Here is a 72089-nt window from a genome sequence, read left to right as displayed (position 1 = left end):
GATTATACTGTGTGTGGTGGGATGGTGATACTGTGAGAAGATTATACTGTGTGTGGTGGGATGATGATATTGTGAGAAGAATATACTGTGTCTGGTGGTATGGTGATACTGTGAGAAGATTATACTGTGTGTGGTGGGATGGTGATACTGTGAGAAGATTATACTGTGTGTGGTGGGATGGTGATATTGTGAGAAGAATATACTGTGTCTGGTGGTATGGTGATACTGTGAGAAGATTATACTGTGTGTGGTGGGATGGTGGTACTGTGAGACGATTATACTGTGTGTGGTGGGATGATGATATTGTGAGAAGAATATACTGTGTCTGGTGGTATGGTGATACTGTGAGAAGATTATACTGTGTGTGGTGGGATGGTGATACTGTGAGAAGATTATACTGTGTGTGGTGGGATGGTGATACTGTGAGAAGATTATACTGTGTGTGGTGGGATGGTGATACTGTGAGAAGATTATACTGTGTGTGGTGGGATGGTGATACTGTGAGAAGATTATACAGTGTGTGGTGGGATGATGATATTGTGAGAAGAATATACTGTGTCTGGTGGTATGGTGATACTGTGAGAAGATTATACTGTGTGTGGTGGGATGGTGATACTGTGAGAACATTATACTGTGTGTGGGGGATGGTGATACTGTGAGATTATACTGTGTGTGGTGGGATGGTGATACTGTGAGAAGATTATACTGTGTGTGGTGGGATGGTGACACTGTGAGAAGATTATACTGTGTGTGGTGGGATGGTGATACTGTGAGAAGATTAAACTGTGTGTGGTGGGATGGTGATACTGTGAGAATATTATACTGTGTGTGGGGGATGGTGGTACTGTGAGAAGATTATACTGTGTGTGGTGGGATGGTGACACTGTGAGAAGATTATACTGTGTGTGGTGGGATGGTGATACTGTGAGAAGATTATACTGTGTGTGGTGGGATGGTGATACTGTGAGATTATACTGTGTGTGGTGGGATGGTGATACTGTGAGAAGATTATACTGTGTGTGGTGGGATGGTGATACTGTGAGAAGATTATACTGTGTGTGGTGGGATGGTGGTACTGTGAGAAGATTATACTGTGTGTGGTGGGATGGTGATACTGTGAGAAGATTATCCTGTGTGTGGTGGAATGGTGATACTGTGAGAAGATTATCCTGTGTGTGGTGGAATGGTGATACTGTGAGATTATACTGTGTGCGGTGGGATGGTGATACTGTAAGAAGATTATACTGCATAGGGGGAATGGTGATACTGTGAGAAGATTATACTGTGTTTGGGGGTATGGTGATACTGTGAGAAGATTATACTGTGTGTGGTGTGATGGAGATACTGTGAGAAGATTATACTGTGTGGTGGGATGGTGATACTGTGAGAAGATTATACTGTGTGTGGTGGGATGATGGTACTGTGAGAAGATTATACTGTGTGTGGTGGGATGGTGATACTGTGAGATTATACTGTGTGTGGTGGGATGGTGATACTGTGAGAAGATTATACTGTGTGTGGTGGGAAAGTGATACTGTGAGAAGATTATACTGTGTGTGGGGGGATGTTGATACTGTGAGAAGATTTTATTGTGTGTGGTGAGATGGTGATACTGTGAGAAGATAATACTGTGTGTGATGGTATAGTAATACTGTGAGAAGATTATACTGTGTGTGGTGGGATGGTGTTACTGTGAGATTAAACTGTGTGTGGTGGGATGGTGGTACTGTGAGAAGATTATACTGTGTGTGGTGGGATGGTGAAACTGTGAGAAGATTATACTGTGTGTGGGGGGATGGTGATACTGTGAGAAGATTATATTGTGTGTGGTGTGATGGTGATACTGTGAGAAGATTATACTTATTGTGGGGGGATGGTGATACTGTGAGAAGATTATACTGTGTGTGGGGGGATGGTGATACTGTGAGAAGATTATACTGTGTGTGGTGGGATGGTGATACTGTGAGAAGATTATACTTAGTGTGGTGGGATGGTGATAATGTGAGACGATTATACTGTGTGTGGTGGGATGGTGGTACTGTGAGAAGATTATACTCGGTGTGGTGGGATGGTGATACTGTGAGAAGATTATACTGTGTGTGGGGGGATGGTGATACTGTGAGAAGATTATATTGTGTGTGGTGTGATGGTGATACTGTGAGAAGATTATACTGTGTGTGGTGGTATGGTGGTACTGTGAGATTATACTGTGTGTGGTGGGATGGTGATGCTGTGAGAAGATTATACTGTGTGTGGTGGGATGGTGGTACTGTGAGAAGATTATACTGTGTGTGGTGGGATAGTGATACTGTGAGACGATTATACTGTGTGTGGTGGGATGGTGGTACTGTGAGAAGATTATACTGTGTGTGGTGGGATGGTGATACTGTGAGAAGATTATACTGTGTGTGGTGGGATGGTGGTACTGTGAGAAGATTATACTGTGTGTGGTGGGATGGTGGTACTGTGAGATTATATTGTGTGTGGTGGGATGGTGGTACTGTGAGACGATTAAACTGTGTGTGGTGGGATGGTGGTACTGTGAGATTATATTGTGTGTGGTGGGATGGTGGTACTGTAAGATGATTATACTGTGTGTGGTGGGATGATGATATTGTGAGAAGATTATACTGTGTCTGGTGGGATGGTGATACTGTAAGAAGATTATACTGTGTGTGGGGGGATGGTGATACTGTGAGAAGATTATATTGTGTGTGGTGTGATGGTGATACTGTGAGAAGATTATACTGTGTGTGGTGGTATGGTGGTACTGTGAGATTATACTGTGTGTGGTGGGATGGTGATGCTGTGAGAAGATTATACTGTGTGTGGTGGGATGGTGGTACTGTGAGAAGATTATACTGTGTGTGGTGGGATAGTGATACTGTGAGACGATTATACTGTGTGTGGTGGGATGGTGGTACTGTGAGAAGATTATACTGTGTGTGGTGGGATGGTGATACTATGAGAATATTATACTGTGTGTGGGGGATGGTGGTACTGTGAGAAGATTATACTGTGTGTGGTGGGATGGTGACACTGTGAGAAGATTATACTGTGTGTGGTGGGATGGTGATACTGTGAGAAGATTATACTGTGTGTGGTGGGATGGTGATACTGTGAGATTATACTGTGTGTGGTGGGATGGTGATACTGTGAGAAGATTATACTGTGTGTGGTGGGATGGTGATACTGTGAGAAGATTATACTGTGTGTGGTGGGATGGTGGTACTGTGAGAAGATTATACTGTGTGTGGTGGGATGGTGATACTGTGAGAAGATTATCCTGTGTGTGGTGGAATGGTGATACTGTGAGAAGATTATCCTGTGTGTGGTGGAATGGTGATACTGTGAGATTATACTGTGTGCGGTGGGATGGTGATACTGTAAGAAGATTATACTGCATAGGGGGAATGGTGATACTGTGAGAAGATTATACTGTGTGTGGGGGTATGGTGATACTGTGAGAAGATTATACTGTGTGTGGTGGGATGGAGATACTGTGAGAAGATTATACTGTGTGGTGGGATGGTGATACTGTGAGAAGATTATACTGTGTGTGGTGGGATGAAGGTACTGTGAGAAGATTATACTGTGTGTGGTGGGATGGTGATACTGTGAGATTATACTGTGTGTGGTTGGATGGTGATACTGTGAGAAGATTATACTGTGTGTGGTGGGAAAGTGATACTGTGAGAAGATTATACTGTGTGTGGGGGGATGTTGATACTGTGAGAAGATTTTATTGTGTGTGGTGAGATGGTGATACTGTGAGAAGATAATACTGTGTGTGATGGTATAGTAATACTGTGAGAAGATTATACTGTGTGTGGTGGGATGGTGTTACTGTGAGATTAAACTGTGTGTGGTGGGATGGTGGTACTGTGAGAAGATTATACTGTGTGTGGTGGGATGGTGATACTGTGAGAAGATTATACTGTGTGGGGGGGATGGTGATACTGTGAGAAGATTATACTTAGTGTGGGGGGATGGTGATACTGTGAGAAGATTATACTGTGTGTGGGGGGATGGTGATACTGTGAGAAGATTATACTGTGTGTGGTGGGATGGTGATACTGTGAGAAGATTATACTTAGTGTGGTGGGATGGTGATACTGTGAGACGATTATACTGTGTGTGGTGGGATGGTGGTACTGTGAGAAGATTATACTCGGTGTGGTGGGATGGTGATACTGTGAGAAGATTATACTGTGTGTGGGGGGATGGTGATACTGTGAGAAGATTATATTGTGTGTGGTGTGATGGTGATACTGTGAGAAGATTATACTGTGTGTGGTGGTATGGTGGTACTGTGAGATTATACTGTGTGTGGTGGGATGGTGATGCTGTGAGACGATTATACTGTGTGTGGTGGGATGGTGGTACTGTGAGAAGATTATACTGTGTGTGGTGGGATAGTGATACTGTGAGACGATTATACTGTGTGTGGTGGGATGGTGGTACTGTGAGAAGATTATACTGTGTGTGGTGGGATGGTGATACTGTGAGAAGATTATACTGTGTGTGGTGGATGGTGATACTGTGAGAAGATTATACTGTGTGTGGTGGGATGGTGATACTGTGAGAAGATTATATTGTGTGTGGTGTGATGGTGATACTGTGAGAAGATTATACTATGTGTGGTGGTATGGTGGTACTGTGAGATTATACTGTGTGTGGTGTGGTGGGATGGTGATACTGTGAGAAGATTATACAGTGTGTGGTGGGATGATGATAGTGTGAGAAGAATATACTGTGTCTGGTGGTATGGTGATACTGTGAGAAGAATTTACTGTGTGTGGTGGGATGGTGATACTGTGAGAACATTATACTGTGTGTGGGGGATGGTGATACTGTGAGATTATACTGTGTGTGGTGGGATGGTGATACTGTGAGAAGATTATACTGTGTGTGGTGGGATGGTGACACTGTGAGAAGATTATACTGTGTGTGGTGGGATGGTGATACTGTGAGAAGATTATACTGTGTGTGGTGGGATGGTGATACTATGAGAATATTATACTGTTTGTGGGGGATGGTGGTACTGTGAGAAGATTATACTGTGTGTGGTGGGATGGTGACACTGTGAGAAGATTATACTGTGTGTGGTGGGATGGTGATACTGTGAGAAGATTATACTGTGTGTGGTGGGATGGTGATACTGTGAGATTATACTGTGTGTGGTGGGATGGTGATACTGTGAGAAGATTATACTGTGTGTGGTGGGATGGTGATACTGTGAGAAGATTATACTGTGTGTGGTGGGATGGTGGTACTGTGAGAAGATTATACTGTGTGTGGTGGGATGGTGATACTGTGAGAAGATTATCCTGTGTGTGGTGGAATGGTGATACTGTGAGAAGATTATCCTGTGTGTGGTGGAATGGTGATACTGTGAGATTATACTGTGTGCGGTGGGATGGTGATACTGTAAGAAGATTATACTGCATAGGGGGAATGGTGATACTGTGAGAAGATTATACTGTGTGTGGGGGTATGGTGATACTGTGAGAAGATTATACTGTGTGTGGTGGGATGGAGATACTGTGAGAAGATTATACTGTGTGGTGGGATGGTGGTACTGTGAGAAGATTATACTGTGTGTGGTGGGATGATGGTACTGTGAGAAGATTATACTGTGTGTGGTGGGATGGTGATACTGTGAGATTATACTGTGTGTGGTGGGATGGTGATACTGTGAGAAGATTATACTTTGTGTGGTGGGAAAGTGATACTGTGAGAAGATTATACTGTGTGTGGGGGGATGTTGATACTGTGAGAAGATTTTATTGTGTGTGGTGAGATGGTGATACTGTGAGAAGATAATACTGTGTGTGATGGTATAGTAATACTGTGAGAAGATTATACTGTGTGTGGTGGGATGGTGTTACTGTGAGATTAAACTGTGTGTGGTGGGATGGTGGTACTGTGAGAAGATTATACTGTGTGTGGTGGGATGGTGATACTGTGAGAAGATTATACTGTGTGGGGGGGGATGGTGATACTGTGAGAAGATTATATTGTGTGTGGTGTGATGGTGATACTGTGAGAAGATTATACTTAGTGTGGGGGGATGGTGATACTGTGAGAAGATTATACTGTGTGTGGGGGGATGGTGATACTGTGAGAAGATTATACTGTGTGTGGTGGGATGGTGATACTGTGAGAAGATTATACTTAGTGTGGTGGGATGGTGATACTGTGAGACGATTATACTGTGTGTGGTGGGATGGTGGTACTGTGAGAAGATTATACTCGGTGTGGTGGGATGGTGATACTGTGAGAAGATTATACTGTGTGTGGGGGGATGGTGATACTGTGAGAAGATTATATTGTGTGTGGTGTGATGGTGATACTGTGAGAAGATTATACTGTGTGTGGTGGTATGGTGGTACTGTGAGATTATACTGTGTGTGGTGGGATGGTGATGCTGTGAGTAGATTATACTGTGTGTGGTGGGATGGTGGTACTGTGAGAAGATTATACTGTGTGTGGTGGGATAGTGATACTGTGAGACGATTATACTGTGTGTGGTGGGATGGTGGTACTGTGAGAAGATTATACTGTGTGTGGTGGGATGGTGATACTGTGAGAAGATTATACTGTGTGTGGTGGATGGTGATACTGTGAGAAGATTATACTGTGTGTGGTGGGATGGTGATACTGTGAGAAGATTATATTGTGTGTGGTGTGATGGTGATACTGTGAGAAGATTATACTGTGTGTGGTGGTATGGTGGTACTGTGAGATTATACTGTGTGTGGTGGGATGGTGATGCTGTGAGAAGATTATACTGTGTGTGGTGGGATGGTGATACTGTGAGATTATACTATGTGTGGGGGGATGGTGTTACTGTGAGAAGATTATACTGTGTGTGGTGGGATGGTGATACTGTGAGAAGATTATACTGTGTGTGGTGGGATGGTGGTACTGTGAGATTATACTGTGTGTGGGGGGATGGTGATACTGACAGTAGATTATACTGTGTGTGGGGGGATGGTGATACTGTGAGATTATACTATGTGTGGGGGGATAATGATACTGTGAGAAGATTATACTGTGTGTGGTGGGATGGTGATACTGTGAGAAGATTATACTGTGTGTGGTGGGATGGTGGTACTGTGAGAAGATTATACTGTGTGTGGGGGGATGGTGATACTGTGAGAAGATTATATTGTGTGTGGTGTGATGGTGATACTGTGAGAAGATTATACTGTGTGTGGTGGTATGGTGGTACTGTGAGATTATACTGTGTGTGGTGGGATGGTGATGCTGTGAGACGATTATACTGTGTGTGGTGGGATGGTGGTACTGTGAGAAGATTATACTGTGTGTGGTGGGATAGTGATACTGTGAGACGATTATACTGTGTGTGGTGGGATGGTGGTACTGTGAGAAGATTATACTGTGTGTGGTGGGATGGTGATACTGTGAGAAGATTATACTGTGTGTGGTGGATGGTGATACTGTGAGAAGATTATACTGTGTGTGGTGGGATGGTGATACTGTGAGAAGATTATATTGTGTGTGGTGTGATGGTGATACTGTGAGAAGATTATACTATGTGTGGTGGTATGGTGGTACTGTGAGATTATACTGTGTGTGGTGTGGTGGGATGGTGATACTGTGAGAAGAATATACTGTGTGTGGTGGTATGGTGATACTGTGAGAAGATTATACTGTGTGTGGTGGGATGGTGATACTGTGAGAACATTATACTGTGTGTGGGGGATGGTGATACTGTGAGATTATACTGTGTGTGGTGGGATGGTGATACTGTGAGAAGATTATACTGTGTGTGGTGGGATGGTGACACTGTGAGAAGATTATACTGTGTGTGGTGGGATGGTGATACTGTGAGAAGATTATACTGTGTGTGGTGGGATGGTGATACTATGAGAATATTATACTGTGTGTGGGGGATGGTGGTACTGTGAGAAGATTATACTGTGTGTGGTGGGATGGTGACACTGTGAGAAGATTATACTGTGTGTGGTGGGATGGTGATACTGTGAGAAGATTATACTGTGTGTGGTGGGATGGTGATACTGTGAGATTATACTGTGTGTGGTGGGATGGTGATACTGTGAGAAGATTATACTGTGTGTGGTGGGATGGTGATACTGTGAGAAGATTATACTGTGTGTGGTGGGATGGTGGTACTGTGAGAAGATTATACTGTGTGTGGTGGGATGGTGATACTGTGAGAAGATTATCCTGTGTGTGGTGGAATGGTGATACTGTGAGAAGATTATCCTGTGTGTGGTGGAATGGTGATACTGTGAGATTATAGTGTGTGCGGTGGGATGGTGATACTGTAAGAAGATTATACTGCATAGGGGGAATGGTGATACTGTGAGAAGATTATACTGTGTGTGGGGGTATGGTGATACTGTGAGAAGATTATACTGTGTGTGGTGGGATGGAGATACTGTGAGAAGATTATACTTTGTGGTGGGATGGTGATACTGTGAGAAGATTATACTGTGTGTGGTGGGATGATGGTACTGTGAGAAGATTATACTGTGTGTGGTGGGATGGTGATACTGTGAGATTATACTGTGTGTGGTGGGATGGTGATACTGTGAGAAGATTATACTTTGTGTGGTGGGAAAGTGATACTGTGAGAAGATTATACTGTGTGTGGGGGGATGTTGATACTGTGAGAAGATTTTATTGTGTGTGGTGAGATGGTGATACTGTGAGAAGATAATACTGTGTGTGATGGTATAGTAATACTGTGAGAAGATTATACTGTGTGTGGTGGGATGGTGTTACTGTGAGATTAAACTGTGTGTGGTGGGATGGTGGTACTGTGAGAAGATTATACTGTGTGTGGTGGGATGGTGATACTGTGAGAAGATTATACTGTGTGGGGGGGGATGGTGATACTGTGAGAAGATTATATTGTGTGTGATGTGATGGTGATACTGTGAGAAGATTATACTTAGTGTGGGGGGATGGTGATACTGTGAGAAGATTATACTGTGTGTGGGGGGATGGTGATACTATGAGAAGATTATACTGTGTGTGGTGGGATGGTGATACTGTGAGAAGATTATACTTAGTGTGGTGGGATGGTGATACTGTGAGACGATTATACTGTGTGTGGTGGGATGGCGGTACTGTGAGAAGATTATACTCGGTGTGGTGGGATGGTGATACTGTGAGAAGATTATACTGTGTGTGGGGGGATGGTGATACTGTGAGAAGATTATATTGTGTGTGGTGTGATGGTGATACTGTGAGAAGATTATACTGTGTGTGGTGGTATGGTGGTACTGTGAGATTATACTGTGTGTGGTGGGATGGTGATGCTGTGAGTAGATTATACTGTGTGTGGTGGGATGGTGGTACTGTGAGAAGATTATACTGTGTGTGGTGGGATAGTGATACTGTGAGACGATTATACTGTGTGTGGTGGGATGGTGGTACTGTGAGAAGATTATACTGTGTGTGGTGGGATGGTGATACTGTGAGAAGATTATACTGTGTGTGGTGGATGGTGATACTGTGAGAAGATTATACTGTGTGTGGTGGGATGGTGATACTGTGAGAAGATTATATTGTGTGTGGTGTGATGGTGATACTGTGAGAAGATTATACTGTGTGTGGTGGTATGGTGGTACTGTGAGATTATACTGTGTGTGGTGGGATGGTGATGCTGTGAGAAGATTATACTGTGTGTGGTGGGATGGTGATACTGTGAGATTATACTATGTGTGGGGGGATGGTGTTACTGTGAGAAGATTATACTGTGTGTGGTGGGATGGTGATACTGTGAGAAGATTATACTGTGTGTGGTGGGATGGTGGTACTGTGAGATTATACTGTGTGTGGGGGGATGGTGATACTGACAGTAGATTATACTGTGTGTGGGGGGATGGTGATACTGTGAGATTATACTATGTGTGGGGGGATGGTGATACTGTGAGAAGATTATACTGTGTGTGGTGGGATGGTGATACTGTGAGAAGATTATACTGTGTGTGGTGGGATGGTGGTACTGTGAGAAGATTATACTGTGTGTGGTGGTATGGTGATATTGTGAGAAGATTATACTGTGTGTGGTGGGATGGTGATACTGTGAGAAGATTATACTGTGTGTGGTGGGATGGTGGTACTGTGAGAAGATTATACTGTGTGTGGTGGGATGGTGGTACTGTGAGATTATATTGTGTGTGGTGGGATGGTGGTACTGTGAGACAATTAAACTGTGTGTGGTGGGATGGTGGTACTGTGAGATTATATTGTGTGTGGTGGGATGGTGGTACTGTGAGACGATTATACTGTGTGTGGTGGGATGATGATATTGTGAGAAGATTATACTGTGTCTGGTGGTATGGTGATACTGTGAGAAGATTATACTGTGTGTGGTGGGATGGTGATACTGTGAGAAGATTATACTGTGTGTGGTGGGATGGTGATACTGTGAGAAGATTATACTGTGTGTGGTGGGATGGTGATACTGTGAGAAGATTATACTGTGTGTGGTGGGATGGTGATATTGTGAGAAGAATATACTGTGTCTGGTGGTATGGTGATACTGTGAGAAGATTATACTGTGTGTGGTGGGATGGTGATACTGTGAGAAGATTATACTGTGTGTGGTGGGATGATGATATTGTGAGAAGAATATACTGTGTCTGGTGGTATGGTGATACTGTGAGAAGATTATACTGTGTGTGGTGGGATGGTGATACTGTAAGAAGATTATACTGTGTGTGGTGGGATGGTGATATTGTGAGAAGAATATACAGTGTCTGGTGGTATGGTGATACTGTGAGAAGATTATACTGTGTGTGGTGGGATGGTGGTACTGTGAGACGATTATACTGTGTGTGGTGGGATGATGATATTTTGAGAAGAATATACTGTGTCTGGTGGTATGGTGATACTGTGAGAAGATTATACTGTGTGTGGTGGGATGGTGATACTGTGAGAAGATTATACTGTGTGTGGTGGGATGGTGATACTGTGAGAAGATTATGCTGTGTTTGGTGCGATGGTGATACTGTGAGAAGATTATACTGTGTGTGGTGGGATGGTGATACTGTGAGAAGATTATACTGTGTGTGGTGGGATGGTGATACTGTGAGAAGATTATACAGTGTGTGGTGGGATGATGATATTGTGAGAAGAATATACTGTGTCTGGTGGTATGGTGATACTGTGAGAAGATTATACTGTGTGTGGTGGGATGGTGATACTGTGAGAACATTATACTGTGTGTGGGGGGATGGTGATACTGTGAGATTATACTGTGTGTGGTGGGATGGTGATACTGTGAGAAGATTATACTGTGTGTGGTGGGATGGTGATACTGTGAGAAGATTATACTGTGTGTGGTGGGATGGTGATATTGTGAGAAGAATATACTGTGTCTGGTGGTATGGTGATACTGTGAGAAGATTATACTGTGTGTGGTGGGATGGTGATACTGTGAGAAGATTATACTGTGTGTGGTGGGATGATGATATTGTGAGAAGAATATACTGTGTCTGGTGGTATGGTGATACTGTGAGAAGATTATACTGTGTGTGGTGGGATGGTGATACTGTGAGAAGATTATACTGTGTCTGGTGGTATGGTGATACTGTGAGAAGATTATACTGTGTGTGGTGGGATGGTGGTACTGTGAGACGATTATACTGTGTGTGGTGGGATGATGATATTGTGAGAAGAATATACTGTGTCTGGTGGTATGGTGATACTGTGAGAAGATTATACTGTGTGTGGTGGGATGGTGATACTGTGAGAAGATTGTACTGTGTGTGGTGGGATGGTGATACTGTGAGAAGATTATGCTGTGTTTGGTGGGATGGTGATACTGTGAGAAGATTATACTGTGTGTGGTGGGATGGTGATACTGTGAGAAGATTATACTGTGTGTGGTGGGATGGTGATACTGTGAGAAGATTATACAGTGTGTGGTGGGATGATGATATTGTGAGAAGAATATACTGTGTCTGGTGGTATGGTGATACTGTGAGAAGATTATACTGTGTGTGGTGGGATGGTGATACTGTGAGAACATTATACTGTGTGTGGGGGGATGGTGATACTGTGAGATTATACTGTGTGTGGTGGGATGGTGATACTGTGAGAAGATTATACTGTGTGTGGTGGGATGGTGACACTGTGAGAAGATTATACTGTGTGTGGTGGGATGGTGATACTGTGAGAAGATTATACTGTGTGTGGTGGGATGGTGATACTGTGAGAATATTATACTGTGTGTGGGGGGATGGTGGTACTGTGAGAAGATTATACTGTGTGTGGTGGGATGGTGACACTGTGAGAAGATTATACTGTGTGTGGTGGGATGGTGATACTGTGAGAAGATTATACTGTGTGTGGTGGGATGGTGATACTGTGAGATTATACTGTGTGTGGTGGGATGGTGATACTGTGAGAAGATTATACTGTGTGTGGTGGGATGGTGATACTGTGAGAAGATTATACTGTGTGTGGTGGGATGGTGGTACTGTGAGAAGATTATACTGTGTGTGGTGGGATGGTGATACTGTGAGAAGATTATCCTGTGTGTGGTGGAATGGTGATACTGTGAGATTATACTGTGTGCGGTGGGATGGTGATACTGTAAGAAGATTATACTGCATGGGGGGATGGTGATACTGTGAGAAGATTATACTGTGTGTGGTGGGATGGTGATACTGTGAGAAGATTATACTGTGTGTGGTGGGATGGTGATACTGTGAGAAGATTATACTGTGTGGTGGGATGGTGATACTGTGAGAAGATTATACTGTGTGTGTTGGGATGATGGTACTGTGAGATTATACTGTGTGTGGTGGGATGGTGATACTGTGAGATTATACTGTGTGTGGTGGGATGGTGATACTGTGAGAAGATTATACTGTGTGTGGTGGGATGGTGATACTGTGAGAAGATTATACTGTGTGTGGTGGGATGGTGATATTGTGAGAAGAATATACTGTGTCTGGTGGTATGGTGATACTGTGAGAAGATTATACTGTGTGTGGTGGGATGGTGATACTGTGAGAAGATTATACTGTGTGTGGTGGGATGATGATATTGTGAGAAGAATATACTGTGTCTGGTGGTATGGTGATACTGTGAGAAGATTATACTGTGTGTGGTGGGATGGTGATACTGTGAGAAGATTATACTGTGTCTGGTGGTATGGTGATACTGTGAGAAGATTATACTGTGTGTGGTGGGATGGTGGTACTGTGAGACGATTATACTGTGTGTGGTGGGATGATGATATTGTGAGAAGAATATACTGTGTCTGGTGGTATGGTGATACTGTGAGAAGATTATACTGTGTGTGGTGGGATGGTGATACTGTGAGAAGATTGTACTGTGTGTGGTGGGATGGTGATACTGTGAGAAGATTATGCTGTGTTTGGTGGGATGGTGATACTGTGAGAAGATTATACTGTGTGTGGTGGGATGGTGATACTGTGAGAAGATTATACTGTGTGTGGTGGGATGGTGATACTGTGAGAAGATTATACAGTGTGTGGTGGGATGATGATATTGTGAGAAGAATATACTGTGTCTGGTGGTATGGTGATACTGTGAGAAGATTATACTGTGTGTGGTGGGATGGTGATACTGTGAGAACATTATACTGTGTGTGGGGGGATGGTGATACTGTGAGATTATACTGTGTGTGGTGGGATGGTGATACTGTGAGAAGATTATACTGTGTGTGGTGGGATGGTGACACTGTGAGAAGATTATACTGTGTGTGGTGGGATGGTGATACTGTGAGAAGATTATACTGTGTGTGGTGGGATGGTGATACTGTGAGAATATTATACTGTGTGTGGGGGGATGGTGGTACTGTGAGAAGATTATACTGTGTGTGGTGGGATGGTGACACTGTGAGAAGATTATACTGTGTGTGGTGGGATGGTGATACTGTGAGAAGATTATACTGTGTGTGGTGGGATGGTGATACTGTGAGATTATACTGTGTGTGGTGGGATGGTGATACTGTGAGAAGATTATACTGTGTGTGGTGGGATGGTGATACTGTGAGAAGATTATACTGTGTGTGGTGGGATGGTGGTACTGTGAGAAGATTATACTGTGTGTGGTGGGATGGTGATACTGTGAGATTATACTGTGTGCGGTGGGATGGTGATACTGTAAGAAGATTATACTGCATGGGGGGATGGTGATACTGTGAGAAGATTATACTGTGTGTGGTGGGATGGTGATACTGTGAGAAGATTATACTGTGTGTGGTGGGATGGTGATACTGTGAGAAGATTATACTGTGTGGTGGGATGGTGAAACTGTGAGAAGATTATACTGTGTGTGTTGGGATGATGGTACTGTGAGATTATACTGTGTGTGGTGGGATGGTGATACTGTGAGATTATACTGTGTGTGGTGGGATGGTGATACTGTGAGAAGATTATACTGTGTGTGGTGGGATGGTGATACTGTGAGAAGATTATACTGTGTGTGGTGGGATGGTGATATTGTGAGAAGAATATACTGTGTCTGGTGGTATGGTGATACTGTGAGAAGATTATACTGTGTGTGGTGGGATGGTGATACTGTGAGAAGATTATACTGTGTGTGGTGGGATGATGATATTGTGAGAAGAATATACTGTGTCTGGTGGTATGGTGATACTGTGAGAAGATTATACTGTGTGTGGTGGGATGGTGATACTGTGAGAAGATTATACTGTGTCTGGTGGTATGGTGATACTGTGAGAAGATTATACTGTGTGTGGTGGGATGGTGGTACTGTGAGACGATTATACTGTGTGTGGTGGGATGATGATATTGTGAGAAGAATATACTGTGTCTGGTGGTATGGTGATACTGTGAGAAGATTATACTGTGTGTGGTGGGATGGTGATACTGTGAGAAGATTGTACTGTGTGTGGTGGGATGGTGATACTGTGAGAAGATTATGCTGTGTTTGGTGGGATGGTGATACTGTGAGAAGATTATACTGTGTGTGGTGGGATGGTGATACTGTGATAAGATTATACTGTGTGTGGTGGGATGGTGATACTGTGAGAAGATTATACAGTGTGTGGTGGGATGATGATATTGTGAGAAGAATATACTGTGTCTGGTGGTATGGTGATACTGTGAGAAGATTATACTGTGTGTGGTGGGATGGTGATACTGTGAGAACATTATACTGTGTGTGGGGGGATGGTGATACTGTGAGATTATACTGTGTGTGGTGGGATGGTGATACTGTGAGAAGATTATAGTGTGTGTGGTGGGATGGTGAAACTGTGAGAAGATTATACTGTGTGTGGTGGGATGGTGATACTGTGAGAAGATTATACTGTGTGTGGTGGGATGGTGATACTGTGAGAATATTATACTGTGTGTGGGGGGATGGTGGTACTGTGAGAAGATTATACTGTGTGTGGTGGGATGGTGACACTGAGAAGATTATACTGTATGTGGTGGGATGGTGATACTGTGAGAAGATTATACTGTGTGTGGTGGGATGGTGATACTGTGAGATTATACTGTGTGTGGTGGGATGGTGATACTGTGAGAAGATTATACTGTGTGTGGTGGGATGGTGATACTGTGAGAAGATTATACTGTGTGTGGTGGGATGGTGGTACTGTGAGAAGATTATACTGTGTGTGGTGGGATGGTGATACTGTGAGAAGATTATCCTGTGTGTGGTGGAATGGTGATACTGTGAGATTATACTGTGTGCGTTGGGATGGTGATACTGTAAGAAGATTATACTGCATGGTGGGATGGTGATACTGTGAGAAGATTATACTGTGTGTGGTGGGATGGTGATACTGTGAGAAGATTATACTGTGTGTGGTGGGATGGTGATACTGTGAGAAGATTATACTGTGTGGTGGGATGGTGATACTGTGAGAAGATTATACTGTGTGTGTTGGGATGATGGTACTGTGAGATTATACTGTGTGTGGTGGGATGGTGATACTGTGAGATTATACTGTGTGTGGTGGGATGGTGATACTGTGAGAAGATTATACTGTGTGTGGTGGGAAAGTGATACTGTGAGAAGATTATACTGTGTGTGGGGGGATGTTGATACTGTGAGAAGATTTTATTGTGTGTGGTGAGATGGTGATACTGTGAGAAGATAATACTGTGTGTGATGGTATAGTAATACTGTGAGAAGATTATACTGTGTGTGGTGGGATGGTGGTACTGTGAGATTAAACTGTGTGTGGTGGGATGGTGGTACTGTGAGAAGATTATACTGTGTGTGGTGGGATGGTGATACTGTGAGAAGATTATACTGTGTGTGGGGGGATGGTGATACTGTGAGAAGATTAAATTGTGTGTGGTGTGATGGTGATACTGTGAGATTATACTTAGTGTGGGGGGATGGTGATACTGTGAGAAGATTATACTGTGTGTGGGGGGATGGTGATACTGTGAGAAGATTATACTGTGTGTGGTGGGATGGTGATACTGTGAGATTATACTTAGTGTGGTGGGATGGTGATACTGTGAGACGATTATACTGTGTGTGGTGGGATGGTGGTACTGTGAGAAGATTATACTCTGTGTGGTGGGATGGTGATACTGTGAGAAGATTATACTGTGTGTGGGGGGATGGTGATACTGTGAGAAGATTATATTGTGTGTGGTGTGATGGTGATACTGTGAGAAGATTATACTGTGTGTGGTGGGATGGTGGTACTGTGAGAAGATTATACTGTGTGTGGTGGGATGGTGGTACTGTGAGAAGATTATACTGTGTGTGGTGGGATGGTGATGCTGTGAGAAGATTATACTGTGTGTGGTGGGATGGTGATACTGTGAGATTATACTATGTGTGGGGGGATGGTGGTACTGTGAGAAGATTATACTGTGTGTGGTGGGATAGTGATACTGTGAGACGATTATACTGTGTGTGGTGGGATGGTGGTACTGTGAGAAGATTATACTGTGTGTAGTGGGATGGTGATACTGTGAGAAGATTATACTGTGTGTGGTGGGATGGTGATACTGTGAGAAGATTATATTGTGTGTGGTGTGATGGTGATACTGTGAGAAGATTATACTGTGTATGGTGGTATGGTGGTACTGTGAGATTATACTGTGTGTGGTGGGATGGTGATGCTGTGAGAAGATTATACTGTGTGTGGTGGGATGGTGGTACTGTGAGAAGATTATACTGTGTGTGGTGGGATAGTGATACTGTGAGACAATTATACTGTGTGTGGTGGGATGGTGGTACTGTGAGAAGATTATACTGTGTGTAGTGGGATGGTGATACTGTGAGAAGATTATACTGTGTGTGGTGGGATGGTGATACTGTGAGAAGATTATATTGTGTGTGGTGTGATGGTGATACTGTGAGAAGATTATACTGTGTATGGTGGTATGGTGGTACTGTGAGATTATACTGTGTGTGGTGGGATGGTGATGCTGTGAGAAGATTATACTGTGTGTGGTGGGATGGTGATACTGTGAGATTATACTATGTGTGGGGGGATGGTGTTACTGTGAGAAGATTATACTGTGTGTGGTGGGATGGTGATACTGTGAGAAGATTATACTGTGTGTGGTGGGATGTTGGTACTGTGAGATTATACTGTGTGTGGGGGGATGGTGATACTGACAGTAGATTATACTGTGTGTGGGGGGATGGTGATACTGTGAGATTATACTATGTGTGGGGGGATGGTGATACTGTGAGAAGATTATACTGTGTGTGGTGGGATGGTGATACTGTGAGAAGATTATACTGTGTGTGGTGGGATGGTGGTACTGTGAGAAGATTATACTGTGTGTGTTGGGATGGTGATATTGTGAGAAGATTATACTGTGTGTGGTGGGATGGTGATACTGTGAGAAGATTATACTGTGTGTGGGGGCATGGTGATACTGACAGAAGATTATACTGTGTGTGGTGGGATGGTGATACTGTGAGAAGATTATACTGTGTGTGGGGGGATGGTGATACTGTGAGAAGATTATACTGTGTGTGGTGGGATGGTGATACTGTGAGAAGATTATACTGTGTGTGGGGGGATGGTGATACTGTGGACACATTATACTGTGTGAGCGGCATCATATATATTGCATAAGGAGAGTCATAAGAACAAATCCTCGGGGCTGTGCGGCATTTGTACATAGACTGCCATCTGCCGTCCAGACGGGACCATGTGGAATCAATGGGAAGAGGGAGAGTTTCAGGAAGGAAGAGTCTAGGTCAGGAGTGGGCAATTAATTTTGCCATGGGGCCGCATTAGAAATTGGGATGGTGTCAGAGGACCGGACTAATATAATTAACTCCGTTGTACCCAATATTATAAATGTATATAATATATAGTATACATTAGAGTTGAGCGACTTTTGTTTCTTTAGGGTCGCGTTTCGTTTCGTGAAACCCGACTTTTCCAAAAGTCGGGTCGAGCAAGATCGTCCGATTATAGGGAAAAGTCGGGGTCGTCCCGAAACACGAAACCCAATGTAAGTCAATGGGGAATAAAAGTCGGCAGTGAGAGGAGGACAGGAAACACACCTACAGTGCCCATTTGAATGCCAAAAGCATCAATTCTTACTACTTAAGCTTGTCAACCTTAATTAACTTCATAATACAAGTTACGCACTGAAAAATGGGGGTTATTTGGCTAAAGTTGTGGGGAGGGGAGGGCTGGCTGCAGGTTTTCATGTGCCCTGGGCGAAAGAGCGCCCCTTTAACACATACCACAACTCATCATGCTCCGATACAGCAGATAAATAGCGGTATAGTACAATGAAAAATACCTCACTTTTTACATCTCATGACGAGGCCCATCTATTTCTCCATACAGAATCATTGGTCCCATATAATGTTTGAAACAGTATATGATGAGCTCCACATAATGCTACAGTATATGTTGGTCCCCATGGATGAAGCTCCACTGTCTTATGGGCCCAAATAATGCTCCAAACATAATGGGCCCCATTTCTAATGCTCTAGTGTATAATGGGCCCTGTAAATGCTGCTCCAGTGTCTGATGTCCACCTTTGGAATGTTCCAGTGTATGGTGGGCCCCATCTATCATTCTCCAGAGTATAGTGCTCCCCAAAAATTGCTGTCCCAACATTGAAAACAATCAAATAAGTCTCCTCGCTAGGGAATCCCTGTACTTGTCTGGACAGGTGCTGTAGCTTGCTTAACAGCTCGCCAGCCGTTCTCACGCCCAGTATGGATTGCACGTGATTGCACAAAGGTTAGAAAGGGTACCGTATCCCTGGATAACATGTATGGATAGCGTACACATTCAAAATATATGTCTCAGGAGGCAGGCTCAGACGGTGTCAGGCCCAGTATGGATTGCACGTGATTGCACAAAGGTTAGAAAGGGTACCGTATCCCTGGATAACATGTATGGATAGCGTACACATTCAAAATATATGTCTCAGGAGGCAGGCTCAGACGGTGTCAGGCCCAGTATGGATTGCACGTGATTGCACAAAGGTTAGAAAGGGTACCGTATCCCCGGATAACATGTATGGATAGCGTACACATTCAAAATATATGTCTCAGGAGGCAGGCTCAGACGGTGTTAGGCCCAGTATGGATTGCACGTGATTGCACAAAGGTTAGAAAGGGTACCGTATCCCCGGGTAACATGTATGGATAGCGTACACATTCAAAATATATGTCTCAGGAGGCAGGCTCAGACGGTGTTAGGCCCAGTATGGATTGCACGTGATTGCACAAAGGTTAGAAAGGGTACCGTATCCCTGGATAACATGTATGGATAGCGTACACATTCAAAATATATGTCTCAGGAGGCAGGCTCAGACGGTGTCAGGGACAGTATGGATTGCACGTGATTGCACAAAGGTTAGAAAGGGTACCGTATCCCCGGATAACATGTATGGATAGCGTACACATTCAAAATATATGTCTCAGGAGGCAGGCTCAGACGGTGTTAGGCCCAGTATGGATTGCACGTGATTGCACAAAGGTTAGAAAGGGTACCGTATCCCTGGATAACATGTATGGATAGCGTACACATTCAAAATATATGTCTCAGGAGGCAGGCTCAGACGGTGTCAAACCCAGTATGGATTGCACGTGATTGCACAAAGGTTAGAAAGGGTACCGTATCCCCGGATAACATGTATGGATAGCGTACACATTCAAAATATATGTCTCAGGAGGCAGGCTCAGACGGTGTTAGGCCCAGTATGGATTGCACGTGATTGCACAAAGGTTAGAAAGGGTACCGTATCCCTGGATAACATGTATGGATAGCGTACACATTCAAAATATATGTCTTAGGAGGCAGGCTCAGACGGTGTCAGGCCCAGTATGGATTGCACGTGATTGCACAAAGGTTAGAAAGGGTACCGTATCCCTGGATAACATGTATGGATAGCGTACACATTCAAAATATATGTCTCAGGAGGCAGGCTCAGACGGTGTCAGGCACAGTATGGATTGCACGTGATTGCACAAAGGTTAGAAAGGGTACCGTATCCCCGGATAACATGTATGGATAGCGTACACATTCAAAATATATGTCTCAGGAGGCAGGCTCAGACGGTGTTAGGCCCAGTATGGATTGCACGTCATTGCACAAAGGTTAGAAAGGGTACCGTATCCCCGGATAACATGTATGGATAGCGTACACATTCAAAATATATGTCTCAGGAGGCAGGCTCAGACGGTGTCAGGCACAGTATGGATTTGACGGCCCAGATTACACAGCGGAGGAGCAGGGAGAGGTAAAGATTGCAAATGCTGGGGCCCTGCCCAAGCAAGGGGGGCCCACTCGTGGGCGTCGGTACTGGCACTGGGCCCCTCATAGTACAGCGGTGTGTCTGACGGCGGGTGTGCACCACCACCGTCAGAGACACTTGATTGCACTATGAGGGACCCTGTGCCAGTGCCCGCGCCCAAGAGTCGGCCTACCCACCTGTCCAGGGCAACGGCACTCGCACGGTGTCGTGTGGTAGGTGGTGACCCCGGCCATGGGGGGGGGAGGCAGCACAGTTAGGGAGTTTTAGAAAGTGGCATATGTTGATGTTGGACATTCAGCTGATGCAAAAGGCGAAATAGGTGAAGTACCAGGAAGAGGTGGACCAAAGCAAGCCATTTTTCTGTCACCCTATGTGTCATCAGGGGAAGGTGGGACAAAATCCTTGGAAACCCATGCGTGGTTCATTTTAACGAAGGTTAGATCATCCACATGTTGGGTTGACAGACGGGTCCTTTTTTCTGTCAGGATTGATCCAGCTGCACTGAAGACTCTTTCCGATAGCACACTTGCAGCTGGGCAAGTGAGCTCCTGTAAGGCATATTGGGCCAATTCAGGCCAGGTGTCCAGTTTAGCGGCCCAATAGTCAAAGGGGAATGACCTGTGTGGGAGAACATCGATATGGGAGGAAAAGTAGTTTGTAACCATAGTTGACAACTGCTGTCTCCTGTCACTTTCCATCGATGCAGTATTACCAGTTGTGTGAGCGGTATTTGAAAAATCAGTCCATAACATTGTCATGAAACCCCTGTCTCCAACGCCACTTCTGCTGTGTGCACCACGAACACTTCTGCCAAGCTGCCCCCGGCCCGTACGGCTCGTGTGAGAACCATCACCGCTGCTGTGTGCTGGGAATGCCTCAAGCAACCGATTTACCAGAGTTGCTTGTTTATTAGCCAATATTAGGTCAAGGTTCTCCTGTGGCATGATGTTTTGTAATTTGCCTTTATAGCGTGGATCCAGGATGCTGGCCAACCAGTAGTCGTCATCGTTCATCATTTTGGCAATGTGGGGGTCCCTTTTTAGGATCCGCAAGGCATAATCTGACATGTGGGCCAATGTTCCCGGTGTCAATGATGCACTGCGAGTGCTGGGTGGAGGAGCACTTTCTGGCAAATCCACATCCCTCCAGTCACGCACAAACCCTGTACCAGACCTTGCCACGCCAACATTTTCACTTGCCCCACGAGATGCATCCTCCTCCCCTAAGTAATCATCCCCATCATCCTCCTCCTCTTCTTCCTCCACCTCGTCCAGGAGAGGTCCCTGAGCAGACAATGGCTGAATGTCATCAAGGATTCCCTCCTCTTCCTCCTCATCAACATTGGCTGCAGACGCCTGCTCCTTAAGGTGCGTCAAAGTTTGCATGAGCAGACGCATAAGTGGGATGCTCATGCTTAGGATGGCGTCGTCTGCGCTTACCAGCCATGTGCATTCCTCAAAACACTGAAGGACTTTACAAAGGTCTTTCAGCTTCGACCACTGCACGCCTGTCAACTCCATGTCTGCTCTCAAAGTGCCTGGCCGTGTATCCTCCCACAAATGCATTATGGCCTGCCTCTGCTCGCACAGCCACTCCACCATGTGCAGGGTGGAGTTCCACCTTGTTGCAATGTCGATAATGAGGCGGTGGTTGGGAAGGTGGAGCAATCGCTGCAGCTTCTGCATACGAACGGAGTGTACAGGCGACCGGCGGATGTGCGCGCACAGTCTTCGCACCTTCTGGAGCAGGGCTGTTAACTCCGGATAATTTTTGAGGAAGCACTGCACCACCAGGTTCAAGTTGTGAGCCAAGTAAGGTATGTGGCTGAGTTTTGAAAGGGCTATGGCTGCCACAAAATTACGGCCGTTATCACTAACTACCTTGCCTGCCTCAAGATGTACACTGCCCAGCCATGACTCAGTTTGTCGCTTCAAGTACTCGGCCAGCACCTCGGCGGTGTGTCTGTCGCCCAAACACATAATCTGCAACACAGCCTGCTGACGCTTTCCACTAGCTGCTCGATAGGGGGACACATCGTGTGCAACAGTGGCAGCTGCAGATGGAGTGCTCATACGACTGCGCTTTCGCTTCTGGAGGAGGAGGAGGAGGAGGGTCGAACGCCTACAGCTAACTGTTTCCTATACCGTGGGCTAGGCATCACTGTCCCACCACCGCTGTCCCCTGTGGACCCTGCATCCACCACATTAACCCAGTGCGCAGTGATGGACACGTAACGGCCCTGGCCATGCCGACTGGACCATGCATCAGTTGTGAGGTGCACCTTTCCGCTCACTGACTGCTTGAGTGCATGGACAATGCGGTCTTTCACATGATGGTGGAGGGCTGGGATGGCTTTGCGAGAGAAGAAGTGGCGACTGGGTAGGTCATAGCGTGGTACTGCATAGGCCATGAGTTCGCGGAAAGCTGTGCTTTCCACCAACCGAAAGGGCATCATCTCAAACGAGATTAGTTTGGCAATGTGGGCGTTCAAACCCAGTGTACGCGGATGAGAGACTGAGTACTTTCTTGACCTACTCATAGTGTCTGGGAGGGTGAGCTGGACTTGAGAGCTGCATATGGTGGAAGTAGCGGTGGACAGGGCGGACTGAGAGAGGGTTGATGATGGTGATGGAGTTGGTGTTCTTTCTGATGGCCTAGAATCAGTCTTTCGTTGATATAACAGTGGGATTCCCTGACTGCTGTGGTCTTGCAACGACACCTCAACATTTGCTGCTGTGCTAACCGGTGGGCTTACAGTGGGGGAAACAATGTAGCGTTGCTGACTACCTTCGTTGTGATCAGTTGCACATGTGGCACTTGAGGTTTGGTGTTGTGTCCACGCTTGCAAGTGCATGCTGGTTAAATGTCTAAGCATGCAACTGGTATTCAAATTTTTCAGATTTTTCCCTCGTCTAAAGGTCTTTGCGCACTTCTTACAGATAACCTTGGCCTGATCATGAGGATTTTGTTCAAAAAAGTGCCACACTGCACTCTTCCTACTTTGGCAGACATTTTGCGGCCTAGCACGCTGTGATCTTTTGACCCTCTGGACAAGCTGTCCAGCAACTCTTTTGATGTTTGGAACCTGTCTTTGGAGTGCTCCGGGCCTGCCAGATAACAGCTGTTGCGATGTCGATGTCTGCTGTGGATGCTCCTCATCTGAGCTATTGGAAGCAGCACCCTCTTCCCCCAATGGATGCCAATCTGGGTCAACAACTGGGTCATCCATCACCTCCTCTTCTATGTCATGTGCACCTTTCTCTGTGTCACCGTGTATGGTGGTATAGTGTGCGGGAAGGGGCACCTGAGTCTCATCAGGGTCAAAATCTGGCTCTGTACACTGCGAGGACAATGTAGTGCTCTGACTGAATGTACCAGCAGAATCATCCATCAGCGGCTGTGCATCAGTGCACTCCATGTCAGATTCATCTTGGCCTGGGTAAATCACCATTTCACTTGATAATCCAGGCAAGGTATGTGAAAACAGCTCCATGGAGTAATCAGTAGTATGGCCTGCGTCATCCTTCAATCTTGGTTGGGGTGAAGGACACAAGGAAAGGTGTGGTTCATGAACATGAGCCTCCAATGACGACTCAGTGCTTTTACTTTTTACAACTGAAGAAGAGGAGGCGATAGAGCTGGAGGCTGAGTCAGCAATGTAAGACAAAACTTTTTCCTGATGCTCTGCCTTTAAAAGCGGTTTGCCAACTCCTAGAAAACTAAGCGTTCGAGGCCTTATGTAGCCAGACGATGACGCAGGGTCAGCACCTCCTGCATTCGGTCCTATTTTGCTCTTGCCACTACCATCAGATCCACCACCAACACCATCATTACCAGCTGCCAACCCCCGCCCAATTCCACGGCCTCTTCCACCAGCCTTCCTCATTTTTGGTAGAAATGTAGACAAAATCCAACAAACTATATAGTAATGTAAAACAAGGTACAAGGTGTCTATAGGACAGGGGAGATTTAGAATTTCTGCACACACTTGTGGACAGTGGACACTTTTGGATTGTGTGAGGCCCACTGATATCTGAGCGCTATGTGACACGCTCGATGGCACAGCTGCCTGTGACCAAAGTGACGAGAGGATAATGGAGATTTTTAATCTCTGCGCACACTTTTGGACACTGGACACTTGTGGATTGTGTGAGGCCCACTGATATCTGAGCGCTATGTGACAGGCTGGATGGCACAGCTGCCTGTGACAAAAGTGACGAGAGGATAATGGAGATTTTGAATCTCTGCGCACACTTTTGGACACTGGACACTTGTGGATTGTGTGAGGCCCACTGATATCTGAGCGCTATGTGACACGCTCGATGGCACAGCTGCCTGTGACCAAAGTGACGAGAGGATAATGGAGATTTTGATCTCTGCGCACACTTTTGGACACTGGACACTTGTGGATTGTGTGAGGCCCACTGATATCTGAGCGCTATGTGACACGCTCGATGGCACAGCTGCCTGTGACCAAAGTGACGAGAGGATAATGGAGATTTTGAATCTCTGCGCACACTTTTGGACACTGGACACTTGTGGATTGTGTGAGGCCCACTGATATCTGAGCGCTATGTGACACGCTCGATGGCACAGCTGCCTGTGACCAAAGTGACGAGAGGATAATGGAGATTTTGAATCTCTGCGCACACTTTTGGACACTGGACACTTGTGGATTGTGTGAGGCCCACTGATATCTGAGCGCTATGTTACAGGCTCGATGGCACAGCTGTGACAAAAGAGACTAGAGGATAAGGGATATTGGATTGCTTTTAAAAAAGCAGTTTGCGGAGCAGTGGGTAAACAGCAATGCCAGCGTGTCAGGAAGCCTTAAAAGGCAGCCCAACAACCAACACCACAATATAGCCTCCCCTTGCACTGCACACACAGTGACTTGTGTGTTGTGCAGGCCAAATCGCTAGCAGCAGAAGCAGTTTTTTTGTCTTCTTCCCTGCCTAACGCTCTCCCTACAGAATCAGCAGCAACCTCTCCCTATACTAAGATCGGCAGAAGTAAGATGGCGGTCGGCGTGCACGCCCTTTTATACCCCCTGTAACGCCCACCAAAGCAAGCCAATCACTTGCATGCCCTTCTGAAAGATGGTGGTGACCCGTGCCTAGGTCATCACGTTGCCCACAGTGTCCGTGGATCCTGATTGGCTGAAAAAGAGCGCAAAACAAACTTTTGAAACGCGACTTTGGCGCGTAAGTCGCCGACCTCGTGGCCGACCTCATCCTAGGGTCGGGTTTCGTTTCATGAAACCCGACTTTGCTAAAAGTCGGCGACTTTTGAATTTTTTCGACCCGTTTCGCTCAACTCTAGTATACATATGCTATCTTTGCCTTTGCAGTTTTGATAGCAAGTCTTCAGATGCCCGTGCCCGCTTTGCCTCTGTCAAGTTCTTGCATGTCTCCGCATGTTTAGTCTCGTAATGGCGACTCAAATTGTAATCTTTAAACACAGCTATGTGCTCTCCACAAACTAAGCACACAGCTTTACCTTTGGCTTCAGCAAATAAATATTTAGAAGTCCATTCCTTGCTAAAAACTCTGCATTCTGCATCAATCTTTATTTTTTTAGCTGACATATTTAAGGGCTATAACAGCTAACCTTGCCTAATTCTTCCAATGGGAGTCTCTGCCCAAGTTTCAGAAGAACGTGACTGCTGCAGGGGACAGGGGAGGAAGCAAGTGGTATCTGCGTACCACTCCTGTACTCCTCACAGGGGCTTTATTAGGCGCTGACCACTCTACCCAGAGTCCCAGACCCTGGCCTGACGTCAACCCCCAGTCCAGACCCAAACACCCAGTCCAGACCCAGTCTAAAGTAATTGATGCCAGCCTTACGTTGCACCACAGTGTCACTGGTCTGCTTGCAGCAGTATAGATCACACCACGCCTCCACGCCCGCACGTTTTAGCACAGAGTTGGAGGCGTGGTCTGATGTATACTGCTGCAAGCAGACGCCACCAACGGCATCTACGCAGCCCTCTCTCAGACCACGCCCCCCTCGACCAGTCAGCGCCGCAGGTCTGGTGTGTGGGTGGTGCACAGGAGGCAATGTTTCTGTGCCGCTCTCAGGAGGTCGGGGTCTGCTCCGCTCACCGCCGCGTCTGCCGGGACTCCTCTGCTTTCTGCTTTCCTCATGAATGATTCATGAGGAAAGCGGGAACCGGAGAAGTCCCGGACCCCTCAGCGGTCCAGTCACAGGCAGTGGGCGGGCCGGATGCTGCCCGGAGGCTGCCCTTTGCCCAGGACTGGTCTAGATGGTACACCATGTCAGGTGACCTTGATGACGCAGTTTCATGTTATTATAAAGGCCATAGCCCCAAAGGAAAGGGGTGCGGGGAGGAATCTGAGGTACCGGCCATGGTAAAGTTCCCGAGGCAGCTGGTTGTGGGGCAGAACCCTGCTTACAGGGGCATAATGGGGGCATTACACTGTGTGGGGCCAAGAAAGGGGCCCTGTACTATGGGAACACTCCGTCTCCTCACTGCCTGTCCTCCATAGTGGGGTCGTCTGTATCTATTACAGGAAACAGCACAGAAACGTGATGATTCTTATAAAGAGCCTCAGTGCAGAAGGGGTTAATGTCCTCCGCGCTCAGTAATGGGGAATCTCCACATACCTCCACCTGCAGAGCCGCACTCCACATATATGGCTGCTCTGTGCACAGGACCTGTGATGAGGTCACAGGAGGGGAGGAGTCAGGGGTCACATGATCTCCGGAGTGAAGACCTCCATGGAGCCTTCTCCTCAGTCAAATATTCAGGATTGAGAGTCCTCAGTAGTTGATACCTTTTAATGGCTAACTGAAAAGATGGTAACACATTGCAAGCTTTCGAGACTACTCAGGTTACCATCTTTTCAGTTAGCCATTAAAAGGTATCAACTACTGAGGACTCTCAATCCTGAATATTTTTCTATCTACTGGCTAACACGGTACAAAGATATACATCTTTCCTGTATCTCCTCAGTCAGTGACATTCCCGCCATTATTTGCCCCTCACTACTGGCACAATTACCCCGCGCCGCCTTTTCTACACAGTGTTACATAGTAACATAGTTTTGAAGGCTGAAGGAAGACCTTATGTCCATCTAGTTCAGCCTATTTTTAGTGCAGCTGTTCTGCATTGTTGATCCTGGGGAAGGCAAAAAACCCACAGAGTAGAAGCCAATTTTCTCCATAGGGAAAAAAAATTCCTTCCCCTAAGCTGGGTCAGCCATCTACCTATAATATTACATTATAATAATAATAATATTATAATATTATGTTATGACATGAGGTTAACATCCTCAATAATCAGAACCTCCCACTCCCGTCTTCAAGACTTTACACGTGCTGCACCAATTCTTTGGAATGCACTTCACAGGTCAATACGATTAGTCCCCAATCCCCACAATTTTAAGCGTGCCCTGAAAACACATTTATTCAGACTGGCCTATCGCCTCAACACATTAACCTAATCTATCCCTGGGTGGCACAGCCAAAAGTTTTACAATAACCAGGTTCCCCGCATCATGTTCCCACATGCTTTATGCATCCACTAGCCCTCTGTGTCTGTACTGATACACACTTAACATTATGGCTGGTCCATACAATCAGGGCAACTGTTACCACCCACCTTTCGTGTCTCCCTCTTTCCTCATAGACTGTAAGCTTGAGAGCAGGGTCCTCATTCCTCTTGGTATTTGTTATAATCTATATGATTATTGTTATGCTGTAATGTATATTGTCTGTACAAGTCCCCTCTGAAATGTAAAGTGCTGTGGAATATGTCGGCGCTATAGAAATAAAATGTATTATTATTATGTTATTCGTAACCTTCTATACTGTTACTCACAAGAAAAGCCTCCATTCCTTTCTTACATTCATTCCGTGAGTTGGCCATCACCACTTCCTCAGGAAGAGAATTCCAGAGCCTCACTGCTCTTACCGTGAATAACCCTCTTCTATGCTGGTGCAGAAATTGTCTTTCCTCCAAACAAAGAAAATGCCCCCTTGTTCTTGTCACAGTCCTTGGTACAAACAGTTCATTGGAGAGATCTCTGTATTGCCCTCTGATATACTTGTACATATATATTAGGTCTCCCCTAAGTCTTCTCTTTTCTAGAGTAAACAGACCTAATTTTGATAACATTTCTGGGTATTATAGTGAACCAACTCCATTTATCATTTTAGTAGCCCGCCTTTGAACCCTTTCAAGTTCAGTAATGTCTTTCTTGAGCACCGGCGTCCAAAACTGCACACAATCCTCCAAGTATGGTCTGACGAGTGATTTGTACAGAGGGAGAATTATGTTTTCATCTCGTGTCCCCAGACCTCTTCTAATGCATCCCATGACCCTATTTGCTTTGGTGGCAGCTGCCTGACACTGGGCACTCCAATTTAGCTTCTTATGGACTAAGATGCCTAAGTCTTTCTCCATGTCTGATTTCCCCAGCAGTTTCCCATTTAGTAAGTAATTGTAGCATCTGTTTCTCCTTCCCATGTGCATAACCTTACACTTATCTGTGTTAAACCTCATTTGCCATTTTTCAGCCCAATTCTCCAATTTACTCAAATCTGGCTGTAGTTGCAAACTGTCCTCCTTTGTGTTAACTACCTTACATAGTTTTGTATCATCTGCAAATACTGATATTTTACTGTGTAAGCCATCCACTAGATCATTAATAAATATATTAAATAGTAGGGGGCCCAATACAGACCCCTGTGGTCCCCCACTAGTAATCCTGGCCCAATCTGAGTATGCCCCATTAATAACCACTCTTTGTTTTCTATCACTAAGCCAGCTACCTACCCATCTACACACATTTTCCCCTAGCCCAAGCTTTCTCATCTTACTTACCAATCTTTTATGTGGGACAGTGTCACATGCTTTAGAGAAGTCGAGATAAATGACATCCAATGATTCTCCTGGGTCCATTTGAGAGCTTACATCCTCATAGAAGCTGATCAGGTTAGTCTGACAGGAGCGATCCTTCATAAATCCATGTTGATATGGAGTTAAACATTTATTAACATTTAGATATTCCATAATGGTATCCCTTAGAAACCCTTCAAAAATTTTACCCACAACAGATGTTAAGCTTACCGGCCTATAGTTTCCAGGTTCCCTTTTACACCCCTTTTTGAATACTGGTGCCACATTTGCTTGCCGCCAATCAAAAGGAACAGACCCTGTTTCTATAGAGTCTTTAAATATAAGGAATAGAGGCCTGTCTATCACATTACTTAACTCCCTTAATCCCCGAGGGTGAATGCCATCAGGGCCTGGTGATTTGTCCATTTTAATCTTACTGAGGCGGTTCTGCACTTCTTCCTGGGTTAGGCAGGTAATACTTAATGGGGAGTTTACATTATCACTATGCATTTCCCCTGGCAAATCCTTTTCCTGTGTGAACACTGTGGAGAAAAATGTATTTAAAACATTTGCTTTTCCCACATCGCTCTCTATGATTTCACCCTCATTGTTCTTTAAAGGGCCGACACCATCAATTTTAATCATTTTACTGTTTATATAAGTAAAGAATAGTTTGGGGTTTGTTTTACTTTCCTTAGCAATGAGTCTCTCAGTTTCCACTTTTGCTAAATGTATTTGTTTTTTACACATTTTATTTTTCTCTCTATAACTTTTTAATGCTTCTTCATTGCCTTCTTGTTTAGCTTCCTAAATGCCTTGTTCTTGTTCTTTATTGACCTTTTTACATCCTTATTTAGCCACATTGGTGTTCTCCTGTTCCTAGCCCTTTTATTTCTGTACGGTATGGCTAGCTCGCAGTGGGGGTGTAAAACTGATTTAAATATTTCCCATTTATTTTCTGTGCTCCTATTTTTGAGGACATTGTCCCAATCAATTCGGCGAAGGTCCTCTCTAAGCTGATCAAACTTTGCTTTCCTGAAATTCAGTGTTTTTGTAACCCCCTTCCAGGGCACCTTACTGAAGAACAAGTGGAATTGTATTATATTGTGGTCACTGTTCCCTCGGTGCCCATCGACTCGGACTTCTGTTATTCTATCTGGCCTGTGGCTTAACATTAAGTTCAGAATGGCCGTCCCTCTAATTGGGCCCTGCACAAGTTATGACAGAGAATTATCCTTGGTCACTGACAGAAATTGGTTTCCTCTCTGAGATCCGCAGGTTTCAGTGTCCCACTATGTCGGGGTAGTTGAAGTCCCCCATAATAATCACCTCATTGGGATTTGCTGCTTTGTCTATTTGTTTCAATAATACATTTTCAGTGGTTTCTGTTATATTTGGTGGCTTATAACAAACCCCTATGAGGATTTTATTACTTTTCCCTCCTTGTATCTCCACCCATAGAGACTCCACCTCTTCATTTCACTCTTGTATATCTTCTCTTAGTGTGGGCTTTAAAGTGGACTTTATATATAGACAGACTCCACCCCCTTTCCTTTTTTTACGATCCCTTCTAAACAAATCTTATCCTTGCAAGTTAGCTGCCCAGTCATAGCTGTCGTCTAACCATGTCTCAGTTATTCCTACTATGTCGTATTTTTCCTCATACATTACCAACTCCAGATCTTCAATCATATTGGTCAGGCTTCTTGCGTTGGTCAGCATGCAGGAAACAAGTTTTGCTTAATTTTTCTAAGCTTCCTTCTGAGTACCCTGTCTTGGGTCCTCTTTACCACATCTAGTATCCTTGATTAGTTTGTCCTTCTGCTGCATGTTCTTGTCTGCTGTTTTTCCTCCCATCCCCTCTTCTTCTAGTTTAAAGCCCTCCTTATGAGTGTGGCAAGTCTTCTGGCGAATGTGTGTTTCCCAGGTTTTGTGAGGTGCATCCCATCTCTTGCGAGAAGTCCATCATAGAGGTAATTCATGCCATGGTCCAAGAATCCAAATCCTTGCTGCCTGCACCACCGTCGTAGCCAGTTGTTCACGTCTAGTATCCAATTCCATCTTCTGATGCCATGACCATCGACTGGGAGGACTGATGAGAAAACAACCTGTACATTCCGTTCCTTTATTTTCTTCCCTAGAATTTTAAAGTCTTCACAGATAGTTGGTAGGTCATTTCTTGCCGTGTCGCTTGTGCCTACATGTATCAGTAGGAAAGGGTCGTCATCCTTGGATTTGAGGATAGTTGGTATCCTGTTGGCCACATCCTTGATTTTTGCTCCTGGGAGGCAGCATACTTCTCGTGCGGTTATGTCCGGCCTGCAGATAGTTGCCTCCGTGCCTCTTAGTAGTGAGTCGCCCATAGCTACCACTCTTCTTTTTCTTCCGGACGCACTGCTTGCTGCTCGTGAGTGTTTTTGAGTGTCTTTTGTTTCCGCTTTTGTTGAGAGTAACTTCTTTTGTTGATAGTGTGTCTTCTTTTGGAGATACGGTATCATCCTGAGCTGTCCCATTTTCATTCTCCAGCATGAGGGCTTCATATTGGTTGCTAAGCTGTGTGGGTGGCGATGACCACTTGATCCGTTTGCGTCTTTTCGTCACATGGCTCCACTTTTCAGCCTCTGTATGTGCTCTGAAGCTTTTCTCACTTTCCGCATCCTGAATGGTTGCTTCTGCTTCATCAAAGAAGTCCTCATGTTCTTTAATTACCTTCAATGTTGCTATTCTTTCTTCCAGTCCCTGCACCTTTTCCTCTAAGAGGGCAACAAGTTTGCACTTCTGACAGGTAAAGTTGAGTTTTTGGGCCGGCAGATCCGTAAACATGTAGCATGTGTTGCAGGTGACCATGTGGATTTTCTTCTCCATATTGCTATTGCTGATGCAGCCTATGATGGGTGGTTTTGCGATGTCCTCAAACAGCGAGACCCGGCAAGTCCCAGCGATCGATCAGCTTAAGGCGACTCTTCTCTTCCCAGAATGCACTGGAAATATGCAGATGAGCTTCCTGCTTCTCCAATCCCTGGTTTTGCGATGTCTTCAAACAGCGAGACCCGGCAAGTCCCAGCGATCGATCAGCTTAAGGCGACTCTTTTCTTCCCAGAATGCACCGGAAATATGCAGATGAGCTTCCTGTTTCTCCAATCCCTGGTTTTGCGATGTCCTCAAACAGCGAGACCAGGCAAGTCCCAGAGATCGATCAGCTTAAGGCGACTCTTCTTCTCTTCCCTGAATGCACCGGAAATATGCAGATGAGCTTCCTGCTTCTCCAATCCCTGGTTTTGCGATGTCCTCAAACAGCGAGACGTGGCAAGTCCCAGCGATCGATCAGCTTAAGGTGACGCTTCTCCTCTTCCCAGAATGCATCAGAAATATGCAGATGAGCTTCCTGCTACTCCAATCCAATCTGTCTTGAGTTCTATCTTTTCATTCTGACCTTCTGTGCTCCTTTAGCACAAGTCTTATCTTGTACTCTGTGCTTTGCCATATACCCGGCTCTGTGCTCTGGCATAAGCTCCACTTTTCCCTTGTACCTGGCTCTGTGCCTCAGCATACATTCCACTACCTGTCTGTACTCTGCTCTGTGTCTCTGACTTGGCTCTGGGCTCTAGCATACGCTCTGCTTTCTTGTACCCGGCTCTGTGCTTCAGCCTACTTTCTGCTCCTTGATTTGTACTTTGCCTTGCCTTGTTTCTTCGTGAGCCCTTTGCATGCACCTGGCCTTCCCTCTCCCTCCTGTTTGTGCCTCAGCCATGCCTGCCTTAGCTGTGCCCGCCTGCTTGTGCCTCAGCCGTGCACGTCGGCCAGTGACTTAGCTGTGTCCACTGTTGTGCCTCAGCCGTGCTCGCCACAGTCTGGCCCGCCTGTCTTAGCCTCAGCCTGACCAGCTAGCCAGTGCCCCAGCCGTGCTCTGTGCTTCCTTGCACTCACGCTGTCACTGCACTGCACAGGCCCTAGCCTGCTCCTTGACATACCTCCCCGTGCATCTCTAAAGCACCCGCAGGTCCTGCCATGAACCCTGGCGTGCCTCCTAGCATGCACAGGCCCTAGCCTCAACCCTGGCATGCCTCCTAGCACATGCAGGCCCTTACCCTAGTCTGAACCTGGCATAGCCCCTAACACGCACCTTGCCTTGCACCCTGCCTTGGACCCTGGTGTGCCCCCTAGCACGCACCCTGACTGGAACTTTGCTTTGGACCCTGGTGTCTCCTAGCACTCATCCTGCCTGGACCCCTGCCTTGGCGTGTCTCCTAACATGCACCATGTCTTGAACTCCGGCGTCCCTCCTTGCCTGATCCCTGGTAGATGCCCAGAGCCTGCCGATCGCTGCCAGAGGTCCGGAACCTGAAGACTGCAGCCTAATGTCCGGAGCCTGTCGATCATTGCCAGATGTCCGGAGTCCAATGCCATCTAGCCCTTGCGGGAACCCTGGCGTGCCACATAGCACGTATCATGCCTTGGACCTTGGCGTGCCAACGCATGCACCTTGCTATGTTTCACTTTGTCCTTGTAACTATATCGTGTTTCTGATTAAACCCTGAGACCATGCTTTATTGAAGAAACCCTGTGACCACGCTTTGTTATGTCTTGTACCCTCCACGTTCCCTGTTGCCAGACACTCACACCTGTGTCTTTCTTGAGTCGGCCGTCTGGTTCCAGCAGTGGTGGTGGCTCACCCCCTTGGTCTTGCCCCTGACTCTCCCTGTGTAGGGGTGGTCCCTCACAAGGTCAGCTCGCCCTAGGTGGGTGGGTGCCACGACCCAGAGGGTCCACTCTAGAAATCAGCTCAGCTGAAGCTGACTCCGTCACAGTATACGTCACCTCACCTTATATACTGAACTTTGGGGTACATGTTTTTTCTATTAGTCACCTACTGACTAACCTTAAGGGGGTGAATTATGGGTATAGTTTTACATTTGGAATTAATAAAGTTTAGTTTTTGGAATTAATAAAGTTTAGTTTTATCCTTTTGTCAGCAAACATGAGGAATGACAAGAGACAACCCATTTAAGAAAATTCTATTTTGGTTAAAACTATTCCAACATTATGAACATAAAAAAGGCTTTTCCCCTATGTGACGTCTCTGATGTTTATTAACAGTTGATTTCCAAGTAAAATATTTCCCACATTAAGAAAATGAAAATTGCTTCTCCTCTGTGTGAGGTCTCTGATGTCTAGCAAGAATCACTTTCCGGTTAAAACATTTCCCACATTCTGAACAGCAAAAAAGGCTTCTCCCCTGTGTGCGTTCTTTGATGGCGATCAAGATCTATTTTCCATTTAAAGCATTTCCCACATTCTGAACATGAATATGGCTTCTCTGCTGTGTGAATTCTCTCATGTGTAACAAGACTTAAAATCTGAGTAAAACATTTCCCACATTCTGAACATCAAAAAGGCTTTTCTCCTGTGTGAGTTCTTTGGTGCTTAGCAAGATCCCCTTTCTGGTTAAAACATTTCCCACATTCTGAACATGAAAAAGGCTTCTCCCCTGTGTGAGTTCTTTGGTGCTTTACAAGATCCCCTTTCTGGTTAAAACATTTCCCACATTCTAAACAGGAAAAAGGCTTCTCCCCTGTGTGAATTCTCTGGTGGTTAACAAAATGTGATTTCTGGTTAAAACATTTCCCACAATTTGAACAGGAAAAAGGCTTCTCCCCAGTGTGAGTTCTATGGTGATCAACCAAACTTGATTTCCGGTTAAAACATTTCCCACATTCTGAACAGGAAAAAGGCTTCTCCCCTGTGTGAATTCTCTGGTGGTTAACAAAATTTGATTTCTGGTTAAAACGTTTCCCACATTCTGAACATGAAAAAGGCTTCTCCCCTGTGTGAGTTCTATTGTGTGTAACAAAATTAGATTTCTTGTGAAAACATTTACCACAATCCGAACATGAAAATGAATTTTTTGCTTTAGGAGCAGTTTGTTTTTTAATGCCTCTTTTGTGACTTTGATTTTCCCTAGTAGTCAGTAATGAATCAGAAGATGGGACCTGTTTCATAGGATCAGATGACAGATCTTTGCTGTGAATGGATGATGATATATCTGGAGTAATAGCAATCACTTCAGTTGTATCTTGTAGGATCTCAAGATCATCAGATTTAAAAATTGAAGATGTCAGCTGTCCCCCTGATATCCTGGTACAGTCATCTACCAAGACAAAAAACAATTTTTCTTTCATAAAATATCATTGAGTTTTATATTTTTGAACATTTCTACTTAAAGAAGTTGTCCACTACTGTAACTTTTTTTTTTCATAAATCTTGCTATTATGTGCCACTAAAAACATCCACTATGTTTATTTTAGCAATATTACCTTTTATCATGCTCTAGCAGCACATCCTCAGTGCTGGCTCCAGCTCTCATGGGGTTAATTGACAACTTTCTTTCTCCCGACTTACTGTGCTCTAATACTACAAGTTCCATGATGCATTGCACTGGCCTGTAAGCCAGCACCTAGCACACCCACTCCAAAACACACCCAAACCCCTCCCTCCTCTCTCTTCAATCTGAAGCATCTTATTGTAAGGGTCTGTGCACAAATTGCGGATTCTAATGCGGATCCACAGCAGATTCTCCTGCATTGTACAGTACCATTATAGTCAATGTAAAACAAAAACCGCTGTGCACATGGTGCAGAAAAATCAACAGCATAAACGCTGAGGGTTCATTTCTGTAGCATGTCAATTCTTTGTGCGGATTCCGCAGCGTTTTACACCTGCTCCATTATAAGAATCTGCAGGTGTAAAAACGCAGGGGAAAGCCGAACAAAATCCGCTATAAATCCGCAGGTCATTTTATCTGCGGATTTAGCAAAATCCGCACGGAAAAATCGGCAGCACAATCCGCCACGTGTTCACATAAAACACATTGCAAGCATCATGAGCGCACACTCAGGAGCGAGCACAGACACAGACGTTCTTAATAATAAGTCGCCATGTACACACCGTTATAGTGCTGAGAGCTATAAGGCTGTATGCACACCGGGCGGATTATTCCACACAGAATCCACAGCTCTTGGCAGAAAATGCAGGTGCGTTATTGATGCGTTTGTCATGCGGTTTTTCATGTGCTTTTTTACATGTGGATTGTATGTGTTTTTGTAACCTAAATAAAGATGTCATTTAACAAAAAAAAAGATTTGTGTTGCCATTTCTGTCCGGCCTCCTCATTTACACTTGTCCATCCCACACTTCATTACACACATAGATAGATATGGGATAGATAGATAGATATGGGATAGATATATGGATCTATATATAGATTTTTCCATAGATATTTTATTTCCATAGATATTTCCATATCCATGTTTATTAATGAACAATGTTTCATTTTAAAAAGTAAAAAAAAAATGGCGTGGGCTCCCGCGCAACTTTCTGCACCAGAGGAGGAAAGCCGACTGCCGGGGACCAATATTTTTTGCCTGGGAATGGGACAATACCCATGGCCCTTTCCCAGGCTATGAATATCAGCCCGCAGCTGTCTTCATAGCCTTTACTGGCTATTAAAATAAGGGACCCCCCAAAAAATGACGTGGGGGTCCCCCTAAATTTTATGCTGCAGGCTGATATTCATAGCCTAGGAAGGGGCCATGGATATTGGACCCCCCCAGCTACAAATACCAGCCTGCAGCCGCCCCAGAAATGGCGCATATATAAGATGCGCCAATTCTGGCACTTAGCCCCTCTCTTCCCACTCCCGTGTAGCGGTGGGATATGGGATAATAAGGGGTTAATGTCACCTTGCTATTGGAAAATGACATTAAGCCCGGTTTAACAATGGAGTGGCGTCAGCCTATCCATTATTAATCTTATAGTAATAAAGGGTTAAAAAAACACACATAAGAATAAAGTATTTTAATGAAATAAAATACAACATGGATATCATATTTTTATTGCACGCCCAGATCCAAGTGACGCCCTCGGTCTCCTCTAATAAAAAGTAAAAAAATAAACAAACCGTATACTCCCTGTCCGGCACAGTCCAATTAATAACGAGTGTCCCACGACGATCTCCCCTATAGAACAGTGACATCAGGTGATGTGACCGCTCTATAGCGCCTCCCAGTGGTGAACTGACAGGAGACAATGGCTCCTGCAGTGCATCACTGAGGTGACATGAGTTCAGGCTCTCACTTTCCAGCAATGCTGCATGAGAATTAGGGTTAGGGCTTGGGTTAGGGTTACGGGACCACTTTCCCGGCGGCGGAGGGATACACAGGGGAGGATTACCTCCGTCTATCATTTCATTGCTGGGGCCCCTGGAGAGCGGTCGCATCAGCTGATGCGGCTGCTCTACACGGGAGATCGTCATGGGACCCTCGTTATTATCTGGACTACAGCGGAAAGGTGAGTATAGGTTGCTTTATTATTTTATTTTTATTACAGATCGATGGCTTCGGGGAACTAGGTGATTGGTAAGTATATACTCTATGTTATGTGTTGTATGTTATATGTATATTCTATATGTTGTATGTTCAGAATTTGTTTTTTTTTTTTTTTCACTTTCAACACATTAGCCGGATAATGGGACTACTTCTGTCCCATCATTGGCTAATGTGTCACTCACTGACAGTGTAGCAAGCATCACCTGATGGGACTTGTAGTCCCACTGGATGATACTTGCCTGCATACACACGCACGCGCACACACCCCCGCATAGCCCCGGCACCGCCAGCACAGCACGCAGACTCCCCCGCACAGCCCTGGCAACACCCACACAGCCCACCCACCCTCCCGCAAAGCTGGCAGACCCCCGCACGGCCCGTCCACCCCCTGCACAGCCAGCATACAGCCTGCAGACCCCAGCACAGCCCGCCCACCACCCCCCGCACAGCAGCCCACAGACCCCCGCACGACCCTTCCACCCCCCGCAGAGCCGGCACCAGCAGACAGCCTGCATACCCCCACACAGCCCGCCCACCCTCCGCACAGCTGGCAGACAGTCCGCAGACCCCGCACAGCCCCTTCACCTCCCGTACAGCCAGCAGACAGCCTGCAGACCCCTGCACGGCCCCCCCCCCACACAGCAGCCCGCAGACCCCTGCATGGCCTGTCCACCCCTCGCACAGCTGGCAGACAGCCTGTCCAACCCCTACACAGCCCCGTCACTCTTGATGGGTGAGGAGACAGATGCTGCAGAGTGACGGGGCTGTGATGTCTGGTGCAGCACCGCCCACACACTACTGTGACTCTTGATGAGTGACAGCAGTGTGTTGATACTGGGTCACGCCTGCTGACGTCACATCAATTTCCATAGTCAGGAAATTGACGTGACATCAGCAGATGTTAGCGGCGGCTGTAGCCTGGCGGTCACATGACTCGGACTCAGCCGCCCGCATAGCGCCGCTCACAGGCAGAATTGGCAACGCAAGGTAATTACAAAAATCATTATGGGCCCCGGGGGGCTACAATAGGGGGGTTACTAAAAAGTAGTGGACAACCTGTTTAAATTGTCTGTAAAAATGGCAAGCTATGCAAAAAACTTTAACCGTGTTGCATTTTGGTGCGCTCGGCGCACCGTCAAAGGGACGCATGCGCCGGCAAATACATACCTGCGCACGGCCTGCGTACCCAATGCTAAAGATAGGATACGCAGGCCGCATGCAGCGTCATGCGCCCATAGGTGGAGCTGACCGGAGGAGGGGCGGCCATGCGCATCCCTCCACAGCTCCAGGAAATGCTAGTGTGAAAGTAGCCTTACAAGTGCTGCTGCCAAGAGCTGTGTCAGTCATTGATTTTGCAATAAAGTAAAAAACAGATAAGGCAGGTTAGGGTTAGTGCTATAGTTAGGGTTAGTGTTGGGACTAAAGTTAGGGTTACTGTTAGGGTTTATTCTAAAGTTAGGGATAGGGTAAAGAATTAGGCTTTTCTCAATTGCCTGCCCAATAATTTGGTCACGTCATGTCGTAGTTTTCTATTTACGAAAAAAAATAAATAAATAAAATAAAATGGCCCGTCAGTATTATAGTGCAGAGGAGGCTTATGCACTTTTATGTTCTAACTGTGAAGAAAGTGCAGTGTCAGATGGCGATGTGGATTTCGAGGGCTTTAGTAGCAGCGACAGTGATAGCTCAGAAATGAGCAGTGATTCTGGTCCATCCTCACACACAAGGACCAGTACAACAAGAAGGACAAATAGCGCTTCTGGAGAAATGTCTCCAACTCAGGGAACAATGCCCAGTACTAGCGCTGTCCCTAGTGCTCGTGAATTGGCGCACACCAATGTCCAAGAAGCTTTGCCTCTTGATGTAGCATTTCCCAGATGGGAGGCTTCGGTTTCGGCTACTCCATTCATCCCTAATTTTAATGCCATTCCTGGTATAAATGTGGAGGTGGAAAATTTTGGACCAATTATTTTTTTAATATGTTTATGACAGATAGCTTGCTAGAGCATATTAGCTTACAAATTTATATGCGTCCCAATTCATCAGCCAGAATCCACAATCCTATTATGGTAGGTCACATTTATGGACACCAACTAGAAATGAAATTTTTTTTAGGACTTACATTCACTATGTGTCTTGTTAAAAAAGCCCTGTTCAAGCCACCCCTATGTTTTTGCCGTTATTCCTAGGACCCGTTATGAAATGCTCATGAGATTTTGGCATTTTAATGACAATAGTCAATGCCTGCCCAGAAATGTCCCAGAACATGACAGAATATACAAAATCAGACCCATCATCGAAGACTTGACAGAAAAGTTCTTAAAGCTCTACACCCCAACAGAAAACATTTCCATTGATGAGTCCCTTGTAAAATTCAAAGGAAGACTGGACCTCAAGCAATTTATTCCTTCTGAGAGGGCAAGGTTCGGAATTAAGCTCTATAAAATGTGCGTGAGTTCAACCGGATACACATCAGCTTTTCACATTTATGAGGGGAAAGATAGACAACTAATCCCACCAGGATGCCCTACTTATCTGGGGACATCTGGAAAAATCGTTTTGAGCCTTTTTTTACAAAAAGGCTAAAATCTGTATGTTGACAACTACTGTACCAGCATACCCCTATTTAAAAGTCTGGTTGAACATAACATAGGGGCTTGTGGGACCATTCTCAAAAACCATCAGGGGTTTCCACAATCATTGGTCAAAGAACATTTCCGAATGGGGCAGTCAGGGGCTTTATGCAATGGAGAGCTGCTTGTCCTTAAGTATAAGGATGAAAAATATATTTTTATCCTGAGCTCGATCCACACAGATGCCACAAGGGCCACTGCAGACCAACAGGGATCCACCACTCCAAAACCTGTGTCTGTCATTGACTACAACAAATATGTGGGGGGTGGACCTTGCAGATCAGGTTCTACAGCCATACCAGGTATCAAGAAAATCATATACCTGGTATAAAAAGTTAGTCATGTATTTGTTTCAGGTGGCCACATATAATTCTTTTGTGTTATACAAAAAAGCCGGAAATGCAGATACTTTCCTTGATTATCAGGAAAAGGTCATGTAAATCTTGTTTTTGAAAATTTTGTCCCCACCAATCCTTTAGAATGTGAAGATGTGAGAAGACTCACTGAGCGACATTTTATTGCACTCATCCCAGTAACTGAAACAAGAAAGAACCCCCAGAGAAGATGTCGTGTATGTTCCTAGAGAGGAATGAGGCATGATACCCGCTATTATTACCCACAATGCCCATCATTGCCAGCCTTATGCCTCCATGACTGCTTTACAATCTCCACACAGAACCACGTTTTTGAACTGTTTTGACAATCAAGCATTTGGTTTATTTGGTGACAGACACTTTTGAGTAGAGCTGACTTAACAATTTCCGGGGGTAGGTGGGGGGAGGTCTCCAGAGACACAAGTTGGGCACAATATATTGGGCACTACAATGACATTTTTGCAATTTTTGCTCTAAAACTTCCACTACGTGTTTCTGGAAATCATCCATGTAGTGAAAATGGTCACTATATCCATAGATGAATTCCCAGAGGGGTGTCATTTCCAAAATGGGGTCACTTCAGGGGGAATTCTGTTGTTTTGGCACTTAGCGGCTCTCCAAAGTGCCACAACAGCAGAATCCTCCCTGAAGTGACCCCATTTTGGAAATGACACCCCTCTGGGAATTGGAAATGACACCCCTTGCAAATTCATCTATGTACACCCATAGATTTACCTATGATGACCATTTACCTATCTACCTATTTTCCAATGTAAAATCTGGGGTTAAAACAATATTTTAGTGGTTAAAATATAATTGTTTTTTCTTCACTGCCCAATTGTATAATTGTCTATGGAACAGCTGTGGTGTCAGTATGCTCACTGCACCACTAGAAGAATTCATTCAGGGAAGTATTTGGTAAAATGCAGTCACTTTTGGGGCCTATGCTGTTCTGGCACCTCAGGGGCTCTGACAATGTGACATGTCACCCACAAACAATTCCAGCAAAATCTGCTCTCCAATATGGCGCTCCTTCCCTTCCGAGCTCTGCCATGCACCCAAACAGTGGTTTACCCCCACATATGGGGGTGTCAGCGTACTCAGGACAAACTAAAATATATATCGAGGTAAAAAGATTTAGGAAAAATTTTATTTTTTTTATTTCCATGGCTCTACGCTATAAACTTCTGTGAAGCACTTGGGGGTTCAAGGTGCTCAATACACATCTGGATAAGTTCCCTAAAGGGTCTAGTTTCCAAAATGGGGTCACTTGTTGGGGGTTTCCACTGTTTAGGTACATCAGGGGCTCTCCAAACACGACATGGCAACCGCTAATTATTCCAGCATATTTTACATTCAAAAAGTCAAATGACGCCGCCATCGCTGGTGACATTTTGCTGGATGTAATTTTTTTCTAAGCCTCACAATAGTCACAATATTATAGGCATTATCACCAATAATATCAATGCTATTATATGTATTATGTAATAATGGGGGGGCAGGTCAGTGAGGGATCAGCGACCTGTCATAAGCCAATACAGATGAATATGTAATCAGACCACATAAAGCCCCGCCCACAGCCCCACCCACAGCACCGCCCCAGAGCACGAGAATCTCATTACTGAAAACTACAAATACAGATTAAACAACAGTAAACCAGAGTTGAATTCATTTATGGTGGACCATTGGAGCTACTATGAATCCTGACCAGAAGATCAGAGAAAATAATAATAATAATAATAATAATAATAATAATAATAATAATAATAATAATAAATTTTATTTCTATAGTGCCGACATATTCCGCAGCACTTTACATTTCAGAGGGGATTTGTACAGACAATAGACATTACAGCATAACAATAATCACATAGATTATAACAAATGCCAAGAGGAATGAGGGCCCTGCTCGCAAGCTTACAATCTATGAGGAAAGAGGTAGACACGAAAGGTGGGTGGTAACAGTTGCCCTGATTGTATGGACCAGCCATAATGTTAAGTGTGTAACAGTACAGACACTGAGGGCTAATGGATGCATAAAGCATGTGGGAACATGATGCGGGGAACCTGGTTATGGTAAAACTTTTGGCTGTGCCACACAGGGATAGATTAGGTTAATGTGTTGAGTTGATAGGCCAGTCTGAATAAATGCGTTTTTAGGGCACGCTTAAAATTGTAGGGATTGGGGACTAATCGTATTGACCCGGGAAGTGCATTCCAAAGAATTGGCGCAGCACGTGTAAAGTCTTGGAGACGGGAGTGGGAGGTTCTGATTATTGAGGATGCTAACCTCAGGTCATCTGCAGAATGGAGGGCGCGGGTAGGGTGGTAAACTGAAACAAGGGAGGAGATGTAGGGTGGTGCTGAGCCATGGAGGGCTTTGTGGGTGAGGGTAATAAGTTTGTACTTGATTCTGGAGTGGATGGGTAGCCAGTGTAATGACTGGCAAAAGGTAGAGGCATCGGTGTAATGATTGGGGAGGAATATGATCCTGGCTGCAGCATTCAAGACAGATTGGAGAGTGTAGAGTTTGGTAAGAGGGAGACCGATTAGAAGAGAGTTACAATAGTCGAGACGAGAATGAATAAGAGAAACAGTAAGAGTTTTTGCAAAAGTAAGAAAAGGTCGAATTCTAGAAATATTTTTGAGGTGCAGATGACAAGAGCGAGCCAGTGATCGAATGTAGAGGGCAAAGGAAAGCTCAGAATCAAGTATGACCCCAAGACAGCGGGCATGTTGCTGGGGAGTAATAGCGGAGCCACACACAGAAATGGCAATGTCGGGTATAGGTACATTAGTAGAGGGAGGAAACACAAGGAGTTCAGTCTTTGACAGGTTCAGTTTCAGATATAGTGAGGACATGATGTTAGACACAGCGTTTAGACAATCGCTGGTGTTTTCTAGAAAGGCTGGTGTGATGTCAGGAGAAGCGTATAATTGGGTGTTATCAGCATAGAGACGGTACTGGAAACCAAATCTACTGATTGTTTGACCAATATGGGCAGTGTACAAGAAGAGGAGGGGGCCTAGAACCGATCCTTGAGGAACCTCAACAGTAAGGGGAAGGTGAGAGGAGGAGGAACCGGCAAAAGATACAGTAAAGGAGCAGTCAGAGAGATAGGAGGAGAACCATGAGAGAACGGTGTCCTTGAGGCCAATGGAACGGAGCATAGTGAGGAGGAGGAGCTGATGATCCACAGTGTCGAATGCTGCAGAGAGATCCAAGAGAATTAGCATGGAGTAATGACCATTTGGTTTAGCTGTTAGTAGATCATTAGAGACTTTAGTGAGGGCAGTTTCAGTAGAGTGTAAGGAGCGTAAACCGGATTGGAGAGGGTCAAGAAGAGAGTTATCAGAGAGATAGTGGATAAGACGGGAGTGGACCAGGCGTTCCAGGAGTTTAGAAATGAAGGGAAGATTAGAGACAGGTCTATAGTTAGCGGCACAGTTTTGGTCGAGGGATGGTTTTTTAAGTAGTGGATGTATGATGGCATGCTTAAATGAGGAGGGAAAGATACCAGAAGAGAGAGAGAGAGGTTAAATATTTTAGTTAGGTGAGGGGTGACAGCAGGGGAAAGGGACTGGAGGAGATGTGACGGAAATGGGTCACTGATGCAAAAGGTTGGGCGAGAAGATTCAAGGAGCCTGCTTACTTCTTCTTCTATTACTGGTTCAAAATCAGAGAGTGAGCTAGATGCAGTGGGGGAGGGAGGACAGTGCATGGTATGAGGTGATTTGGAGATAATTTCCTGTCGAATCTGGTCAATTTTTTCTTTTACGTAATTGGCCAGATCGTCAGCTCAGAGCTCTGTGGTTGGGGCCTGAACTCTTGGGTTGAGTAGAGAATGATAAGTGTCATAGAGACGTTTCGGGTTATTGGACAGTGAGGTGATGAGGGTGTTGAAATAGGTTTGTTTGGAGAGGTGAAGGGCAGTGTTGTATGTTCTAAGCATAAACTTATAATGGATGAAATCTTCGTGTAGATTGGATTTTCTCCACAGACGTTCGGCGCTCCTGGAGCCGCTGCAGGAAACGTGTTTGCACCGTGTGCCAGGGTTGTCGCCGTCTGCGTTGTGGTGTTCTATTTATAGGAGATGCAAATTCATCCAGGGCAGTTTGAAGTGTTTCATTGTAATGCTTCAATGCAGAATCAGGACATGAGAGGGAGGAGATAGGGGCCAATGAAGACTGAAAGTTCTTCATAAGTTTCTGGGAGTTAATGGCCTGTATGTTTCTATAAGTATGGACAGTGGGGGTGACCTGAGCAGCCTGGCAGTCCTTGATAGAGAATGAAAGAAGATTGTGGTCAGAGTGCGGGAGAGGGGAGTTTGCAAAATCATCCACTGCACAAAGAAAATAATATTGCTCCCCATTTCAGGAGAGATTGTGCAGTAATCTGAATTCCTTAGGATCAAAAACAATGTAATTGGTTGTAAGTTCTATAGAAAAGGGCTTTCACTGCCCAAAGTCATTTGAACAGTTTTGGGTGGAGGAGAATGTTGTGATCTAGAGGCAAAATGGTGATCATGGTAATATGGCCGGACTACACCACCGATAAAGCAGCCACAGCCGGTGACTGAGAGGAATCTGTGACTTCTCTGCATTCAGTGGTTACTACTCACCTGGGTAGTCATATGTGGGAATCTCCTCTTTGCACCACTCATCATCTCTCACATATGTCTCTGTAGTATTAATATGGGTCAGATCTTCACCCTGAAACAAATATTGTAAAAGTCACAGACAGATGGAGAAGTCCCATCTATGATCAGCTCTAATCCTGCCATCTCCACCGTTCTCATTACACAAGTATAAAACATATAATACTGGGGGATAAAACAAGACTGAGCACAAGACCTTCACAGCCGTCTACACATCATAGGGGAGATCTCCTGACACCTTCTCTCCATCTACCTGATGATCCTGAGAAACACTGGGATCTTCTTGGCTACAGTCCTGTGGAAGAAGAGGACGGGGACATCTCTCTGGTGTTGTCCTCTTAATGGATAGATCTGGAGGAAACACACAAAGGGACTGAATTCATTCTCTACATACAGATAATTATTGGCCGTGTGTATTTAGTCCTATTACCTGGTGATGTGAGGGGCTGGGGAACCTCCATTATGACGTCCTTGTACAGATCTCTGTGTCCTTCTAAATACTCCCACTCCTCCATGGAGAAATAGACAGCGACATCCTGACACCTTATAGGAACCTGACACATACAATGATACCGTCATCCCCCCAATCCCTTCATAGTGTTACTGTATAATGTCCCAGCATTCCCAGCAGTGTCACCTCTCCAGTCAGCAGCTCAATCATCTTGTAGATGAGTTCTAGGATCTTCTGGTCATTGATGTCCTCATGGATCAGGGGGTGAGGTGGAGGCCCCGTGATTGGGCTCAGGGGTCTTCCCCATCCCTCAGACACAGGGTCCTGACAGCGATCACTAGAGGTCTTCTTCACCACTGTGTAATCCTGGTTATGGAGAGACACATTAATAAATCTCACTACAGACATTTCCAGAGTCCTCACCTCTCCAGTTCTGTCCACCTGTTATTCCCATAGATAAGAATGATGTAATGTGACGACATCAGAATCTCTCACCTCTCCAGTGAGACGGAAGAGGATCTCTAGGGTGAGGTGTAATATCCTCTCCGCCATCTTGTCTCTGTCCATATCCATCCTTGATGGGTAAATCAGGAAAATTCTCTTCTGTAGAAGATCTTCACTGAGAGGATCCGATATTGTAGAGACCTGAATGAGAAGAAGATGATCCGATGTAACATCATAAGAATCCTGTGTAATAATACAATTACTGGAGATAATAAGGGAAACATATGAGGAGATTTATTATCTTACAGGGTTTAGTTTTCTCCCCTGACATCTACTAATAAAACCTATATATTTAGGCCACTGACAACAAGCAGTTTCCTCCTCGGAGTTGGCAGCTGAACACGTTCCTCATAGACTCATCTTCCATAACGCTAATTCTTGTCTCATTACCGACACTGGAATCGGCATTAGCAATACTGCAGGAGATATTCATTACATGCGACATGAGAAATAACTCCTTCATGATGAGGACGACATCTTCATCTTCTACTACGGCTCTAGAAACAGATTTGGCCAGAGTCGGTCACTGACTCCATCCCCACCGGCCGTCTATATGAATGTTTCCCGGCTTCCCCGCACTGTAATCTTCAATAATAATAATAATAATAATCTTTATTTATATAGCGCCAACATATTCCTCAGCGCTTTACAGTTTAACAGTTTCAAAACACAAGTCATAAGTAACAACGTTAACAATACAATAATTAAAGCAAAATAAGACGAAATAAGATGACCCTGCTCGTGAGAGCTTACAATCTACAATGAGGTGGGGGAGATACAAAGTACAGGTGTGAATTTACAATTGTATATTTACAATGAAGGTCCAGCCATCTTGAGGGAGTGAAGGATGGATGGAGATAGTGAATGGGCTACACACGCACACTTACACATAGAATGACTTTGATTAGCGAACGTGATAAGCCGCTCTGAACAAATGTGTTTTAAAGGAGCGCCTAAAACTATGCAAACTGTGGTTAGTCCTAATTTCTTGGGGTAGAGCATTCCAGAGTATAGGAGCAGCACGGGAGAAGTCTTGGAGTCGGGAGTGGGAGGTACGGATTAGTGCAGAGGTTAGTCGAAAGTCGTCTGCAGAGCGCAGCGATCGGCTAGGCCGATAGAAAGAAATGAGGGAGGAGATGTAGGGGGGTTGCCGCACCATGGAGAGCTTTGTGGGTGAGAACAAGTACTTTGAATCGGATCCTATAATGAATGGGCAGCCAGTGTAATGACTGACGAAGAGCGGACACATCCGAGTACCGATTAGCCAGATGGATGACACTGGCTGCTGCATTAAGTATGGACTGGAGGGGGGATAGTCGAGTGACGGGGAGGCCAATTAATAGAGCATTGCAGTAATCCAGGCGGGAGTGGATCAATGCTACAGTGAGGGTTTTTGTTGTTTCCATGGTGAGAAAAGGGCGAATTCTAGAGATGTTCTTTAGGTGTAAGCAGCAAGAGCGGGCAAGAGATTGTACATGGGATGTGAAGTAGAGATTGGTGTCAAACATAACACCCAGACAGCACGCCTGCTGCAGGGTTGTTATTGTGGTACCACCCACAGAGAGGGAAATGTCAGATTTAAGGGAGGTTAGTAGACGGCGGGAGCAGAAGTTCAGTTTTAGAGAGGTTGAGTTTCAGATAGAGAGTGGACATGACGTTGGAGACTGCGGACAGACAGTCACTGGCGTTCTGTAGTACAGAGGGGGTAAGGTTGGGGAAGACGTACATAGTTGTGTGTCATCAGCATAAAGATGGTACTGAAAGCCAAATCTGCTGATGATCTGTCCAATTGGGGCCGTGTAGAGAGAGAAAAGAAGGGGGCCAAGGACTGAGCCCTGAGGTACCCCGACAGCAAGAGGAAGAGGAGATGACGTGGAGCCAGAGAACAAAACACTGAAGGAGCGGTCAGAGAGATAAGAAGAGAACCAGGAGAGTGCAGTGTCCTTAATGCCTAGTGACTGGAGCCTAGAGAGTAGGAGATGGTGGTCAACAGTGTCGAAAGCTGCAGATAGATTGAGAAGAATGAGCAGAGAGTGGTCACCGTTACGTTTTGCTGTCAGAAGGTCATTGGTCACTTTGATAAGTGCAGTTTCAGTCGAATGTAGGGGGCGGAAGCCAGACTGTGAAGGGTCTAGAAGGGAGTGAGTGGAGAGGTAACGGGTAAGGCGGGAGTAAACTAGGCGCTCCAAAAGTTTAGAGATGAAGGGGAGATTGGAGACTGGTCTGTAGTTGTTTGTGCAGGATGGGTCGAGAGCAGGTTTCTTTAGTAATGGAGTAACAATGGCGTGTTTGAAGGAGGATGGGAAAATGCCCGAGGAGAGGGAGAGATTAAAGATTGTAGTTAGGTGGGTTGTGACGACTGGAGAGAGAGACTGGAGGAGATGTGAGGGCATGGGGTCGGTAGTGCATGTAGTCGGATGAGAAGAAGAGAGGAGTCTGGAGACTTCTTCTTCTGTGATGGGATCAAATGTGGAAAGTGAGCCAGGGAAGATGCAGGAAGGGATGGGAGTCACAGCACTTGGTGGTTGGGAGCAGATTTCCTGACGGATATTATCTATTTTTTCTGTAAAGTTGGAGGCCAGGTCATCAGCACAAATGTCTGTGATAGGGGCTTGTGCTTTTGGCCTGAGGAGGGAGTGAAAAGTGTCAAAAAGTTTCTTGGGGTTGTTGGCTAGTGAGGAGATCAGGGTGGTGAAGTAGGTCTGTTTGGCGAGGTGAAGGGCAGCGTTATAGGTTCTTAACATAAATTTGAAGTGGATGAAGTCTTCTGTTGTGAGGGTTTTTCTCCATAGGCGTTCAGCACTACTAGAGCATCGCTGGAGAAGTTGAGTTTGTGATGTGAGCCAGGGCTGTTTTACTCTGTGTTTGGAGGTTCTGAGGGTGAGGGGAGTTACTTGGTCAAGGGTGCTTCTAAGTGTGTCATTGTAGTGATGAACAGCCAGATTAGGACAGGAAAAAGTGGAGATAGGGGACAGTGATGAGTGTAGGGAATCTGAAAGTGTCTGAGGGTTAAGGGCTTGTAGATTTCTGACTGTGTGGGAGGTAGGAGTGAACTGGGGTGGGTGAGTATTTGTGAGTGTGAAGGAGAGAATGTTGTGGTCAGAGAGTGGAAGCGGTGAGTTATTTAGGTGGGAGATTGAGCAGAGCCGGACAAAGACCAGATCAAGGGTGTTACCGTCCTTGTGTGTCTCAGAGGTTGAAAGCTGCGAGAGGCCTAGAGAGGTGGTTAGTGATAGAAGCTGGGATGCAGATGTGGAAGTAGGGCTGTTAATGGAGATGTTGAAGTCTCCCAGGATGAGGGTTGGAAGTTCTGAGGACATGAAGTGCGGCAGCCAGGCTGAAAAGTGGTCAAGGAAGTGGGTGGGTGAGCCTGGGGGCCGGTATATGACCGCTACCCTGAGGGAGAGGGGACGAAAGAGCCTGATGGTGTGGACCTCAAAAGGGAATAAGAGTGATGGAACTGGGGGGGATGACCTGGAAAGTGCATTGTGGGGACAGGAGTATGCCGACTTCACCACCATGTCTGTTTGTGGGTTTCGGGGAGTGAGAGAATTGTAAGCCACCGTAGGAAATGGCAGCAGGAGAGACAGTGTCAGAATCCTGAATCCAGCTTTCAGTGAGGGCCAACAGATTAAGAGAGTTGTTCAGAAAGTAGTTGTGTAGGAAAGGAAGCTTGTTACAAGCAGACCGTGGATTCCAGAGGGCACAATTAAAAGATGGAGATGAGGGAGTGCAAGTAATGTTAATAAGATTATTACGGTTTCGATATGAGGTAGGGTAGGGGTTGAGGTTGGGGGATGGTGGACCAGGGTTGGGGGAGATGTCCCCTGAAATCAGTAGGAGTAGGAAGATAAAGAGCAAATAGTTGTTGGAATTGTACGTAGTTTTTTTCTGCGATGCGTTTGGGCAAGATGGGCTAGGGTTTCTCAGGAAGGTGAGTACATGTGAGCTGTACATGGGAAAGGGAAGTATAGAGGGGCTGATGTGTACGAGTCATGATGGAGGGGGGATAGGGTGGTGAATGTGGATGGCAAGGGAACACAGTAGGATAAAAATAAAGCACATGGTTAAAGGGGAGAGCAAAGTGTGGGTTACCTGACTCCAGCCCTGACTAACTGCCATGTATAACTGCCGTTTTGCTGGTTGCTTAGCTTCTGTGATGCTTTGCTTATGGGATGCTTGCGTGCTGCACCCCACACTTTATAGTGAAGGGACAGGAGAGAGGGTCTGTTCCCAGGAGCTACAGTCTGAGGAAAGGGCTAAAAAGTAGAGTTGAGCGACTTTTGGTTTTTTAGGGTCGCGTTTCGTTTCGTGAAACCCGACTTTTCCAAAAGTCGGGTCGAGCAAGATCGTCCGATTATAGGGAAAAGTCGGGGTCGTCCCGAAACACGAAACCCAATGTAAGTCAATGGGGAATAAAAGTCGGCAGTGAGAGGACAGGAAACACACCTACAGTGCCCATTTGAATGCCAAAAGCATCAATTCTTCTTACTTAAGCTTGTCAACCTTAATTAACTTCATAATACAAGTTACGCACTGAAAAATGGGGGTTATTTGGCTAAAGTTGTGGGGGGGGGAGGGCTGGCTGCAGGTTTTCATGTGCCCTGGGCGAAAGAGCGCCCCTTTAACACATACCACAACTCATCATGCTCCGATACGGCAGATAAATAGCGGTATAGTACAATGAAAAATACCTCTTTTTACATCTCATGACGAGGCCAACTATTTCTCCATACAGAATCATTGGTCCCATATAATGTTTGAAACAGTATATGATGAGCTCCACATAATGCTACAGTATATGTTGGTCCCCATGGATGAAGCTCCACTGTTTTATGGGCCCAAATAATGCTCCAAACATAATGGGCCCCATTTCTAATGCTCTAGTGTATAATGGGCCCTGTAAATGCTGCTCCAGTGTCTGATGTCCACCTTTGGAATGTTCCAGTGTATGGTGGGCCCCATCTATCATTCTCCAGAGTATAGTGCTCCCCAAAAATTGCTGTCCCAACATTGAAAACAATCAAATAAGTCTCCTCGCTAGGGAATCCCTGTACTTGTCTGGACAGGTGCTGTAGCTTGCTTAACAGCTCGCCAGCCGTTCTCACGCCCAGTATGGATTGCACGTGATTGCACAAAGGTTAGAAAGGGTACCGTATCCCTGGATAACATGTATGGATAGCGTACACATTCAAAATATATGTCTCAGGAGGCAGGCTCAGACGGTGTCAGGCCCAGTATGGATTGCACGTGATTGCACAAAGGTTAGAAAGGGTACCGTATCCCTGGATAACATGTATGGATAGCGTACACATTCAAAATATATGTCTCAGGAGGCAGGCTCAGACGGTGTCAGGCACAGTATGGATTGCATGTGATTGCACAAAGGTTAGAAAGGGTACCGTATCCCTGGATAACATGTATGGATAGCGTACACATTCAAAATATATGTCTCAGGAGGCAGGCTCAGACGGTGTCAGGCACAGTATGGATTGCACGTGATTGCACAAAGGTTAGAAAGGGTACCGTATCCCAGGATAACATGTATGGATAGCGTACACATTCAAAATATATGTCTCAGGAGGCAGGCTCAGACGGTGTTAGGCCCAGTATGGATTGCACGTGATTGCACAAAGGTTAGAAAGGGTACCGTATCCCCGGATAACATGTATGGATAGCGTACACATTCAAAATATATGTCTCAGGAGGCAGGCTCAGACGGTGTTAGGCACAGTATGGATTGCACGTGATTGCACAAAGGTTAGAAAGGGTACCGTATCCCTGGATAACATGTATGGATAGCGTACACATTCAAAATATATGTCTCAGGAGGCAGGCTCAGACGGTGTCAGGCACAGTATGGATTGCACGTGATTGCACAAAGGTTAGAAAGGGTACCGTATCCCCGGATAACATGTATGGATAGCGTACACATTCAAAATATATGTCTCAGGAGGCAGGCTCAGACGGTGTCAGGCCCAGTATGGATTGCACGTGATTGCACAAAGGTTAGAAAGGGTACCGTATCCCTGGATAACATGTATGGATAGCGTACACATTCAAAATATATGTCTCAGGAGGCAGGCTCAGACGGTGTCAGGCACAGTATGGATTGCACGTGATTGCACAAAGGTTAGAAAGGGTACCGTATCCCTGGATAACATGTATGGATAGCGTACACATTCAAAATATATGTCTCAGGAGGCAGGCTCAGACGGTGTTAGGCCCAGTATGGATTGCACGTGATTGCACAAAGGTTAGAAAGGGTACCGTATCCCCGGATAACATGTATGGATAGCGTACACATTCAAAATATATGTCTCAGGAGGCAGGCTCAGACGGTGTTAGGCCCAGTATGGATTGCACGTGATTGCACAAAGGTTAGAAAGGGTACCGTATCCCTGGATAACATGTATGGATAGCGTACACATTCAAAATATATGTCTCAGGAGGCAGGCTCAGACGGTGTCAGGCACAGTATGGATTGCACGTGATTGCACAAAGGTTAGAAAGGGTACCGTATCCCCGGATAACATGTATGGATAGCGTACACATTCAAAATATATGTCTCAGGAGGCAGGCTCAGACGGTGTCAGGCCCAGTATGGATTGCACGTGATTGCACAAAGGTTAGAAAGGGTACCGTATCCCTGGATAACATGTATGGATAGCGTACACATTCAAAATATATGTCTCAGGAGGCAGGCTCAGACGGTGTCAGGCACAGTATGGATTTGACGGCCCAGATTACACAGCGGAGGAGCAGGGAGAGGTAAAGATTGCAAATGCTGAGGCCCTGCCCAAGCAAGGGGGGCCCACTCGTGGGCGTCGGTACTGGCACTGGGCACCTCATAGCACAGCGGTGTGTCTGACGGCGGGTGTGCACCACAACCGTCAGAGACACTTGATTGCACTATGAGGGACCCTGTGCCAGTGCCCGCGCCCAAGAGTCGGCCTACCCACCTGTCCAGGGCAACGGCACTCGCACGGTGTCGTGCGGTAGGTGGTGACCCCGGCCATGGGGGGGAGGCAGCACAGTTAGGGAGTTTTAGAAAGTGGCATATGTTGATGTTGGACATTCAGCTGATGCAAAAGGCGAAATAGGTGAAGTACCAGGAAGAGGTGGACCAAAGCAAGCCATTTTTCTGTCACCCTATGTGTCATCAGGGGAAGGTGGGACAAAATCCTTGGAAACCCATGCGTGGTTCATTTTAATGAAGGTTAGATCATCCACATTTTGGGTTGACAGACGGGTCCTTTTTTCTGTCAGGATTGATCCAGCTGCACTGAAGACTCTTTCCGATAGCACACTTGCAGCTGGGCAAGCGAGCTCCTGTAAGGCATATTGGGCCAATTCAGGCCAGGTGTCCAGTTTAGCGGCCCAATAGTCAAAGGGGAATGACCTGTGTGGGAGAACATCGATATGGGAGGAAAAGTAGTTTGTAACCATAGTTGACAACTGCTGTCTCCTGTCACTTTCCATCGATGCAGTATTACCAGTTGTGTGAGCGGTATTTGAAAAATCAGTCCACAACATTTTCATGAAACCCCTGTCTCCAACGCCACTTCTGCTGTGTGCATCACGAACACCTCTGCCAAGCTGCCCCCGGCCCGTGTGAGAACCATCACCGCTGCTGTGTGCTGGGAATGCCTCAAGCAACCGATTTACCAGAGTTGCTTGTTTATTAGCCAATATTAGGTCAAGGTTCTCCTGTGGCATGATGTTTTGTAATTTGCCTTTATAGCGTGGATCCAGGATGCTGGCCAACCAGTAGTCGTCATCGTTCATCATTTTGGCAATGCGGGGGTCCCTTTTTAGGATCCGCAAGGCATAATCTGACATGTGGGCCAATGTTCCCGGTGTCAATGATGCACTGCGAGTGCTGGGTGGAGGAGCACTTTCTGGCAAATCCACATCCCTCCAGTCACGCACAAACCCTGTACCAGACCTTGCCACGCCAACATTTTCACTTGCCCCACGAGATGCATCCTCCTCCCCTAAGTAATCATCCCCATCATCCTCCTCCTCCTCCTCTTCTTCCTCCACCTCGTCCAGGAGAGGTCCCTGAGCAGACAATGGCTGAATGTCATCAAGGATTCCCTCCTCCTCTTCCTCCTCATCAACATTGGCTGCAGACGCCTGCTCCTTAAGGTGCGTCAAAGTTTGCATGAGCAGACGCATAAGTGGGATACTCATGCTTAGGATGGCGTCATCTGCGCTTACCAGCCGTGTGCATTCCTCAAAACACTGAAGGACTTTACAAAGGTCTTTCAGCTTCGCCCACTGCACGCCTGTCAACTCCATGTCTCTCTCAAAGTGCCTGGCCGTGTATCCTCCCACAAATGCATTATGGCCTGCCTCTGCTCGCACAGCCGCTCCACCATGTGCAGGGTGGAGTTCCACCTTGTTGCAATGTCGATAATGAGGCGGTGGTTGGGAAGGTGGAGCAATCGCTGCAGCTTCTGCATACGAACGGAGTGTACAGGCGACCGGCGGATGTGCGCGCACAGTCTTCGCACCTTCTGGAGCAGGGCTGTTAACTCCGGATAATTTTTGAGGAAGCACTGCACCACCAGGTTCAAGGTGTGAGCCAAGCAAGGTATGTGGCTGAGTTTTGAAAGGGCTATGGCTGCCACAAAATTACGGCCGTTATCAATAACTACCTTGCCTGCCTCAAGATGTACACTGCCCAGCCATGACTCAGTTTGTCGCTTCAAGTACTCGGCCAGCACCTCGGCGGTGTGTCTGTCGCCCAAACACATCAGGGTTGATGATGGTGATGGAGTTGGTGTTCTTTCTGATGGCCTAGAATCAGTCTTTCGTTGATATAACAGTGGGATTCCCTGACTGCTGTGGTCTTACAACGACACCTCAACATTTGCTGCTGTGCTAACCGGTGGGCTTTCAGTGGGGGAAACAATGTAGCGTTGCTGACTACCTTCGTTGTGATCAGTTGCACATGTGGCACTTGAGGTTTGGTGTTGTGTCCACGCTTGCAAGTGCATGCTGGTTAAATGTCTAAGCATGCAACTGGTATTCAAATTTTTCAGATTTTTCCCTCGGCTAAAGGTCTTTGCGCACTTCTTACAGATAACCTTGGCCTGATCCTGAGGATTTTGTTCAAAAAAGTGCCACTCTGCACTCTTCCTACTTTGGCAGACATTTTGCGGCCTAGCATGCTGTGATCTTTTGACCCTCTGGACAAGCTGTCCAGCAACTCTTTTGATGTTTGGAACCTGTCTTTGGAGTGCTCCGGGCCTGCCAGATAACAGCTGTTGCGATGTCGATGTCTGCTGTGGATGCTCCTCATCTGAGCTATTGGAAGCAGCACCCTCTTCCCCCAATGGATGCCAATCTGGGTCAACAACTGGGTCATCCATCACCTCCTCTTCTATGTCATGTGCACCTTTCTCTGTGTCACCGTGTATGGTGGTATAGTGTGCGGGAAGGGGCACCTGAGTCTCATCAGGGTCAAAATCTGGCTCTGTACACTGCGAGGACAATGTAGTGCTCTGAGTGAATGTACCAGCAGAATCATCCATCAGCGGCTGTGCATCAGTGCACTCCATGTCAGATTCATCTTGGCCTGGGTAATTCACCATTTCACTTGATAATCCAGGCATGGTATGTGAAAACAGCTCCATGGAGTAATCAGTAGTATGGCCTGCGTCATCCTTCAATCTTGGTTGGGGTGAAGGACACAAGGAAAGGTGTGGTTCATGAACATGAGCCTCCAATGACGACTCAGTGCTTTTACTTTTTACAACTGAAGAAGAGGAGGCGATAGAGCTGGAGGCTGAGTCAGCAATGTAAGACAAAACTTTTTCCTGATGCTCTGCCTTTAAAAGCGGTTTGCCAACTCCTAGAAAACTAAGCGTTCGAAGCCTTATGTAGCCAGACGATGAAGCAGGGTCAGCACCTCCTGCATTCGGTCCTATTTTGCTCTTGCCACTACCATCAGATCCACCACCAACACCATCATTACCAGCTGCCAACCCCCGCCCAATTCCACGGCCTCTTCCACCAGCCTTCCTCATTTTTGGTAGAAATGTAGACAAAATCCAACAAACTATATAGTAATGTAAAACAAGGTACAAGGTGTCTATAGGACAGGGGAGATTTAGAATTTCTGCGCACACTTTTGGACACTGGACACTTGTGGATTGTGTGAGGCCCACTGATATCTGAGCGCTATGTGACACGCTCGATGGCACAGCTGCCTGTGACCAAAGTGACGAGAGGATAATGGAGATTTTGAATCTCTGCGCACACTTTTGGACACTGGACACTTGTGGATTGTGTGAGGCCCACTGATATCTGAGCGCTATGTGACACGCTCGATGGCACAGCTGCCTGTGACCAAAGTGACGAGAGGATAATGGAGATTTTGAATCTCTGCGCACACTTTTGGACACTGGACACTTGTGGATTGTGTGAGGCCCACTGATATCTGAGCACTATGTGACACGCTCGATGGCACAGCTGCCTGTGACCAAAGTGACGAGAGGATAATGGAGATTTTGAATCTCTGCGCACACTTTTGGACACTGGACACTTGTGGATTGTGTGAGGCCCACTGATATCTGAGCACTATGTGACACGCTCGATGGCACAGCTGCCTGTGACCAAAGTGACGAGAGGATAATGGAGATTTTGAATCTCTGCGCACACTTTTGGACACTTGTGGATTGTGTGAGGCCCACTGATATCTGAGCGCTATGTGACACGCTCGATGGCACAGCTGCCTGTGACCAAAGTGACGAGAGGATAATGGAGATTTTGAATCTCTGCGCACACTTTTGGACACTGGACACTTGTGGATTGTGTGAGGCCCACTGATATCTGAGCGCTATGTGACACGCTCGATGGCACAGCTGCCTGTGACCAAAGTGACGAGAGGATAATGGAGATTTTGAATCTCTGCGCACACTTTTGGACACTGGACACTTGTGGATTGTGTGAGGCCCACTGATATCTGAGCGCTATGTGACACGCTCGATGGCACAGCTGCCTGTGACCAAAGTGACGAGAGGATAATGGAGATTTTGAATCTCTGCGCACACTTTTGGACACTGGACACTTGTGGATTGTGTGAGGCCCACTGATATCTGAGCGCTATGTGACAGGCTCGATGGCACAGCTGTGACAAAAGTGACTAGAGGATAAGAGAGATTGGATTGCTTTTAAAAAAGCAGTTTGCGGAGCAGTGGGTAAACAGCAATGCCAGCGTGTCAGGAAGCCTTAAAAGGCAGCCCAACAACCAACACCACTGATACACCACAATATAGCCTCCCCTTGCACTGCACACACAGTGACTTGTGTGTTGTGCAGGCCAAATCGCTAGCAGCAGAAGCAGTTTTTTTGTCTTCTTCCCTGCCTAACGCTCTCCCTACAGAATCAGCAGCAACCTCTCCCTATACTAAGATCGGCAGAAGTAAGATGGCGGTCGGCGTGCACGCCCTTTTATATCCCCTGTGACGCCCACCAAAGCAAGCCAATCACTTGCATGCCCTTCTGAAAGATGGTGGTGACCCGTGCTTAGGTCATCACGTTGCCCACAGTGTCCGTGGATCCTGATTGGCTGAAAAAGAGCGCAAAACAAACTTTTGAAACGCGACTTTGGCGCGTAAGTCGCCGACCTCGTGGCCGACCTCATCCTAGGGTCGGGTTTCGTTTCATGAAACCCGACTTTGGCAAAAGTCGGCGACTTTTGAATTTTTTCGACCCGTTTCGCTCAACTCTACTAAAAAGCCTTCACTAGACCACTGTACAGCTGTATAATGAGACCAAGGCTTTATAGTGAAGGGACAGGAGTGAAGGCCTGATCCCAGGAGCTACAGTCTGAGGAAAGGGCTAAAAAGCCTTCACTAGACCCCTGTACAGCTGTATAATGAGACCCAGGCTTTATAGTGAAGGGACAGGAGTGAGGACCTGTGCCCAGGAGCTACAGACTGAGGAAAGGGCTAAAAAGTCTTCACTAGTCCCCTGTACAGCTGTATAAAGAGGCCCAGGCTTTATAGTGAAGGGACAGGAGTGAGGGCCTGATCCCAGGAGCTACAGACTGAGGAGAGGGCTAAAAAGCCTTCACTAGACCCCTGTACGGCTGTATAATGAGGCCCAGGCATTATAGTGAAGGGACAGGAGTGAGGGCCTGATCCCAGGAGCTAGAGACTGAGGAAAGGGCTAAAAAGCCTTCACTAGACCCCTGTACAGCTGTATAATGAGGCCCAGGCTTTATAGTTAAGGGACAGGAGTGAGGGCCTGTGCCCAGGAGCTAGAGACTGAGGAAAGGGATAAAAAGCCTTCACTAGACCCCTGTACAGCTGTATAATGAGGCCCAGGCTTTATAGTGAAGGGACAGGAGTGAGGGCTTGTGCCCAGGAGCTACAGATTGAGGAAAGGGCTAAAAAGCCTTCACTAGACCCCTGTACAGCTGTATAATGAGGCCCAGGCTTTATAGTGAAGGGACAGGAGTGAGGGCCTGTGCCCAGGAGCTAGAGACTGAGGAAAGGGCTAAAAAGCCTTCACTAGACCCCTGTACAGCAGTATAATGAGGCCCAGGCTTTATAGTGAAGGGACAGGAGTGAGGGCCTGTGCCCAGGAGCTAGAGACTGAGGAAAGGGCTAAAAAGCCTTCACTAGACCCCTGTACAGGTGTATAATGAGGCCCAGGCTTTATAGTGAAGGGACAGGAGGGAGAAAAGTGGGGAAAGTTGCCAGAAGAGCCGGACTGCCCATCACTAACCTGCAGAGCCGCACTCCACATATATGGCTGCTCTGTGCACAGGACCTGTGATGAGGTCACAGGAGGGGAGGAGTCAGGGGTCACATGATCAGGGGCCTCACTGTGTGCAGGACTGCTGTGCTGGTTGTCATCCTGCTGGATGAAGGGAACTTATGTAAGACCTATATATTTAGGCCACAGACAACAAGCAGTTTCCTCCTCGGAGTCGGCAGCTGAACACGTTCCTCATAGACTCATCTTCCATAACGCTAATTCTCGTCTCATTACCGACACTGGAATCGGCATTAGCAATACTGCAGGAGATATTCATTACACGCGACATGAGAAATAACTCCTTCATGATGAGGACGACATCTTCATCTTCTACTGCGGCTCTAGAGACAGATTTGGCCAGAGTCGGTCACTGCCTCCATCCCCACCGGCCGTCTATATGAAGGTTTCCCGTCTTCCCCGCACTGGAATCTTCTATCCCGTTAGATCTCAGCTCTGAGTCACACACAGAAGTTTGAGGCTTTTAGAAAAGATTTTTTGTTTCCACAAACACAACGGACAGAAATGATCTGATCCCAAAGTCTCCATGTACAGTGATTTATGGGGATTATTTCTGGCCTTAGACTTTCCTATATTACAAGATGGATGTGAAGACTTTTCTGCCCAATGATGATATAACTATTCTAGGAGTGACGCCTTTATAACCAGATAATAGTATGTTTGCAGCTTGCAGAGCACAGCGGCTCCTTCTTCAGGCAGCTGGAACAATCCAGTCTCTCAGCACTGACAGCTTCTATGGCTGCTCTGGGGAGAAAACTATTTTTTGTGGTAAAATGTAATTATTTTTTTCCTCATCGCCCAATGGTGTAAAATTCTGGGAGAAAGATGAGTAATTGAGAGGTGGCGGGTGTAACATGGCGCCTCTTATTGGGGGCTCTGATAATGTGACCCCCTAACACCATAAGAGCAGAATCTGCCCTGTCAGACGGCGCTCCTTCCCTCCTGAGGAGTGTCCGGCCCCTTATGGGGTATCGGCGCTCAGGGAAATTGTGGAACAAGTGGTTTCTGTTTTCTCCTCTTCTCCCGTGTGATAATTACAGACTTGGGGACAGAGCGACATTTTAGTGGGAACATTTCATTCCTCCGCTCAATGTTACACAATTCTGTGACCCCCTGAGGGTTAATAATCCTCCCTGCCCCCTAGATGAGCCCCCAGAGGTGGAGGGGGTAACACGGGGCCACTTGTGGGGTCTCTGCTGTTCTGGTGTCAGAGCTCTTCACAGGTCACACGGCGTCCGCCGTCTATCCCAGCCACAATGGCGCCCCTTCCCTCCCGAGCCTGTGGGGTATCGGCCCTCAGGAGACACGGCGCACTGTGCGGCCTCAGCGCTCCTGTCACCTTTAGGACAATGATACATTGGGGGGAAAGTCACATTTCTGTGAGGGAAACAGTAAAATTGTCATTTCTTCCTTCCACATTGCTGAAATTCCTGTCACACTGTCCGAATTCAGAGATTGTCCTGTCAGAAAGGAGAAGACAGGGGGCGAAAGGGTTAATAGGACTCACAGGAGGAATCGGCCCAGAAAGCAGAAGGTGCAGGAGGGTCCGCCACATATATGACTGCTCTGTGTGCACAGGACCTGTGATGAGGTCACAGGAGGGGAGGAGTCAGGGGTCACATGATCAGGCGCCTCAGTGTGTGCAGGACTCTGCTGTGCTGGTTGTCATGGTGCTGGATGAGGGGAAGTTTCTGTGTGGGGTCAGGAGGGGTTTACAGGGTGGATGTAGCAGAGCTGTGTGTACGAGGTGTACGGAGCGGAGCCGTGTGTGTACGAGGTGTACGGAGCAGAGCCGTGTGTGTACGAGGTGTACGGAGCGGAGCCGTGTGTGTACGAGGTGTATGGAGCGGAGCCGCGTGTGTGCGAGGTGTACGGAGCAGAGCTGTGTGTGTACGAGGTGTACGGAGCTGAGCCGCGTGTGTACGAGGTGTACGGAGCTGAGCCGTGTGTGTAAGAGGTGTACGGAGCGGAGCCGCGCGTGTACGAGGTGTACGGAGCTGAGCCGCGTGTGTACGAGGTGTACGGAGCTGAGCCGCGTGTGTACGAGGTGTACGGAGCTGAGCCGCGTGTGTACGAGGTGTACGGAGCTGAGCCGCGTGTGTACGAGGTGTACGGAGCGGAGCCGTGTGTGTGTACGAGGTGTACGGAGCGGAGCCGCGTGTGTACGAGGTGTACGGAGCGGAGCCCTGTGTGTACGAGGTGTACAGAGCGGAGCCCTGTGTGTACGAGGTGTACGGAGCGGAGCCCTGTGTGTACGAGGTGTACGGAGCGGAGCCCTGTGTGTACGAGGTGTACGGAACGGAGCCCTGTGTGTACGAGGTGCACGGAGCGGAGCCGTGTATATACGAGGTGTACGGAGCGGAGCCGTGTGTGTGCGAGGTGTACGGAGCGGATACGCGTGTGTACGGGGTGTACTGAGCGGAGCCGCGTGTGTACGAGGTGTACTGAGCGGAGCCGCGTGTGTACGAGGTGTACGGAGCGGAGCCGCGTGTGTACGAGGTGTACGGAGCGGAGCCGTGTGTGTACGAGGTGTACGGAGCGGAGCCGCGTGTGTACGAGGTGTACGGAGCTGAGCCGCGTGTGTACGGAGCGGAGCCGCGTGTGTACGAGGTGTACGAAGCGGAGCCGCGTGTGTACGAGGTGTACGGAGCGGAGCCCTGTATGTACGAGGTGTACGGAGCGCAGCCGCGTGTGTACGAGGTGTACGGAGCGCAGCCGCGTGTGTACTAGGTGTAAGGAGCGGAGCCGCGTGTGTACTAGGTGTAAGGAGCGGAGCCGCGTGTGTACGAGGTGTACGGAGCCGCGTGTGTACGAGGTGTACGGAGCGGAGCCTCGTGTGTACGAGGTGTACGGAGCGGAGCCGCGTGTGTACGAGGAGTACGGAGCGGAGCCGCGTGTGTACGAGGTGTACGGAGCGGAGCCGCGTGTGTACGAGGTGTACGGAGCGGAGCCGCGTGTGTGTACAAGGTGTACGGAGCGGAGCCGCGTGTGTACGAGGTGTACGGAGCGGAGCCGCGTGTGTACGAGGTGTACGGAGCGGAGCCGCGTGTGTACGAGGTGTACGGAGCGGAGCCGCGTGTGTACGAGGTGTATGGAGCGGAGCCGCGTGTGTACGAGGTGTACGGAGCGAAGCCGCGTGTGTACGAGGTGTACGGCGCGGAGCCGCGTGTGTACGAGGTGTACGGCGCGGAGCCGCGTGTGTACGAGGTGTACGGCGGTGGAGCCGCGTGTGCACGAGGTGTACGGCGCGGAGCCGCGTGTGTACGAGATGTACGGAGCGGAGCCGCATGTGTACGAGGTGTACGGCGCGGAGCCGTGTGTGTACGAGGTGTACGGAGCGGAGCCGCGTGTGTACGAGGTGTACGGAGCGGAGCCGTGTGTGTACGAGGTGTACGGAGCGGAGCCGCGTGTGTACGAGGTGTACGGAGCGGAGCCGCGTGTGTACGAGGTGTACGGAGCGGAGCCGCATGTGTACGAGGTGTTCGGAGCGGAGCCCTGTATGTGGAAGGTGTATGGAGCGGAGCCATGTGTGTACGAGGTGTACGGAGCAGAGCCGCGTGTGTACCAGGTGTACGGAGCGGAGCCCTGTATGTGGGAGGTGTACGGAACAGAGCCTCGTGTGTATGAGGTGTACGGAGCAGAGCCGCATGTGACGGGAGTATTCTCCAGAGCAAGGAGGGACAGCAGGCCTGGGAACTATCCAACAGATTCATTGACCAGAAAGCAGGAGCAACACGAAGGTAATTTTCAGAGTCCCAAAATAAGTCCACAGGAAAGTGATTTGGGGGCACCTTCCGACAATCCTTGTGCCAGGTCACAAAACCATAGTCCTTTAAGAGTCCCAGAAATCCACCACGATCACACAGGGGCCAAGGCTTCCTCAGACAGCCTCGTCTTTCTCTTTCAGCATCCAACTCACATCTGACTGAGTTGCTCTGCTCCTGGATCAGCCCATGTGTGTAGTGGAGGAGGGTTCCACTCCTCCTATGCAATGGTTTGGCCCACAGCAAGGCACCACTGTGTCTACAAGGATTTGCACTGAAAGTAGTCCTCTGCTTACTAAACAACAGCTAATCTCTCAAAATCTGTTGACCAAGTTAATTACATTATAGTCTCAGGAATGAAGTCAGGTTAGTTACAGCTAATAGAACCAGAGAACAATTACACACATCACATGGCATTGCAAAGCATTGGGGGGAAGGGAAACATGGCTAACACAGCAAATGCAAGCAGAGAACAGTTACGTGGCATATTATACAAATACAGGACAGGGAAAAATATATACATCATGACAATTCCTTCCCCTCCCAATTTGTGTACGTACTAGGGACCTCTACAGGTCACTGGTTAAGTACACACAGGCATGGCGTAACTTACATGTGGCTTCATGCAGCCACGAATTGGCATCGTAGCTTTCCCACATCATTGCCCAGGAGAACAGCTGCAGGCAGACCACCCATCACCCCAACCACACATCGCCTGACCCCAAAACCAAAGTTCAGATCCATAGTGGCTTTGGGAATAGTCCTCCATTGTCCACCAGCCAGTTCAATGACAATCCCAGGTCCTCTATGGATTGCCTCAGGCCGAACCACTCGGGGATCAGCCATCGTGAGGAAAGCCCCTGAGTCACAAAATCCAACAAGTCTTTGTCCATCCAGCACGATCTCCTGCAAGTGCTTACCTCGATGAGCTGAAGTCGTCATAGCTGCGGGTCGCACACCATAAACTCCTAGTGGTGCAACATGGGTGGGTGAGGCACTAGGCCAGTCCTCATGTAGTGGTGACACGTCTTCCTCCATGGCACTTGGCTGTACATAATTAATAATATGATTGGGTACAGGATCAATCCTCATTTGAACAGCTGGGCAGGAGGCTTGCAAATGCCCCGGCTGCCCACATCGATAGCATCTGTGCTGTGTCTCACTCCATCCAATGCGTCCTCTTGGGCGAGGAGTAAGGGAACCTGCCGGTCGGCTCCCACCTGAAGGTGCTGTAGGGGGTTGAGGACGACTCCTCCATGGGCTGGCTGGACATGAGGCCTGCAGATGCCCCGGATGCCCACAACCATAACACCTGCGCTCTGCTACTTCCTCTCCTCGTCGTATTCCAGAAGGCGCAGTAGAAGCAACAGGAGGCACATTAACACAGGTATCAACACGAGGTGGTGGCTCAGAGGAACGGGGAACAATGGGGACAGAAAAACTGGGGGCCACCGGTGTTGTGGAGCAGGTAGGCCTCTCTCCATCCTCCAACAGAACTCTCCACTGAGGCTTGATGGTGAGAGCCTCATCAGCGAGAGATGCAGCTTCTTCCACTGTAGCAGGTTTCCTCTCACGCACCCATTCCCTGATCTCAGCGGGGCACTGGGCAAAAAATTGTTCTTTTAGGATAACCTGGAGACAGGTGTTCCAGGTTAAGGCCTCCTCTGCCTCCAGCCAGCGATTACATATTTGTTTGAGTTTATGGGCATACATCTTGAAAGACACTTCCTCATTACAGGCTAAAGTACGAAACTGGGTCCTGTAAGTGTCTGGGGTCACAGCATAATGTTCTAGAACAGTCCGTTTAATCTCTGCAAACTCACAGTTCCACCGAGGGTCCATAGCTCTATAGGCTGCGGCAGCTCCACCCTCTAAGAGCCCCACCAGATGTCGGACGCGCTCCCTTTCCGGGACTTCCATTAATCGACACTGATGCTCAATGTCCTGGAAGAAGCCCTCAATGTCACCGGAAGCCTCATTAAACGGCTTGAAGTCTTTGCGGGACACTCTGGGGAGTTCCCTCATGGGGGATGCTGTGGGTACAGTCTGTCTGGAGCTTCTCGCTGCCTCCAAAGCGATCTCCCTCTCCAGCATTGCCCTCTGCCCCTCTAGCAATGCCCTCTCCTCCATCCTGCACTGCCTCTCCTCGGCTCTGCGCATGACCTCCATCTTATATTCTATGGAGACCTCTTCTCCCAGCAAGGCCATCTCCTCCTCGTACCACACAACCCACTGACTTTTTTGGGTATTTACCTCCGGCTGCCGTCTTTCCTCTCTTTGCTGTGAGGATCCTTCCTCAGCATCGTCTTGCAGGCGAACTGCTTCCAAAGCCTCAATCAGCTGCTCCTTGGAGAGTCCCTTGTAGCTGACTCCCAGTTCACGGGCCTTTGTTTGTAGATTCTTCGCAGTCCAGTTCTTGTACTCTGAGGCTCTGGTTCCAGAAGTTGATGGGCCGTTGTCCTCCATTTCTTCTGCTCTGATCCCACCGCTGCCAACCAGTTTGTGACGGGAGTATTCTCAAGAGCAAGGAGGGACAACAGGCCTGGGAACTATCCAACAGATTTATTGACCAGAAAACAGGAACAACACGAAGGTAATTTGCAGAGTCCCAAAATAAGTCCATAGGAAACTGATTCGGGGGCACCTCCCGACAATCCTTGTGCCAGATCACAAAACCATAGTCCTTTAAGAGTCCCAGAAATCCACCACGATCACACAGAGGCCGAGGCTTCCTCAGACAGCCTCGTCCTTCTTTTTCAGCATCCAACTCACATCTGACTGAGTTGCTCTGAGTTGCTCTGCTCCTGGATCAGCCCATGTGTGTAGTGGAGGAGGGTTCCACTCCTCCTATGCAATGGTTTGGCCCACAGCAAGGCATTGCTGTGTCTACAAGGATTTGCACTGAAAGTAGTCCTCTGCTTACTAAACAATAGCTAATCTCTCCCAATCTGTTGACCAAGTTAATTACATTATAGGCTCAGGAATGAAGTCAGGTTAGTTACAGCTAATAGAACCAGAGAACAATTACACACATCACATGGCATTGCAAAGCATTGGGGGGAAGGGAAACATGGCTAACACAGCAAATGCAAGCAGAGAACAGTTACGTGGCATATTATACAAATACAGGACAGGGAAAAATATATACATCATGACACCGCGTGTGTAAGAGGTGTACGGAGCGGAGCCGCGTGTGTACGAGATGTACGGAGCGAAGCCGTGTGTGTACGAGGTGTACGGAGCAGAGCCCTGTGTGTACGAGGTGTACGGAGCAGAGCCCTGTGTGTACGAGGTGTACGGAGCAGAGCCGCGTGTGTACGAGGTGTAAGGAGCGGAGCCGTGTGTGTACGAGGTGTACTGAGCGGAGCCCTGTGTGTACGAGGTGTACGGAGCGGAGCCCTGTGTGTACGAGATGTATGGAGCGGAGCCGCATGTGTACGAGGTGTAAGGAGCGGAGCCGTGTGTGTACGAGGTGTACGGAGCGGAGCCGTGTGTGTACGAGGTGTACGGAGCGGAGCCCTGTGTGTACGAGGTGTACGGAGCGGAGCCCTGTGTGTACGAGGTGAAATGTTTTAAACTCAAATTTTTACATTTCACAGAGAGTAAAATGGAGCCACAATTTACACAGAAATTTCTCCCAAACCTGAGGTCAGGAATGACTGCACACGGTCGGGCTCCAATGGCGAGAGTCACTGTTTTGCTGTGTAAGGAGCGGAGCCCTGTGTGTACAAGGTGTACGGAGCGGAGCCGTGCGTGTACGAGGTGTATGGAGCGGAGCCGTGTGTATACGAGGTGTACGGAGCGGAGCCGTGTGTGTACGAGGTGTACAGAGCGGAGCCGTGTGTGTACAAGGCGTACGGAGCGGAGCCCTGTGTGTATGAGGTGTTCGGAGCGGAGTCATGTGTGTACGAGGTGTTCGGAGCGGAGCCATGTGTGTACGAGGTGTACGGAGCAGAGCTGTGTGTGTACGAGGTGTACGGAGCGGAGCCTTATGTGTACGAGGTGTAAGGAGCGGAGCTGTGTGTTTACGAGGTGTACGGAGCGGAGCCCTGTGTGTACGAGGTGTACGGAGCAGAGCTGCATGTACGAGGTGTAATGTTTTAGAATCCAATTTTTCAATTTCACAGAGTAAAATGGAGCCACAATTTACAGAGAAATGTTTCCCAAACCTGAGGCCAGGAATGACTGCACACGGCCGGGCTCCAATGGGGACAGTCACTGTTTTGCTTTTGGAGCACTAATTTGGCAGTTCTCGCTTGTGGGGGCCAATTGTAAAGTCCCCGATGATTGTGGACAACATACAACCCCCTAAAGTGACCCCATTTCAGACACTGTACCGATCAGGAAGTCATCTAAGGGTGTAATGGGCATTTTTATCTTACAGGTGTCACTGATTTCTTTACCACTTGCTGTGAAGATAATATGACATTTGTTCCGAGGTGCAGCACAGGTGGGGAAACATCTGAGTGGGCTCCTAACCAGGTGTTATGGTGGTCCCTCTCAGCGCCTCCCTACTCACTATGGTCACTGCAGCTTTTCAGCATGTTGCTTCCATTTAGCCTTGGGGGATTGGCCAGTCTCTAAAGGAATTTAACCCTGCTGTGTCCTTCACAGATTAGGTTCCCCAGCCTATCCTGTGCCGGCAGGTCCTATATTAGGCAGCTCCACCATCTGCTTTCTGCTGGATGTTGGTTCCTAGGCAGTTCACTTTACCTGTTGTACCTCACACTTGTGTCTCTGACCCACCAATCAGCTGAGGTAGTCTTGGGGACTACCGTGGAGTAGTTCCTGGTGTCTACCGGCTGTCCGGCCTATCCTCTCCACCAGTAGCTCTAGTGAAGACCTGGTGGACACCCAGTTACACCTCTCTAGGGTAAGCCTGGCTGATGGTGCAGTGGGTCCACATCCACCAGTGTTACACCAAGTAACTGTGCACACCTCACAACTTTTGAAGCACAGATAGAGGCACAGAGCATGCGGCGCACATAGCAGCAAATTTTGGCCTCACCCTAATCCACGGCCATTTACCACTTCTTTCTCCCCCGGCAGGAGGAGTTGTCAGAGGGGCGCTGGTAGTGTGGGAAATTCAGCAGACGCCTGAGACTGCAGGACGTAGACCCAATTCTGGGACTGACTGCTGTATCCAGGACAGTTGGGACTAGAGATGAGCAGGTGGATTCATGGGTCTCTGGTCCAGCGTGCGTGGGACCTGGGGATTATTTTTTGTGCCGTCATTCACAGTCGGAGCCTCCAGAACGTTCTCCTCTTTATGTAGCGTCACTATACGACATCCGGCTTATTTGTGTGTGTGTAAGGCCGTGTTCACACATTGTAGAAATACGGTGTTTTTTATTTTCTGCAGGATCCGCACCATCTGCAATAACGATCTTCTCCCCCTTATTTGATGCGTTCTTGGTGCAGAGGTGAAGCCGCGGTTTTAATGCGCTTTTTAGAGGACAGAAAAGCTTTGATTCTGCACTTAATAAAGTTTCTGCAGTTTTTTACCTGCGATTTTATTAGAGAGAAAAGCCCCAAATCAGCACAGATCAGCCGCGTGCCTTGGGCGCACAGCGGGCGCCTTTTAAGGTAAAGTAGTTTTTATTAAGGATTTATTTACATAAATGGGGTAAAGAAAAAAGGGGAGAGACAGATTATAAATACCCAGTAATACAGACAAGAACCAAACAACAGCAAAAGAGAGAAATGTAAAGTCATGAAAGAGAGAGGCGGGAGAAAGGGTTAAGGAGGAGAATGGGGAAGGAAAAATAGGGTTTGTTAACCCCTTGGAGACCTTGCCCTTTTTCGTTTTTGCGTTTCTGTTTTTCGCCCCCCTTCTTCCCACAGCCATAACTTTTTATGTTTCCGTCAGTATGGCCATGTTAGGGCTTGTTTGTTGCGGGACAAGTTGTGCTTTGGAATGACATCATTGGTTTCACCATATCGTGTACTCAAAAATGGGAAAAAAATTCCAAGTGCGATGAAATTGCAAAAAAAGTGCAACTCCACAACTTTTTTTTTATTTTCTTTTTACCATATTCACGAAATGCTAAGACTGCCCTGCCATTATGATTCTCCAAGTCATTACAAGTTCATAGACACCAAACAGGTCTCAGTTCTTTTGTATTTAAGTGGTGAAAAAAAATCAAAAATTTGTTGGGAAAAAAAAATGTGCCATTTTCTATGATCCGTCACATCTCCATTTTTCATGATCTTGGGTTGGGTGAGGGCTTATTGTTTGTGCGCCGAGCTGATGTTTTTATTGATACCATTTTGGTGCAGATACGATCTTTTGATCATCCATTATTGCATTTTAATTCAATGTCGCGGCGACCAAAACACCTTAATTCTGGCATTTTTACTTTTTTTTCTCACTACACCGTCTAGTGATCAGTTTGTTCCTTTTTTTATTGATAGATCGGGCGATTCTGAACTCGGCGATACCTAATTTGTGTATGTTTGATTTTTCTATTGTTTTATTTTGAGTGAGGTGAAAGGGGGGGATTTAAACTTTTATATTTTTTATATATTTTTAAAAGCTTTTTTTTACTTTTGGCCTGCTTCAATAGTTTCCATGGGAGACTAGAAGCTGCCATAACTCGGTCGGCTCTGCTACGTACAGGCGATGATCAGGTCACCTGTATGTAGCAGAATACCTCACTTGAGCTGACGTGTGCTGGGAAAGATGCGGGCTCACCGCCGGAGCCGACATCAAAGGGAGAGAAGCTACCTGCGCCGTACTAGGACGGTCATGGAGGGGTTAAGGAAAATGGGGAAAAGGGAAAAATGAAAGGGATAGAAAGAAAATGAAAAAGATTGGTCTGCACAGGATAGGCCAGGAAAGGGGTTGCGGGACACATGTAATACCTTATATATAAAACATTTAAGAGGCGGGAGGGGAAGAGAAGGAATGGGAAAGGCGAGGAAAGAAAAGGGGAGAAAGGAAGAACAGCTGTAACCAGGCGGAGAGACGAGAATCTAGAGGAATCCTGACTGTTACACCATGGAAGATACTGAGTGTTGGAGTCTGATAGCGCCGCAGTTCTCATGAAATCTGCGCTCTCTGTGGTCTGAAGACCCTGCGGACCTCCGGGGCTTTGATGCATTTTCCCTTTATAGGCTTCTTCTGAAAAAAACATATTGAGAAAAAAAATGTATGAAGAGAAAACCGCCTTCACATTTATAAGCGCAGAATCAAAGCTTTTCTGTACTAATAAACAAGTGTTAAACGCGGCTTCATATCTGCCAAAAAAGCATCAAATATGGGGGAAAATGCAAAAAAGAAGAAACGCAGCAAACGCGCAATAATCAGGGAAGATTGTCACTACGTCATCTGAGTCAGACATTTACAGAAGAAAGAACGCAGCATTTACGCTACGTGTGAACACGTCCTCCGCATCACAGCTTTATCACATTATTTTATGGGTTTTATAGAGAAAAATATCAATTACGCCATTTTGTTTCTCCCGTAATTTACCGATTCCTGTAAATAATCTGATCGCTGCGTTCTGCGGGTCATTACAGTTATATTGGCACAACTATGTCCAGGTTATTCACTGATCTGTGATGCTTATTATTTAAAAAACGCATTAAAATGACATTTTTTTCATTATCAGGTGTTTTTCATTATTATTAGTAATTTTATGGGATGAAAAAATCTCTTATTCTCCTCTAGAATTCAGAAACATCCATTGTACACAGCAGTGTATTTCTATCAGAATAATCTGCCTGTAGTCAGAGCCTGGAATATGGATCAAGTGCACACAATCCTGCAGTCACTTCACCGGAGCTTGTGGCTCAGCAGCTTACAGTGCCTGTCAGTAATGTTGAGGCTGTGGGTTCAGGATCTGGGAGGCTAACGTTTAAAAATACATTTTTGTAAATTGCTTATTATTTTAAATACTTTTATAGGAACAAAAATATATTTTTTTCTTCACCTCAGTATACAGGCACCATAAAAAAAGCATTCTTATACACAATGTATTGCTATGGATATGTATACTCTGCTTCTGAGTTCATTGCCGGCAATATAGCGGTCAATATGACCAAATTCTCCCATCTCCAGCATCGTGAGCTGTGGCTCACTGGTAAAGCAGCAGCCTGTGGATACTGAGATGGAAGCTCATAGTCCTGGGGAGACCAATCACTGAAGGGAGAGGAAGTGAATCTATAATCTAATTTATGCACTTAGCATAAGAGAGACTTAGCAGAGAGAAGCGGCCAATCCCTCCGAGCAGGAGGAGCTACAGGAGCGATGAAAATGTCGGAGAGGAATATAGAGGTTGGGAGAACAGCTGGGACATGACAGTCCAGCTGAATCTGGGATGGTTGGGAGCTATGCATTTGAGATGCTGTTGTGTCATTACCTTAAAAAGGCCGTCCATGCTCGGAAATTCTACTAAGATGAGTAGTCAAAATTCCTCCAGAAACTCACTGCCAATTATTGCAAGCGCTTGATTGCAGTTGTTGCTGCTAAGAGTGGCCCAACCAGTTAAAAGGTTTAGGGGCAATCACTTTTTCACACAGGGCCCTGAAGGTTTGGATTTCTTTTTCCCTATATAATAAAGATCTTCATTAAAAAAACTGCATTTTGTGTTTTCTTTGGCTAATATTTACATTTGTTTGGTGATCTGATACATGTAAGTGTGACAAACATGCAAAAGAATAGGAAATGTGTGTGCATATGTCTATGTATACATATATACAGTGTGTGTGTATATACATATGGTGATGGTGAGGAGGCAGGGAGGAGTTTGTGTGGAAAATGGAGAAGGCGTGCTAAGTGCTGGCTCACAGGCCACTGCAACGCATAACGGAGCTTGTAGTATTAGAGCGCAGTACGCCGGGGGACAAGAAGTGACTGATAAACATCAGAGTTACATCGAGCAGACACCAAGTGAGGCTATCTGCCTTATAAAGGTATATATTACTATAATAAGAGTA

At 46.6% G+C, this 72089-nt stretch overlaps 1 protein-coding gene across 1 annotated transcript; it reads right to left on the bottom strand.

Moving 5' to 3' along the window:
• Nucleotides 1–34584: 34584 nt before the first annotated feature.
• Nucleotides 34585–71530, bottom strand: LOC141072496 (zinc finger protein 184-like). Its single transcript, XM_073559770.1, has 5 exons — nt 71513–71530; nt 46066–46189; nt 45889–45986; nt 45600–45690; nt 34585–35734 (listed from the first exon to the last, which is right to left on the bottom strand). Exons 1-5 carry the CDS (start codon nt 71528–71530, stop codon nt 34974–34976), a joined length of 1092 nt encoding a protein of 363 aa, XP_073415871.1. The 3' UTR covers nt 34585–34973.
• Nucleotides 71531–72089: the final 559 nt, after the last annotated feature.

Source organism: Dendrobates tinctorius, unplaced genomic scaffold (assembly GCF_039654945.1).
Source record: "Dendrobates tinctorius isolate UK_male_01 unplaced genomic scaffold, ASM3965494v1 ptg000274l, whole genome shotgun sequence".
In the NCBI taxonomy this organism is placed as follows: domain Eukaryota; kingdom Metazoa; phylum Chordata; class Amphibia; order Anura; family Dendrobatidae; genus Dendrobates; species Dendrobates tinctorius.
The sequence above is the reverse complement of the archived record's forward strand: the minus strand, read 5'-3'. Positions and strand labels throughout refer to the sequence as shown.

Bases quoted from the DNA above. Each gene is read 5' to 3' on its own strand.
- LOC141072496 (XM_073559770.1), bottom strand. The intron at 45,691-45,888 runs GTAGATGGAGAG...TATTTGTTTCAG, and splicing joins GTGTTTCTCAGGATCATCAG to GGTGAAGATCTGACCCATAT. The intron at 35,735-45,599 runs GTGAGTAGTAAC...TTGTCTTGGTAG, and splicing joins TCCCACATATGACTACCCAG to ATGACTGTACCAGGATATCA.